This window comes from Hoplias malabaricus, chromosome 9 (assembly GCF_029633855.1).
Source record: "Hoplias malabaricus isolate fHopMal1 chromosome 9, fHopMal1.hap1, whole genome shotgun sequence".
In the NCBI taxonomy this organism is placed as follows: domain Eukaryota; kingdom Metazoa; phylum Chordata; class Actinopteri; order Characiformes; family Erythrinidae; genus Hoplias; species Hoplias malabaricus.
The window spans coordinates 5516239-5588327 of NC_089808.1; the positions used below are offsets into that span (position 1 = coordinate 5516239).

At 39.6% G+C, this 72089-nt stretch overlaps 1 protein-coding gene across 1 annotated transcript; it reads right to left on the reverse strand.

Moving 5' to 3' along the window:
- Positions 1-8238: 8238 nt before the first annotated feature.
- LOC136707257 (C-type lectin domain family 4 member D-like) lies at positions 8239-47671 on the reverse strand. The gene is made up of 7 exons (XM_066681225.1): positions 47345-47671; positions 17187-17310; positions 16688-16738; positions 10706-10765; positions 9842-9990; positions 8649-8770; positions 8239-8483 (listed from the first exon to the last, which is right to left on the reverse strand). The coding sequence occupies exons 1-7, from the start codon at positions 47669-47671 to the stop codon at positions 8288-8290; spliced, it is 1029 nt and encodes a 342-aa protein (XP_066537322.1). The 3' UTR covers positions 8239-8287.
- Positions 47672-72089: the final 24418 nt, after the last annotated feature.

Below are 72089 nucleotides of genomic sequence, written 5' to 3' on the forward strand. Positions count from 1 at the left end.
GCCTTATTTGCGTCCAGCATAATGCAGCATGAGGGATTAAAGTAACACCAGGGGCACATGCTCCACCCAATGAGCGATCTGAACATTTACAGATGGACTTGTGTGAGGGAAAGATGGTTCACTGCAAAGAAGAAAGGTTCCAAGAATCAGGAACGGAACCGGTTCAAGAACTGGAGTTCATTTGGTACAAAAAGCGCTATGGTTGATAGAAACAAATCAATGATTCAATGATTCTGACTGGTTAAACAAACCTTGCAATCTGATTGGTCCAGCTAAAGCTTTCCTATTGGTCCATCAATTGGTCGTCAAAACAAGGTCTTAAATCCGCAACTGCAAAATGAGATTCGCACACGCAGCAGAGAAGGCGAATGTGTGGATTTTTTCCACCTCATTCAAAAACTCTGTCACATTTGGAACCTTAAAAAGTTTTGCTCTTGCACATTTTAAGCCGTTTGAGAAGGTACTGATTCACACAGTCACGACATTTCATTTACAAATGCAAATCTTTTTTTTTTTTCATATTTGTGAATTTAAATTATTATTATTGTTGTTGTTGTTTTTTTTTAATTTGTGCATTCCAATACATTTGTGGATTTTAATTGTACGTGTCTGTAGTTGCTCAAACGTAGTTACATGTGAGTATTGTTTTACAAACTCAATCTTTTTGACTTCCTACACTAGTCATGTTGGCAGAGCTGACACATATGTTCCCTAAATTCAAATGACCTGATCTTGCATCTTAAAAGATAATTCATAGATACAAAAGAGATTGCATGGGTGGACCGTTTAATTTATCTGGATGCTATCAGAATTCCAAGGGGAGTCCCTGATAAATTCAAAGCGAAACCTTACAACAGCAGGGTTTGAGTCTATTTTCATATGGGTTACAGTCAACAAAAATGTGGATTTGGATAAATTTCATATGGTATAATCAAAAACATCTGGCCAATATGACTCATCACAAATTGAGAGTTCTGGAGGAACAGTTACATTATACTTCAGAAATGACTTATCAGAACCGACTCGCCTTAGATATGATCGTGGCTGAAAAGGGAAGTGTCTGTCACATGTTCGGTGACCACTGCTGCACATTCATTCCTAATCACACAGCAGCAAACGGGTCATTTACTAAAGTTATGGAAGATCTGACAGATTTCACTGCTGAGTTGCATGAATTTTCTAGTATAAATTGGATTGCATGGTTTGATTCATATTTTGGCAAATTGGGAGCAATGGTGTTGAAATTAACTATCATGGTAATCATTTCATTATTAATACTGGCAGTAATCAGATCTTGCATTATTCCCTGTGTTAGAAGTCTGATCACCAAAACTATAGAGCGTTCTGCCACCTTCACTATGGTTAGTGAAGAAGTGTACATGTAATCCTCTGGACGAGTTGCCCCTTGAAATGCCTCATCCAATTTATGCCTCGTCAAACCATGATTCTACTGAGGAGGATGAGTAAATCATTTAATACATTTCATCAATATTTCTTTAATACTCGCTCATTTAATCACTCAATCGGTTTACCATTTTTATTTTCCTTTTGCTCATATTATACTTATTTTTCAATGCATGATACCTAGCTAGTCTGAGGATGATGTTATCTTTTGCCTTTTATGACTTTACGTTGATATATGTTTAATTTGTTCCATATTACATGTTTAATCAATCATAACAAGGGAGGAATGTGATGGGAAAATGCAATATAACATTGTAATGAGATAATGATAATAATCCACCAATATACACTATAATGATTGTTATAGAAACATACATCCTGACTGTATAGGACAGTATGCTTGTGACCTTAAAGGGCTTATTACATTGTGTCCTCAGGGCATGACCCAGGAGAGAGGGGAACAGAGAGATTAGAATAGGGAAGTAAGGTCCCTAGATAGACCTTGACCTAACCATTTGCAATCATTTTGCGGACAGAAGTGAAATAGAAGATAACAGATACATGCCAGTGTTTGTGAAATGAGACATGATGTAATAATGTCTGAACGGTACACATGATGTTTGGTGTACGTGAAGAAGGGGCACATAACAGTGGGGTGTACGTGACTGGGGTCCTATATATACTTCATCAAATATTCAAATAAACTAGAGATTGGAGAGAATTCTTGACTCCGTGTCTTTATTCCTCTGGTTTCTCCTTGGGCCTAAGAGCTTCGATCTTCCTTCCTGGTTGCACTTAGACAATTGCCATAACAATTGCTTCTCCCTTCCACATCTGTAGTGCTCGCCAGATGCCATAACATGTTCTTTTAAAGCAGAGGTATTCAAACTTTTTCCTCCCGAGCCCCCCTTGGCACTTTTTTGAGACCTTGGGGTCCCCCAACCCCCTCAACTAAAACATGTCTCAATATGCAGACTACTACAGTGTATATAAATAACAAGTCACAAAACTTCTATATATAACAATAATAAATGAAATAAAAAGCAGCACATATTCTCCTCTATTTAGCACAGAAGAACACAACTATTTCACTCCCAATCCAGTCCATAAGTATTTTAAATTCCCTTTCAGTCCTTTAGGTTTTTATCTTGCTTGTTGCTCTCTCTTACAAGTTCAGTATATGGCCTTTGAAGATTTTCAGCTGTGGGGTGAAGGCCAAACTATAAAGGAAAAGCAAGAAATCACAATAAACACCATGTATACAGATACAGACCAAGCCTCCAGCAGCCAAAACATATTTAGACAGATATGCAACTCTGTCTGTCTCTCTCTCACACTCTGACACTGACTGACACACACACACACTTGTTCTCTCTCACACACAAACACATGCACATTTTATGTAACTCACTCATTTCATGGGAAGAATGCCCCTGCTTTTGTGAACAGAGGCGGTCGATTTCTGGTTTGATCTTGCAAACAGCCGGCCTGAAGTCTTTCTCCATCCCAGTTTTGATTTATATATGTACATTGGCTTCAGGGCGGCAAGTGCAGAGAATCCAGTTTCACATAAATATGACACGCCAAATGGCAGAATACTTCTCATTGCTTGTTTTGTGAAGTCTGGATAGTCTTGCTGAATTTTCAACCAGAACTCAGCCTCGGGTTGTGTGCTGAACTGCATTTCTGCAGGACATTCCCTCGTGACACAAATGGCAGCAAAAAGCCGTGATTTTGTTGGCTGAGTTTTATAAAGTGCACAGATTTACAGCAGCTCTGAAGTCTTGATCAGTTGCATGAGAGAGCTTCATGGTGGATCATGCAATGAAAAAACATGAGGTGTTCTTTCCAGTATCTTTGCTTTCAGCCCTGACCTTCCTCCAGTCATGGAAGGAGCTCTGACGGTGCAGATAGCCAAGCATGACTCCCATTTTAGATTGTTGATCGCAAAGATTTCACTGATGATGTTAAACAAATCCGCTCTAGTAGCACGACCTGTAATTTATTTGCAGAATAATAATAAAAAAAAATCCTTGTTGACGCAAGTACAATCAATGTAGTACCTAATGTACCTAAAAGGCATCATTGGCCACTTCTGTAGCCTCATCCAGCTGAATGGTGGACTCGCTTTTACACGGGCCATAAGTGGGAGAGTCTAAAACGCTTAATGTGAAAAAGGCTTAACGTGGCTTAATGTACTAAAACAATGACTTAGGGGCACCAAATTGTTCTCAGTTCCTACTGATCATAAGCGATCTCTACTGCGGAAAAATTTAATCTGTAACTCAAATGGAAAGTAAAACAAACTTTAAGCTTTTTTTCCTCCCATTTAAACCCATTATAAAGAAACCTAGGAACACCAGATGCTCAATTACTACTGATCATAAGTGCTCTCTACTGCTGAATGTTATTTATTTTCCTTCAATTTAAACCCACTATAAGGAAACAGCTTAATGTGGCTTAAAGAAGCAATGTGTAATACTGACACCAAGCTTTTAAAATCAGAACTATAATGCAGTTTCAAAACAGTGGAGAGAGCTGTCTGCCTCCTCCCCCTCTTCCCCAGATGTGAAGCTAGAGCAGGTTGCTAGCTAAGAAAAAATGTGCCATAATCAACACATTTACACAGAAGTGTTCATCATTTCACTAAAACATCTAGCTACCTACGCAAAAAAAAAAATGTACATGTGGGTGCCATTTCCCTGCATTTATAAGCCTTTACTGTCTAAATCCACATTAAATATTTAGACTAGACAAGGCTGGTGTTACTTATTGATCTTCCCTTCCAAAATAAATGTCATTTAGGAGGCAGATTTTATCCACAATTTTCGTAGTCAAACATTTCATTCCACTTTACATGTGTCCATTTACGAGTCCTTGGTTCTTGAATTCTCTGTTCCATCTTAAGAGCTGAAGCTATAGCATTTGAAACTTTTTGGAGCAAAAGTTATTCCACTTTATCTATTTAAAACACACAACCCAATTGTATCATTCAATCAATTATTCACAGTTTATGTATTCAAGCATTTAGTTCCACCTTTAAAGGGCCAGTTATAGAATCTTATTTGCATTTTTGTCCAGCTTCTTATTAAATACTCATTTCCACTGAAATAAGTAACGAAACTAAAGCTAGTGCTAGTCTTTATAAACATAACTCATTTTGAAACACTTATTTCCCATTTTATCCATTTAACACACAACCAAATGCACATCGTGTCACTGAAACATCTACCTACTCGTGAAACGCTTATTTGCTGTGTGCTACCAAACGTGATTTCTCCAATCCACCTAAAATAGATGAATATGTGAGGCTTTTCATCTCATTTTACTCTGTCTCTGGTCATGGAGATTTTTAGAAGGGCAGTGGGGTTTTTGGTTCCGGTAAAATATATCATTAACTCTGATTGGACACACTGGACATTTTACGACTAAGTACAGTAAATGTCCTAGGGTCAGATAAGTGTAAGAATGAGTCTAATAATAAGAAGTCCAAGTTAATCTAAATTTACAAGCTCACTAAATAAACCAGTTATCATGACTAGGCTAACAGTTGAAAACGATCATAGTTAAAATGTCTAAATATCTATACTCTCTAACAATCCTAACAACCCTTTAAGGGGGAAAAAAACTAAACAAAAAAGTAATAGTCCCATAAAATTTACCAAGAGGAAAGATTCCAGTGCAGAATGTTTTGCACTTGCTGGGAATTGAACCGGGGTTTTTTAGGTGCAAAAGCATTGTGTACCAGTGTACTATGTAGGAGGTCATGGTGATTGTGACAATATGTTTTAAACCAAGAGAGGAAACAAACTCCAAAAGTAATATATAAAATTATTTTTGGGAACGAAAATCAAAGGGAACAAACTGACAAACAGAGGACAAAAGATGAAGACAAAGAAAAACCCACAAGTAACAATTGTGAGAGAAGCAGCTAACAAACCCAAACGACAAAGGAGAAAGCAAGGCAGTGAGACCAAAGCCCCAACAGGAAAACTCTCTCCAGACTGCTGGAGAAATGAGAGAAAAAGAGGCCCATTAGTTGATTCAACCCAAAGGGTAACAAGCTCAAAAGGAACCTGAAAGACTCCTTTTGAAGAAAAAACACCAAATTACCAGCATGATCTGGTTTAGTACAAACTCAAGGCACACACAGAGAATAGCGCACAGGCCTTATGAAGTGTCAGCACCAGCTGTTCTCACTTGGGCTGATTACTAGGCATCCTGGAGTGTGGTCTCCCTCTGGAGGTGGGATGACCATGGTGCAGGCGGTCCCTTACACAATGCTTTTACAAATGCTTTACAAAAGAGAATGGATCTGGATGTTCATCGAGGACTGCAGCTAGACAAAAAAAAAGAAATAATAAAAAAAAATACAAATAAAAAACATTTCCCACAAACCAAAGGGCAGTTACCATGACAAGCAAACAACCACTACACATTTAAAAGGAACCGCTGCACTAAATTAAAGTAGGCCATGTGCAAGAATACCTTTATATGCTTTCATTGTTTTGAGTTTGAGGTCTAATACATCAAACATTATTACATATAAAAGTTATTCTTATTATTTAAACTGCTTATGTTTATGTGCTTTAATCACGACATGGCACGGACGAGTTCTTTGAGTGTTGCAACTCCAGTCTGTATTTCAGAAGGTAAGCTCATCTACGCTCCCTGCTGTACTAAGTAACTAACCAGTACAGACTTTAATAAATAACATGACTCAAGTTTGGTGAATTTATGGAGGTATATTTGATTCAGAACCCCTGAGCACCTGTGACAGTGAAATTTATAGTTGTAGAAAATAGTCAAGAAAACCTCTTTAGGAGTTGCAAACCTGTAGATGTTTTTCCTCTACCACAAATACAACTTAACAGTTACACCTTTACAGATTCTTCATTGCAGGTGCACACATCCATTTCCACACACACAAGTACAAATATACACTCACAGTTCTGCTACAGTTGCAGTGGTGAATATGGTGCAAAACAAAGTTGCACATTCGCAAACCAATATGTGAATCTGTGCAATGTGAGTTACACACCTGTATTTATTCATTCATTCATTCATTATCTGTAACCGTTTATTATTTATTTATTTATTTATTTTTTAAGGGGATACTTGTCTTATACAAACACAAGTCAATGACTACACCTGATAGAATCTGTGGCTACGAGTCTCAGATGCGGTCTTTTTCACTCACACATAAGAACTTCCACGCGCTCTCACTTTTGCATCAGATATCTCAGTCAGTGTAGTGCAAAACTAATTTGTGCATCTGTAGAGCTGGGGGCAGGCACTGTTCAGAGATTCTTCTGACCAATCAGATGATGTAGGTCCTCCATGAATCAGATTTGTTTTCCCAACACATCCTACAGACGCACAATTGACAATAAACTGGACTGGGCTAAGAACACAGACGCCCTCTACAGGAAGGGCCAAAGTCATCTTTATTTTCTGAGGTACCTGAGGTCCTTCAACATCTGCTGGACTATGCTCATGATCTTCTATGAGTCTGTGGTGGCGAGTGCTATCCTATATGCTGCTGCATGCTGGGGCAGCAGGCTGAGGGTAAGCAGACGCCAACAGACTAAACAAACTGATCTGGAGTGGAGCTGGACTCGCTGGTGGCAGTGTCGGAGAGGAGGATATCAGTATTTTACATAAAAAAATATATATTTTATATTTCTATATATAAAAATATAGACATGGTGGTGACAGGTTAATTTTGCACGAGTAAGAGTAGATCAGACAGTAATATTGCTGAAGTTTTTAACTTCTGGTAGTAGACCATGGAAGAGTCATAATTCCCAAGCAATGCATATTCCCATCCCTTCCTAAAATTTTTCAAAAATCTCGGTTAAATTCATCATGAAAGAGAACGTTCACAAAGTCCAAACTGAGGGCTCACAGTAACATTATAGTTGCCAAACCAAAGGTGCTTTCGTTGAAGTTGTTGACTGAAGTTAGACGATGTAATTCAAATATTCCTGGAGACTGAGGCATATATTAAATTATATATTTTGATGTAATCATATGAATAACAATCAATATTTATTTATTACAAACAGGCGTACAAATACAGCTCAAAATCAAGCATCAAAGCAGGCAACTGGTCAAACAATACAAGAAACACTCCAAGTGATTTTATATATAATATACATCTATATTTTATATTTAGCTCTATCTCAATGGCTGCACCCAGGCATTTTGACACACTTCATCATCTCCTGGGTGACACAAGGCTATAGTGAGTAACTCTCACCCACTACTTGTACACATTCATGAAGAAAATTTAAGCAAATCAAAGTAAATTTCTCCATGTAAGGACTAAGGGTGCTTTGAGGAACACTTTGATGAGGCATAAATATTTCCATAATAATAATAATAATAATAATAATAATAATAAATTATTACTAAATCACTTTAGCTCATGACAACACTAGGTTCTTAATATCAATGAAATAAATGTTAAAACTTTATATATCAGTCATCCTCTGATATTAAGATCCCAATGTTGTCATGAACTAAACTGATTTATTAATAATTTATTGGTTTGATTTTTTCACACCCCACCACCATCCCAACCCCTCCTTTTCAATCAATGACCCTGGCTTCAGCTTTCGCCCCAGCAGCAGCTGCCCACAACTCCAGCCCAAGTCTTTCTGAGCTCACCTTCCTTGCCTTTCCTACTTCAGGCTCAATTAACAAAAATAAAATGAATCAATTAAAAGAATGCCACCCTCCCCCCCAAAAAAAAAAAAAAAAAAAAAAAAAAAAAAAAAAAAAAAAACTGACAAATTCTCCCACATTCCCCCATGAAGGGAACACTAAAAATGAACATAATAGGTATAAGGAGCATATATTTTTAGACCCCTCGCATTTGTCATAATTGTAATTTGTTTTTGTTTTTTTGTGTCATTACCTCACAGACGCGATAAAAACTGTCTTTCGGTGCATCACAGAATCTGTCGAATAAACCATATAACATATTACTTAGGACCATTGCAGCACAGTTCTCTCCTTCAGGATGTTCACCTCTCTTTCCCTTCCAGTTATCAGGCTGGGTTAAAGACCAGATTCTGGAAAACAAGAAAAATAAATCATTATTTGTCACAATGTGCTATTTTTAAAAATATATTAAAAAGATATTTTTACTGAATCAGAGCTAGAGCTGTAATCTACAGTAGATATAGCTCAGAAATCACGGGTGTGGTATTTTACAGCTGAGTCTGAAATGGACTTACGGTGATTTATCACTGAGTGGTGTTCCATCTAACCATCGCCAGTCTCCCTCCTTCACAGCATCAGTCAGACCAACCCAGTAAAAACGTTCATCAGTAAAAGGAGCTGATTTCTTCAGAAAATCCTACAAACACAAACACCCTGCTAAGTGAACTGTACAGTAAACATTAGACAGCTCCAGCAGAAAGAGCTTCAGTGTCTGATTAACTACACCGTCAACAAAAAATGTAAACTATTTTTAACAGCAAATTTCAGCTGAATTCATATAACTTTCCTCTGTGTGAAGACAACACTGAGAACACCATTATACTACATTAGTGTTTCTCAATCAGTGCTAAACCTGGAGGAACTCTGTCATTGTACATTCTTGTATTTCTCTGCTCTAACACACTCAGTCAAACCTGATCAGCTCATTAACAAACACTGGGTTGAACCGAGTGTTTTACAACACAAACAATGGCTAACACTGTCGGATCAATTCCTTGATGATGTCACCCATTAACATGACTCATCTTTATAAGTATTACACTGACTTTACTGCTTAATTTGATGATTTGATTCTGTTATAAATCCCATTTCCAAAGCAATTGTGATGCTTTATAAAATGTAAATAAAAAAAAATAAATAAATAATGAGCAAATTATTTAAATATTTAATAGAAAAATAGCACAAATACAGTAATTTATATGTTGACACTAAGAAAGTTTACTGTTTTTAGAAAAAAATTTGCCCAGCAACACATTCCAAAAGCTGGGACAGAGGCATGTTTATCACTGTGTTGCTCTTCTTTTAAACACACACTGTAAATATATAAGGAAATAAGGTGACCAGTCTCTGTAGAATTAAAGGTGATTTATTGCTTTATTTGCTAATTTTATTTTGTTATAAATCCCAATTCGAAGACCATTAAAGGAAAAGCTACATTACTGTAATATATTACTGTGTACATCTTTACCCTATGACACTGATTACAAAGTATCACACAGAGTCTACTGCTGGCACTGTCTGATTTGGTTTTCTACATCCGTGATTGTATTTCTTTAATAAAATATAATAATAAAAGCTACTGTAAGCAGTGGGCCTTATTTAAAACTTGTAAACATTTGAAGCAATAGGAACTTAATGCGGCTCAATCTCCACCCAATCTATCAGTGAGTGTTATGGAATAAATCACATTTATATTTGAGTATCATACCTGCTCTTCTGTACTGTTGACAATCACCAAGTCTCCTCCGGCAGCCACACAAGCATCTCTACTGTCATTCCATGTCTTTTTATCAGTAGAAAAGTAGTAGCACTTCCCACTGAAGTATTTCCAGCCCTTAGCACAGCAAGCATCACTCTCTTTCAGAGCAGAGAACATTTGTTAACATTTGGAGAGAAACTGTTGGTGAGATTGAGGTGGGAAAATGCAAATGAACACAGTAATGATGATGATGATAACCCAATATATTTTTTAATGATTATTACTAGTAAGGCTGATTGAAGTGTAGAACATATTGTGCTTAGACTTGTGATCTTAAAGTGCTTATTACATGATGTACTCAGGACATGACCCAGGAGGAGACCGTTGGAGGAGGGAAAGTGCTGAACATTGCACTTTTGTAGTTAGATTAGAGACGTAAGGTCACTAGATGGATTAGAGCAGTCTAATGAATATGGTGAAGAACACTCTGAGTGGAAAACTTGACCTAATCCCAGTCTACAAACATTAGAGCTTTTCTGAACAAACATAATTTCAAATTCCAAATTATTGCTCAGTCATTCCTCTGCTGATGCACACCATTGTTTCTCATATTGACGTAATTGACCTTACTGTTCATGAAAAGGCATTCTAGATGCAGGAGCATCTCTCTGAATGTTTCAATCATACTAATGTATTCATCTGCTGTGTTTGGTGCACTTCCCGTAGTCGTTCCTGCTTGTGTTGCTAAGCAACTGAAAACTAGCGGCTGTAGTGAAAACACAGTCTGTTTTGAAGTGATGCAATTTCCATCTTTTTTTTTAATCAGTATATCTGACTTTTCTAAATTTCAATAGTGATAATAATGTATCTTACTTAATTGTTCACTCAGCTTTTGCTTTTCTGCCTCAAGCTCCTTAATTTCATTCTCTTTATCTGAAAAAGACAGAATATCATGATGTTTAAATTAACCACACTACAGAATGAGGACAGACTGACACAGTTAAAGGAGCAATCTGTAACATAGCCTATATACTGTACTCAATCATGACATGACCAGGGTGTATCATCTGAGATTAAGCTAACTTAAGACCAAATTTAAGGACTGTCCCTCATCTCTGTTTTTATTGGACAGGCTTGACTTTGGGCTTAAGTTATCTGGCTAAACAGAGAAATCCTGCTTTGTGTAACACACCATGGTGTCTCTGACAGCAGTGCTGGAGCCAGTATATTCTCTTTGAGAAGCGCCCATTCTGGAGTGGGGCTCTATCTTGAGTTTATGTTTAAGATCCCACCCTCTGTCCAATCAGATTACAGTCCAAACACACTGGGTTGCCAGTACACTCTCAACACTTCTCTCTGCAACTGGATCCTGGACTTCCTGACTGGGAGACCTCAGTCAGTCCGGATCGGTAGGAACACCTCCAGCACCATCACACTGAACACTGGAGCCCCCCAGGGCTGCGTGCTCAGTCCACTGCTGTTCACATTGCTGACCCATGACTGTGCAGCGATGCACAGCTCAAATCATATCATCAAGTTCGCTGATGACACGACTGTGGTGGGTCTCATCAGTAAGAACGACGAGTCAGCATACAGAGAGGAGGTGCAGCGGCTAACTGACTGGTGTGAAGTCAACACCCTGTCTCTGAACGTGGACAAAACCAAAGAGATGGTTGTAGACTTCAGAAAAACAAGGGGTGAGCACTCGCCGCTGAACATCGACAACTCTGCTGTGGAGATTGTCAAGAATACCAAATTTCTTGGTGTTCACCTAGCGGATGATCTCACCTGGTCCACTAACACTAGTAACATCAAAAAGAAAGCCCAGCAATGCCTCTACTTCCTGCGAAGGCTGAAGAAGGCTCATCTCCCCCCTCCAATTCTCACCACTTTCTAAGGAGGAGTCATCGAGAGCATCATGACCAGCTGCATCACTGTCTGGTTTGGAAACTGCACTGGGGCAGATCGCAAGTCCCTCCAGCGGATCAGGAGGACAGCTGAGAAGATTATCGGTGTTTCTCTTCCCTCCATCACAGACATCTACACCACTCGCTGCACCCGCAAAGCACTCAGCATTGTGGGAGATCACACACACCCCTCACACACACTCTTCAACCTACTGCCGTCTGGAAAAAGGTATCGAAGCATTCGAGCCCTCACATCCAGACTCCGTAACAGCTTCTCCCCACATGCTATCAGACTCCTAAACACCTAGAGACTGAGACTGGACTGAAAGAAGCACACACACACACACACACACTTCACACAAACACTGGTCTGTTGGACTGTAAATGAGTGTACTGTTTTCACATATCCGGTTTACATCATGTTTACATCCAGTTACCGTTTACAGCACAAATACACTTTAAATTGCAGTGTCTCTCTCCCTCACCCCCTCCGTACTTATGGTTTTTGCCTTGTCTTGTATTAGATTGTATTGTATTGTACTGTAGGGACATTGTTTTTTATTTTTCTTAGCAATATCTTTTGCACTTTAATGTGTAGGCACTGTTTTATGTTGCACTAGATTTGTACTAGTTGCACTTTAATGTTGTGTATTGTTTTGTGTTCTATGTCCTTTGCACTTTAATGCGTGTGCACTGTTTCATGTTGCACTAGCTTTACACTAGTCGCACTCTAATGTTGTGTATTGTCTTATGTAGCACCTTGGTCCTGGAGGAAAGCTATTTCATTTCACTGTGTACTGTAAACACTGTATACTGCTGAAATGACAATAACATTCTTTAACTTGAACTTGAACACACAATAGTGGACACAAACAGTGTCCTTCAGCCATGACATGACATAAAGTGAACAGAGATAATGTTAGATTTTAACCCAAAATTCTAACAAAACCCAGCTTCCTTCAACTAATCTACATGACCAGAGACAAATGAGAAGAATCACTGGCCATGTGTTTGAAAAATGGAGGCAGCTTAGGAGCTAATCACTTTACAAAGCCCCAGTGTCTGTAAATATATATATATATATATATATATATATATATATATATATATCAGTGGCGGGTGCTGGTCTTTCAAGGAGGGGAAGCTCAGAACAGATTGAAAATTTAATGCTCCCACGGATCTTTACACCAAAGGCTCGCTGATTCGCTCATTTTGCTGTCAATCAAAAAGGGATTCAGCCTCAGACAGATCATCCAAGACCAGAACAGACAAGTCAAGGCCAGCCCACTGCCCCATAGACTCCCAGAGACGCTGAGCGTCCAATGGGCGGGACAAAGCCCAGCATTTATCCAATGACTCGTCTCGTTTCGCTGCATTTCGCTGCTTCGCTATTGAACTCTGTGGACACTCACACTGTTAAAGCACTGTGAAGCTGCGGGAATGATTGAGAGCAAAGCTGCGTCCAGTACCATTGATTCTGAACAAAAGTTGTAGTGCATATTTATTCAATGACATGTACACTCAACATATATATATATATAAAAATATATATAAATATTTGATCACTTATTTTTTGACATTTTAGGGGAAGCTGTGCTTCCCCTGCAGTCTTAGAGCAATTGCTTCTGATTATATATATATATATATATATATATATATATATATATATATATATATATATATATATATATATAAAGCGTGAAAAATAAAGGATTATGGGAAATGAAGTTTTCTCTACAACTTCCATAGAAAATAAAATACAAACAAACCAATATTTTTAAAGGGTCGTACATATATATATATATATATATATATATATATATATATATATATATTGGTTTGTTTGTATTTTATAAACTTCATTTCCCATAATCCTTTATTTTTCACGCTCTTTTTCCAACTGTTTCCTGTGAATTCCTGGGAGAATTGGCCAATCAAGTGCAGTCACATGTGATTGATAGGTCATTCACATATCAGGTGTTGGTAGAGGAGAGGAGAGGAGAGGGGATGAGAGAATCCAGAGAGAGAGAGAGCTGCTGCAGAGGCTGGAGAAGGTGTTTTATCTCTCTGAAAAATAACCGGTTATCTCTGTGTCTTGGTGAAGTTTATCAGTTCAACACGGGACACTTTGGCTTTGCTAGCTAACTTACTGCTAGTAGAAGCTAGTTGTTCATAGCCTCGTGTATCCTCTGCAGTGGTTTTGTGACTCACCTGGTGTTGTAGAAAACAATTTTATTACTTTGTGTTAGTGGACAAATATCTTTAAATGATGATTAGAAAGTATAACCACATACTCATTATGAGAACTTGTATTTTATATGCACTCATATGAATAACTAACCAGCATTTACACATATAGTAAACATTTTAGATTCTGCACACTAACTGGCATGATGACTCACCTTTTTAAATTCCTAAACGTTTAACCTTGAATATAGTGCACTTAGGCTTATACCAAGCTCACATTAATCACAAGCGCTGGTCAGCACGGCTGAAGTGTAGGGGCACGGGGTGACCCTGAAGTCCATTAGTGTCTCTCTCTCTCTCAATTTTGGTGACATGGGAGGCATGGGAAGAGAAGGTGTATTGTCAAGACTGGGCAGAATGAATGTCTTTGGGGTCACGGTGCATGTGAAACTTGCACGCGAGAAAGTTGAGTACTAACATGTGAAATTATGCATATTAATATATGTTAATCAGCCAGAAACGCCCCACTAGAAGGGTACACGTCATATGAGGTATAACTGTGGGGTCAGACCGGGTGGAGCTCAGAACTTTACTGGGGAAGGCCATTAGACGGGTTTCATGTATTGTTCTCTTGGATCCAATATTGTTAAATAAATACTTTGATTTGCTTTGAACTTCTCTCGACTGGTTTTTGCAAAGCTTCCGAACGAGCATGTTTCCCCGAAGGGGGAGGGTGTATTTTGGACCTTTTAGATATTTTTAAATTTTAATTACTTTGAGAACGGTCCAAAATAACATTTTAATCTTCAATTGGTGACCCCAACGTGCGGGAAGCTGGAGAATTAGGATGACTTCGGATTTCCTTTCCACTCGCGGCCGCAATGAAATAAGGTGGGTGCGCAGACCCTGTTTATTCAAATTCTGCATATTGGACTTTTTAAATTGGAAGTGGTGTGGAGGTCCGACGGCGGTCCGGAGTGGGGTATTGAGCAAATCAATTTATTTTAAATATGTTTTTATAATTTTTTATCAGTTTATACATTTGGGGTTGCTTGTTTAAAGAAAATTAAATTGAATTTAAAATATAATAGATGGATGCTGGTTCCCATCTTTGAGACTGAGAGGTGGCGTGCTCCATTCGGAACCTGACGAGGTACCGAATTAATTGCCTGGTCGGAAAGGCCGTCCGTGGGCGTGATCTCCCCTGAAGTATAATCACGCGGACGCTATTCCCGCGATTTAATATTAAGCGGAAGCTGTTCCCGCACATTTTATCGGACGCTGTTCCCGAGTTTTGATATTGAGCGGAAGCTTAGAGTTTGTTGTGTATTTTAATGAAATTTGATTGTGTATTCATGTTTTATGTCTGTTCTGAGAGCCTGTGTTATTCTTAGAGGCTGTTGCATGCCTGTCGTGTATGTTTTTGGATTGCATAAACTGGCTGATTTTTTTTTGAACAAGAGCGCCTGCTCAGATTTAAAAATTCTGTTTCTTTCTTTTTGGGGTTTATTTGCATATATTGGTCATTTAGACTTCTTGTGGAAATATAAATTGTATTTCGTTTACTGCTTATTGTACTAAGACTCTTATTTTTCCGGTTCAGTTTGCATTTTTTTTACTGTGGTAGTTTGTGTTAAAAATTTATTTTCTGCCTCGGTTTGAATTTTTCGTTCATCATAACATATTTTGTAACCTGCTTGCTATTTCAGTAGTTCTCAAAAATGTTGCTTTCACTTGTTATAATATAACTCGCAATTTGATTGCCTTTTTAATGGTGTGTTGATGAGGTTCCTTTTGTATGGCTGAAACTGTTTCTCATAATATTAGGCACGTTTGTGGCTTGTTGTCTGTTAAGTGTGTCCGGTAACTTGTTTTCGTTCCTAAAATATAGTCGTTGGTTTAATTCTGTGTTGTGAGATACTTGTCCTGCTTTTCTTGCTTTTTCCATTTACTACAAATTGTATTTCGTATATTGGCGTGTTATTTGCTTCTGCCTAATAAGCTTTTTCGGTCCGTGGGCCAGTTTCATAATTAATGTAAATTAGGCTTGGCTTGCTTTTGATTGAATATTGTTTGAAGACACACTTATGTTTTCTATCCACCTGTGAAATTATTCACAGGGCTGAGGTGGTCCTGCTTTTATTGGCTGTGTTTAAACCTGACTTTAAAACTTGGATTTTTTTTTTTTCTCTTTTCTATATACCGTCCGAGGTTGCGTGGGCGCTGTGTGGGGGAGACCCTGGGAAACTGTTTTAATTCACTCTGAATTGTGATGAAACCTTGCGGTGATAATTGATTTGCAATTAAAGGGTGAACTAGAACGAAGACCCATTCAGGTAAGGTCCAATTTTTTTAATCAGCTCCTTACAGACAATATGGCTACTACTAGGGACTTACATAATGAATTAAATGCCATTTACGGCGTGGGGAAATGGGAATGGAAACCGTTACTTCAGCAAATTCAAATGATCGCTGAGGGAGTGAAAAATGGAGTAATAAATTTGAAAACGCGGGATATTGTGCACAAAAGTGTGCTTAAGAGATTTGATGACTGGGGTAAAACACACACAGGGGACACTGCATCTTTGATAACCTGCATTAATCAGTTGAAGAGAGAAAAGGAGCAAGTATTACGTCAGGCTAAAGCGGAGGTTAGTAGGGCTAGCCTTTTCAACAGAGCTAAGGCACAGAAAAGTTTGAAAATAGCTAAAACGGACATTGCGGAGTTAACAGCTGTTAAAATGGCATTCCTCAGTCTCACTCCGCAGCTCGATAACACCAGGTCCGTCACACTCGAACGCTGTATCACTTACTGCCGAGAACACGGAAGTGGAAAGTGAGTATACGAACCACAAGGGGGAGGAGCCTACAGCTCCGCCTCCCCCATACAAACTAGGTCACGTCACACCAGTTGATAATATCCTCCCTGTCTTCAGTGTAGACTCTGGCACGGTGAGTTTACGGATGGACACCGAAGGGAGGGGCTCTGCTTGTGAGCAGGCAGCCCACAGAGTCACACACACAAAGGAACACACACAAGATCCATTTCAATTGCGAAGGCCACATGAGTCAATTTCAATTGCACACACAAATATTAACACTGACTGTTCTGACATTATAGATACCACAGGAAATTATATAGAACAGGATAAACTGCGCATTGACAATAAACAAACACTGACAACACCATTTAAGAACCCGATGCCACGTAAAAATAGACAAAACATCAGGATTAAAACAGATTTAGAGGGACATGTCACAACGGATGACTCTGACCAAGATGAGGGACTTATAGCAGATGATGAGGACAATGCGAATGGACGACGTGGTGGTAGGCGGATTACTGATTTGAACAATACATTGCGTGCCATGGAAAACCTCATACTAGAAGAACAGAGACAATTGGACTTAAAACAACAGACTTTAGAATGCGACATGCACACCTCAGACAACACGGACATTTTGAGACGAAGCACTAGACCCCGACACCCGCCTGACAGATATAGGACTGACACTAACGTCGGCACTATGTTTCCATTAGTGGCCACTAGTACAGGAACATATAAATATGTACCATTATCACTAACTGATGCACAGACTTTGGTCGATCAGCTTCCGCCTTTATGTAGTGGAGCGGCTGCCTGGATAAGAAAGCTGGACAGTCTGACAGGTGGCATGACTCTAGCACTTGGGGAGTTTAGAAACATTATTAAAAGATCGACTACTTCACTGAAAGCAGCTGAAATAGAGAGACAGGCTCAGACATCTACTCAACCTAATTATGATCTTTTCCACACTCACTCGCAGCGCCTTACTGACGTTATGAGAGAGATGTGGCCAACCAGAGCAGCGTCCACAATCCCATCCCATATGCATGGGATGAAAAACTTAGCCCAGGGGAATATATGGGTAAAGCAGTTGAGGACTGGAGTTGTAGGGGGAGATTTAACTTACTATGAATCTTTTCAAACAGAATTAGAGGGCACACAGTGGTCGGTTGACACCACAGGGATTTATGTGGGTCCTGAAGGGGTGGCATCTCCTGTTTCACTAACACCACAACAACACAATTGGTACAAACTGTCTGACAAGGCGGCACCACACATTTCATTAGCTCTCCATCCAAAACACGAGGCCAAGCAGTTGGGCCCTATGGTAAAAAGAGCAAATGAGGCCACGGATTGGGTTAGGACCCAGCTGCCTGGCGTCATGTTTTCGCAGTCCACACAGACATATCACATCACTGATAACTCACCCATCCTAGTCACATTGCACCATCAATTGCTGCCTAGACACCATGGTTGTGAGGACTGTGATTATCTACAGACGGAGGCATTATTAGCATCACTACCTGACACATTGTGGTCCACAGGACCAGATGATGTAGGATACACTAATCAAACACCTGTCTCTTTTTGTATGAATATTATACACCCAATTTGGATTCCCCAATATAAACACAAGCCAGACGCTGTTGAATCTTTGGATAAAACGGTCCAGGCTTTGGTGGAGGCCGGAGTCCTGGAACCGTGTCAATTAGCATGGAACACACCGATTCTGCCGGTTCCGAAAAAGGAGCCTGGCCAATATCGGATGGCCCATGATTTAAGAGCCGTGAATGCAGCCTTGGCTACTGCCACTGTTCCGGTTCCTAACCCGTACACCGCTCTGTCGGAACTAGGTCCAGACATGAAATGGTTCACTTGCATTGATTTGGCTAACGCATTTTTCTGTATTCCACTGGCAGGACATTGCAGAGATATATGTGCATTCACACATAAAGGTATACAATACAGATACACTAGATTACCTCAAGGTTTTGCTCTCTCTCCAGGATTGTTTAATCAGGCCCTGAGGCGGAGTCTGGACTCATGCCAACTGCCAGAAGGCTCCTTATTGATACAATATGTTGATGATATTGCTTTGGCGGCTAAAACACCGGAAATCTGCCTTGAAGCAACCAAGGTGGTTCTTCAATGCTTAGCAGACGCGGGGTACAAGGTATCTAAACAGAAATTACAGTGCTGCAGATCTAGGGTTACTTTCTTAGGGAGAGTAGTAACACAGGGTTCCACGGGCTTGTCCGCCACACACCGGTCCGCTATACTGTCACACACAAAACATGAAACTGTGAAAGAAATGTTAGCATTTTTAGGACTGACTGGCTACAGCAGACAATACATTCCTGACTTTGTCGGATGTACACAACCTCTTAGAGACATGATGAAATCTCTGGGGATGAGAAATTTGTCTGGTAAGCTCACCTGGACGGTGGAGACGGAACAGGCGTTTATAGATGTTAAACAAGCCTTATCCGTTGCAGTTGACTTAGCCAGACCTGACTATACATTACCTTTTTACATGGATGTTTCTGAAACAGACACTGTGATTAATGGTGTACTGTTTCAGAAAAAGGGGGAAGGTAGAGCAGTACTAATGTATTTAAGTGTCCCATTGGACCTTATAGAGAGGAGACAACCACAGTGCACAAGACATGTAGCAGGACTGACCAAATTAGTACAGAAAACAGCACATCTAGTAGCCTAACCACACACGGAGTAGTAGCGTACATAAATTCACAGATGTTCACACTCACTCCATTGAGACAGAGACACATTCATGACTGCACCCAACATCACCTACACACACGAAGGAGTTAACATGGCAGATGGGATGCTGGAAGGTCCACCACACGAGTGTGAGGAACAGGTAGAAAGGCAAGGAAAAGTAAGACCAGACTTACAAGCCACACCCATTCCAGGGTCATGGAATTTATGGACGGATGTGTGTGGGTACAGGGCAGATACAGGTGAAGTCAGAGCAGGATACGCAGTAGTTCAGGAAGCGAAGGGGGAAACGCATGAGTTTCAGACAGTTATTGCAGAGGAAGTGAAACAAAACCCATCGGCGCAGAAGGCAGAACTGCTAGCAGTAATTTCAGCATTAGAAGTGGCAGAAGGAAGGGACGTCACTATTTATTGTGACTCAGCGTACGTAGTCACAGCTGCGCACGTAGACATTCCACATTGGAAGCAGGTTGGATATGTCACAAGCACAGGGAAACCAGTTAAACACAAGACAGAACTGATGCGATTAGAAGCAGCTATACACAAGCCAAATAAGGTAGTGATTGTGAAGTGTAAAGGACATCAAAAGGGAGACACAATAATAAACAGAGGGAATGAGGCTGCCGATGAGGCAGCAAAAAGAGCAGCAGGATACACGGAACCCAACAACATGCTTGTGTTGGACTCCAGTGTACCCTGGGAACCGATTCCCACAGGGCAAGAACTTAGACACATACAGGATCAGGCAAGTCCAGAAGAAAAGTCAGTATGGCTAGCAAAGGGAGCTAGCCCAAACAGTCAGGTGTGGACGTCACAAGAAGGACAAGTAGTTTTACCAATGTGATTAGCAGAAGCAGTTTTAGAGGAAGCACACACCGTGGCACAGGTAGGAAGACAACAGACACTGGAAAATCTAAAATAATGGTGGCACCCATACATGTCAGCATTAGTGGTTGATCACATCACTAAATGTCAGATTTGTAACACACAGAACGTAGCAAAAGCATTTAAACTAGCTCCAGGAAGGTTTCCATTGCCAGATTCTCATGGACATGAGATTCAAATGGATTACACAGATATGATTGACCCCATTAGGAGATATAGATATCTCCTGGTTGTTGTAGATCGATTCTCGGGGTGGGTAGAGACACTCTCCACTCTGAGGGAAGATGCAAAATCAGTCTGTAAGTTTCTGATTAATTGTTGGATTCCGAACCATGAGTTTCCTAGGAAAATTTTTTCAGATAACGGGAGTCATTTCACGAGCAAAACACTACAGTGGGTGGAGCAGTCATTGGGGCTGCGCCATAGCTATGGTTGTGTGTATCATCCTGCCTCACAAGGTCAGGTCGAGAGGATGAATCAAAATTTGAAATCAAAATTAGCTAAGATTACACTGACCACGGGCATGAATTGGCTTGATGCCCTACCAATTGCCCTGATCAGTATTCTGAGTTCAATTAATAGAAGCACAGGCTTCTCCCCATTTGAACTGGTCAGAGGCGTAGCATTTCCAGGCCCGAAAACAAGACTGAGTCCTGATGCGGGCTCGCCTGGGATAAACACAGATGAGTATCGTCAACTGTTTTTGAAACTAAAATCAGTGTGTGAGGAACTATCTGTGCAGGTACGGAGAAACAGAGGAGGAGACGAGGAGCATGAGATACCTCCCGAGGTGGCCGTCGCTCCATGGGTGTATCTGAGAGCCATCAAGCGAAAGTGGTCAGAACCTCGCTGGACAGGCCCATTCCGGGTGACAGAGAGAACCAGCCACGCGGTACGACTCAAGGGTAAAGGCAGCTCATGGTACCACCTGTCTCAGTGCAAGCCAGCACTGCAACCAGAGGAGCACCAGACGGAGAAGCAAGCATTTAATTAGTAACAAGTGCCAGCTGGACACTCTGCGAACAACAGGTGTCAACGGAGAGCTGTCTGAAGCTGTTGAAGATCCAGAAAACATTATTATTTTCTTTTACAGGTTGCTTGGACTGTTAATTTTTTTTCCTTTTCTTGCAGGTTGAACTTTCTAAACACATTGTAAAAAAAAAAACAAAACAAAAACAAAAACGCCCCACTAGAAGGGTACACGTCATATGAGGTATAACTGTGGGGTCAGACCGGGTGGACCTCAGAACTTTACTGGGGAAGGCCATTAGACGGGTTTCATGTATTGTTCTCTTGGATCCAATATTGTTAAATAAATACTTTGATTTGCTTTGAACTTCACTCGACTGGTTTTTGCAAAGCTTCCGAACGAGCACGTTTCCCCGAAGAGGGAGGGTGTATTTTGGACCTTTTGGATATTTTTAAATTTTTTAAATTTAAATTTAAATTTTAATTACTTTGAGAACGGTCCAAAATAACATTTTAATCTTCACTGGGAAGGCGGCACGGAGAAGGGACTGTTCCGACTCGGATTCTTTCAATAGCGGCCGTGCTGTGTGTGGACTGCCGGACTATGTTCGGTGACTACCTGGAGGACTACAACTAACAAAGCTAACCCTGGGTATATGTGAGTATGGTGGTTTTGCTGAAACTCCATTTTTTTTTTTTTTTTCCGAGGAGTGGATTATTTTCATGTACACCAATGATATGGGCCCCAAAGATAAACTTTAAACCAATCACTTTCAGAAAATACTGTATTTGCTTAAGACTGCAGTACTCTGGATAGATACTTACCCCGAGAGTTCCACTCTTTGTGTTTGCAATTTTTCATTCTTTCAACATTTCATGCTATATGTCAAGTAAATTCTTTTATTTAGTTTAAACTGTATGTTGTTCTGGTAGTATTTTTTTTTCTAAAGAGCTTTAACAAAAACAATATTCAATGGGACAAAACAGGAGTTGTATTTTACATTAATGGAGGCACCGCTATATTATAATTTTCAAGTTTGTGTGTGATGTACCCAGCCTAAAAGAGGTTTACATCTTTCCCGGCACTTTAGGAAAGGGTTACACAAACACACACACACACACATATATATATATAAGTTTTGGTTCAGTATGCTAGGTTTCTCTCTCTGCTCACATCATCTGGAGGTTTTTAGACAAGTATTGTAGACCTCCAAATGTTGAAAAGCATGAACCAAGATGAGGATATTGCTGTATTTCTTCTCCATAGGTGGGTAATATTGACGGATTTTTGCTGTAGATGGAACTGAGAACTGATCGCTAACTGCATTAAAGTAACTGAAAGTGCTGCAAATCTAAACAGTTACAAATGAGTTTCTGTGGTAATTCAAAGTTCATAAAACACTTAAAAAATTAAGCCACATACAAACAGTTGTATATTTTAGCCTCAAACATACCACTGCATCTTAAAACATACAGAGCTTCTGAATATAAACAAATGTGAGAACAGAGTTTCCACAGAATCATAGATGTTGCATTTAAGACACAGATATATTGCAAACAATATTAAGTGTCCTAAAAGGGCAACAGTTCAGAAAGGAAACAACTTGCAGCATTTGGACTTGGTGTGCAGGTCCAGGGGCTAGACACCCTTCTGGCTGATGGTGAGCCCCCAAAAACTACACATTTCCCTACACACCAATCCCAAACACAAACAACACACACAAACAACATTATCATCAACAGATTAACACCCAAATAACCCCTACAAAGTCCTAGGGGGAGCTGCAAGGCATGCTGGGAGCCCTTCCCAGTCCCCAAAGCTCTGTGTCTGTTTCCTAGGCTCAGTGAACTGATCACTAGTCACAGTCTCCCGTCATGTGTTGTTTGGGGCTACTGTGCCACTATGACACCACTGAGCGCCATTGTCACTTTATTGTAGTGTGAGATGAATATGCTTTAATTTCTCTCATAAGAAATTTGACTTTATGGGACTTAGCCTGGTCACAGAGATGTAAACATTTTGGCAATTCATTGCTAAAGTTTTTATCTTCTCGTAGATTATATGTGATGTCACCATTTCAGGGAGGTTCTAGTCTAAAACACTCTGAAAACCTCCAATCAGAATGAGAACAAGGGAAAGGATTTCCCTCCCCTAGTCCCTCAGGACCAATCAGGCCTCCAAGGCATTGGTCATCACACCCGGTTTAAACCAGCCTGTGAAGAACTGGCGCCCCCTCCAGGATGTATTCCCGCCTTGCACCCAAAAATTCCAGGTAGGCTCTGGACTCACCGCGACCCTGAACTGGAAAAGTGGTTACAGATAATGAATGAATGAATGAATGAATGAATGAATAATCCAGCTATATTAAATGTAATGTCATTCACAATGATGGCCTCCCTGTCCAAGCTGAAACTGGACAGGTAAAAGGCACTACATTATTCATGCCATGGCTGCTTTCCTTTTGCTTCCATTGTATGCCACATTTGTCAATGCTGCCACTGCTTCTGCCATCCGGCTGTTTGGGCTTTACATTATGCATTATTATATATATTTTTATAAAAAGATTTTATGTCACACTGAAGAAAGTGGCACACAGAGATCTATGGTGTGGTGCCCAATCACACATCCCTGTCGTAGGTATCTGTGTAGCACGTGTAAGAGGCAGGACATGAATTCACTGTGATTGTCTGGAATATTGCCGGCTCTTTTCACACTCTGTTCACTCTGACATTGACTTTAGGGGGCTGGCAGGATGTTGATACAAATGTTATAGGTGTAGGTCTTCACACAAACAGCTCCTACAGGTAAATTGCAGGATATTTCTGGGTTACCATGCATGTCTGAAAGCGTTGGCTTTGATCTACATGTAACTACATCAACTATTGGTTAAACTGCCTCCCACCAGAGCTGACTGACTACAGCTATAAATGACTTAAATGCAAATGTAAATAAATACAAATCAGTTTGACTTTACCTGACTTGATTTTATGGTTGCATTCATTCATATTTTTTATATTAGCATGAAAAAGGAAAAACATATAAAATGGAGTAAAAGTAATGTTTTTCAATTTTACTTTAAAAATTAAAAAAAAAAAAAAAAAGAAGATGATATGGTAGAGGCTTGAAGACTATTTATTAATCTTAGTAAATAAATAAATGTGTAAAAGTTAATTTATATAGTTTCATGATATATTACCCCACCTGATCCTCACACACACATACACATATACGTACACACCACCACAGCCTTAAAGGTTAATCCTTCTTAAAGCTCCCCAACCAGAACCTCAAACACACAAAAAAGAAGCCCATGTGTCTCCAGTGTCCTGTTTTTAAAACCAAAATATGGTCACAGTGACTCACACCCTATGATCGTAATCAGCCTGAATAAAATGACACAACAGAGGTACTTCACAACCTCGTACAGATGCTAATGTTGATCAGACCATACACTGTCCTTGGTGCAGTCTAAAACCGTTTTCAGCCCTATTCTACATGACACAGACAGGTTTTTTTATCTTTGACATTGAGAGCCCAGCAAATCACCTGCGAGACGGAACACAATTTCTGAAATTCATATATACCTGAGTTTTCTTGTGATTAAATGTAATTAAATTAATGTAAGTTAGTAAATGTAAGTTAGTAAAACTTAGTAAGTAAGTTAATGTAAAAAAATAATAAAAAAATAAGGCTATCCCTCTTTATACATTCAATTTGTCTGTTGTTTATTATTAAAATCTTACAGAAAAGGTGAAGATCTGACATTGAAGAGTTCTCAACAGTTTTCCTGTTGTTTCTGGAGCTGTGTAATAGTCGCGTGATTCTCTGGAAAGTCAAGATTTCACATCAACATGTTTGTGAAGTACAGAGTGATGCATATATCGTTGCTGTCCAATATTTCTCCATTTTAGTCCATTTTTAGTTTCTAACACAGCATCTCTCCTTCACATTGTCTAAAAATGTCATAATGAACAAACAAATATAAATTCTTTTAAATCAAATATTTTTACACTTATTTTCATTGAGAGTTGAGAAAGTATTGTCCTTTTCCTGTGAAGTTGCTACTTGGAGATACATGTTTTTCATTGGACAGCAACACTCTGGAACTAACAGGAATAAACAAATGGGTTTCACACCCAGATTATGTTTGTCCTGTTATACAAGTCCAAATCTACACATCACTGACTACAATTCCCATTTGTATTTAATGTTTAACTCTTGTAAAAAATTTTACATTTCACCTTTGATATTACTAGTCAATGTTTTTGTTGTTAACAATAGGATTGTTCCTAGGATTAGAAAAAAAATGACATTATATATATATATATATTTTTTTTTTTTTTTTTTTCTTTCAATATCTGTAACTGCTTATCCAGTTTAGGATCGCAGTGGACCTGGAATCACTGGGCGTAAGGCAGGAACACAAGCTGGAGGGGGCGCCACACACACGCACACACACAGAGTATTGCGCATCCACATACCAAAGTGTGTTTTTGGACTGTGAGAGGAAACCGAAGCACCCAGAGGAATCCCACGAGGAGAACACACCACACTCCTCACAGACAGTCACCAGGAGCGGGGCTTGAACCCAACACTATCTGCTGCACCACCATGCCACCCTTGATCTTATATGAATTTAATTTTACATTTAAATATTCACTCTTAAGAAGGGACAATGTAAATAATTGCGATTAATTTTTCTTTATCTGTGTGTGGTTTGTGGTTGAAAAACAAAAATGAATGAGTAAAAAACATAAATTCCTCATTAAACTCTCAATATTCCTGTTTATCATTGAAATTTTACTGAAAGGTAAAGATGAAGATCTGACCTTTAAGGGTTCTGTTAAGTTCTTCCTCTCTTTTCTGGAGCTGTGTAATAGTCGCCTGATTCCCTGAAAAGTCAGGATTTCACATCAATAAGTTCAAGATATAGAATATGAATATGGGTTTCTCACTCAGATTATGTTTACCATTTTATGCAAATCCAAGACTAAAATTCCCATTTTTATTAATTATTTAACTGTAGCAGACGTTCTCACCTGTGACACTACTCTGCAGTGTTTTCTTTTCTGTCTGAAGCTGCACAATGTGATTTTCTTTTTCTGAAAAGTCAGGATCAACATGTTAATGATGTTAATGAAATTGAGGATCAAATTAAAGAAAATGATCATTTTAATATATACACACACACTAATAAAAAACTGGGAAATAACTATAATCGTAAAGACATAATAGAGAACGATATAAAACTGAGAACCACCAATGCATTAAACAGTATACTCAGTTTATACTAAACAACAAAACACTGTAGTAACAAGACAAGAATAGACACTATAAAATGATGATCAGAGGAGAATAGGACTAGATAACTTACGGAACAATCCACAACCATAAACGACTAAAGCAAAGACTATAACCAATGGAACCATTAATATAGATAACTGAGCACAACCTGCTCAGGACGAAGAAACCAAGACCAATGACACCAATGAAGACAAAAGGTGTGGGCTGGGTCATAGGTAACCTAGTGGTGCTCAGTCCTGGTCCCGATGGGCCACTGCCCTGCATGTTGTAGTTTTCTCCTCACCCCATCACACACAGTTCAACTTCAGAAAGGGTTGGTAATGAGCTCATTAGATGCATGGTGTGATGGGAGCAGAGGATTCTCTGGAAACACTATTGTTAGTTCAGTATTGAAATAAAGTGTAGGTTAAAGCCTTTTAACACCTTGATGACTGCTTTGGAGAACAGCAGAAAGAGTTCAGTCTGGTGTAGTACAGAAATATCATCATTTGTTTAGCAGGCATTGGTGTCGCAGTAAAATGTTGCTGTGTTCCACTAAAATCATAAAAGTACATTTTCTCTTGGATGAATGAGTAGAACTACAGGACATTCATTCATTATTTGTAACTGCTTATCCAGTTCAGGGTCACAGTGGGTCCGGAGCCTACCCCAGAATCATTGGGCATAAGGCGGGAACCCAATCCACGTACCAAAGTGTGTTTTTGGACTGTGAGAGGAAACCGGAGCACCCAGAGGAACCCCACGAGGGGAACACATCAAACTCCTCACAGACAGTCACCAGGAGCTGTGCTTGAACCTGACACTACCTGCTGCGCCACCATGCCACCCTTGATCTTATATGAATTATTTAATTTTACATTTAAATATTCACTCTTAAGAAGGGACAATGTAAAAAACTGTGATTAATTTAAGAAAAATTGGTGATTAATTGAACTTGTTCAAAACCATTTTCTGCACTCTCTTCTATATGGCACATCAGTAAAGCAGATTGTGAAACTGCTCACACTGTAAGTGAACACAATTTTGTTTTTAATCTGTGTCTGGTTTGTGGTTGAAAATCAAAAATGAATGAGTAAACAACATAAATCCCTCATTAAACTCTCAATATTCCCATTTATTATTAAAATCTTACTGAAAGGTAAAGATGAAGATCTGACCTTGAAGGGTTCTGTTAAGTTCTTCCTGTTTACTCTGGAGCTGTGTAATAGTCGCCTGATTCCCTGAAAAGTCAGGATTTTACATCAATAAGTTCAAGAAGTACAAACAGATGCAGCAGTGTGATTTTCTTTGTCTGGAAAGTAAGGATCAAAATGTTAATGAAGTTAATGAAAGTGAGGATCATATATATATATATATATATATATATATATATATATATATATATATATATATATATATATCAGTGGCGATTGCTCTAAGATTGCAAGGGAAGCCCAGCTTCCCCTAAAATGTCAAAAAATAAGTGATCAAATATATACTGTTGTGTGACATGTCATTGAATAAATATGCACTACAACGCGATTAACATTTGTTCAAAATCAGCTTCTTATCACTGGAAAAGACGCCTTGTTGGTACGACAGGGTCACAGATCATTTTCTTAAAAAGGAACGGAGGGTAGAATTTACGTATAAATAAACCGACACATTTTATGATGTAGGCCAAAATTGAGCTTCCCCTCCTTGAAAGACCAGCATCCGCCATATATAAAATCTTTCATTCTTGTTAAAGTTTACATTGAAAGGATGTTCTCAAAGTAATTGCTTCATGTTTCTTGAACATGTCTGTGCTGGGAACATAAACAAAACACAATACTAAAATGAGACCATTTGAAAAAATACTAAATCAATTAAACATTTGATGGATAGATTAAGAAACACCATAATGGGTAGCTTCCAGTGGAATTCAAACCCACAACCAAGTGAGCTACCAGCCGTTATAAGATCAGACCCAAACACTAATCAGTCAGAAGTGGAACAAAGAGAGTGAAACAATAGAAAACTATTTATTAATGAATTCATTAAAGAGAGAGAAAGAAATATTATTGAAGAGTGAAGTTATCTCTTCCCAGGTGAGATTTGAACCAAGGTCATCACACTAAGAGCCCAACACACCACCACTGTACCAACACCAACCAGTTAAAAACCTGAGAACAGGTGGAGTGGTGACAAAAGTGGTGACAAAGGGAAAATAAACGGGAGAAGAAAATATTCCCAAACCTACGTGTATTAAGGGAGAATTTTGGGTGGAAAAAATAAACAAAGGATACCAAGGGAGATTGGCTCCCTCCAGAACACACAGGCTTGGTGAGTAACTCCCAACTGAAAACAACACAGAAACAGTCGGGGAAGGAAAGCAAGACCTCTCAGCCTTCTGAGACCAAACAAAAAGAGAAGAGGAGGGCGAGACCTCTCAGACTTTTGAACAAGAGACAGAGAAATGCTGAATAGATAGGTACCAATACAGACAGATGTCTAACAAAAGAATCAGCAAATTGTGCTGTGTTCCTGGAGCCTTTATAGGTGGCTTCACAGGTGCAAGGTGTCAGGGCTGATTGCTGGTTTGTCACTGAACCAGCACCCTGACCAACCCTTACAAACCCAGGTCAAAAGTAAAGCTACACATCTGTAAAATAAATGTTGGTAAAACATTAAATTATAGCCAGCTAATTTAGGAATAAATATTGAGTAAGTACCTGTTAAGTAAAGTGTAAGAAAAATAAGTACAAGTACTACATGATAACAGATAGATTACTACTGGGTATTTTACAAACATTTTACAAATAATGTACATAACATACAGAGTAAGTACCTGATAAGTAGGGCGTATGATAAAATAATTAAAGAGTAAGTAGTTGATACAGTAGATGTTTGTGATTCTTACAGACTTACTGAGTAAATACCTGTTAAATTAGGTGTAAAATAAAATACGTACAGAGTAAAAGTGTATGTTCATAGATATATGTGGTTCTTATCTGGTATCTTACAGACATTTTACAAACAAGGCCCATCATTAGGATTCCGAATCCATATATTCCTAAGCATGATTATAGACTACAAATACACCGTACAGAACTGTGTAATGTTTTATAGGTAAGCCCTAGACCACATCATTTACAATGAGCTAAGTAAAAACACAATGTTTATACTGGAACATAATCTGTATCTTTTTTTTTTAACATACGTTTGACAGTCCACAATATCTCAGTCCATTTTGCCAAATTGGGAGCTGAACTCAGATATTTTTTGGGAAGGAGTTCAGGGTGGCTTAGGAATGTGTGTGAAGCCAAACCCCCTGCTGGATAGGTGAATACAGGAGAAGAATACAGGAGAAGTTTGAACATGGTCCTACAGGAGACCTTCAGGTCTCTACAATTAATATAAATAAAGTTATACTACTGATGCTGTCATTCAGTGCAACATTTAAATTGATTGTTACCATTGTAAGGGAGTGTACTGTTAGGAATGTTGCTCAAAGGTTTTTATGGGTTTATAGTTTGGTGTTATTAAACAAATATTAACAAATCACACAGCAGACTCCATCAGGTCTTTTAGAAACATCTTCCCACATCATCCCAGAAACACCACTGCACATATCGACTCTCAGACTCTCTAAAATGGAGGTGTAGTTCAGTGACTGTCTCCGGGGCACGCTCAGAGTAAAGACACTCTGATGATTTCTGTGACACATAAGATTTTATGTTTATATGTATAATTGTTTTGTGTGATGGAAGTGTGTTTTAGAAAATGTTTTATTGGGATATGTTTGCCTGATATGTTTTCTTTTAAGCAGAGCATGAGCTTGTATTCCCTAATTCTTGAGACAGGAGGTAAAGCAATAGTTGTTGGTTTTTCTCACCAGAAGGGAGCCTGCAAGTAAGACAGAAACTGTCCATGTTTTCACCTGTTTTATACAGGTTAGTAAGTCATATGCTAGTAAAATAATTCTGAAAACGTTGAGCATACATGATGAACATCAGTTTTGTTGTGATAAAAACTGTTTAAGCTTTTGCATAAAAGTGCAGGCTGTGAAGTACATATAAATATCTAGGTATACATGTACCAATTTTATTTCAATTCATAAAAAGGGTGAAGAAACCTCAGGTGAACTAAAGCAGATGTCCTTGCACAAATATTTGCTGAATGTTTGAGTCACATGATATAGAAACTTAAAGTTTCATCTCTTCAAATTGTATTTAATAGAAGAAGATGTTCTAAGAGATGTATTTAAGAATACTGCTTATTGATTTATTGAAGAATGTTTTTTTTTGATGAGAAATTAATTGATGAAAATAAAGAAGGGAAACAGCCAGCCTGCAAGTAAGACAGAAACTGACTCCTGTCCATGTTTTCACTTGTTTTATACAGGTTTATGTACACAGGGACCTCTCCAGGGAGGGACCTGTAACATTTCCAAGGCACTGGAAAGCACAATGGGATTTAGGACTGCACTCCCCATGACCAGTCTACCTTCCAGCGTTTTTTGCATTGTTAGACATGCAGGAAAGCTATGTAGAAATGGGGGGAACACACAGTGTTCCTCACAGACAGTGAAGGCAGGACCCTGAGACTTTGGAGTAGAGGTCTGCATTCCCATGGGATGTAGAAAATGTAGAAAATAGGTTTTAGGGTAGCACCAGGCTAATGGAGCTATATTTTAGTGGATCTTGAATACAGTCAGGAGTCTGTGATTTTGCTCCAAGACAACTGAGTTTGACAGACACTTTCAAACCACTGTATATCCTCACACTACTTCCCTTTAAAAAATATTTGAAGCAAAGGCACAAACCCAAATGAAACAACATTGAATATTTGACATATATCAATTTGTGTGTCATTAGTTCACTTACAAGTCAAAACAAATATATTGAATTTAATTGGTTTAACAGCATTGGCGTGTGATCTCATAAATCACCAACGAGCTAACCGCAAAAAACCCACCCTCTAAGTGCTAGTCAATTGGTAAGTTCTAACAACAGCTGGAAGCAACTATGTGAAAATGTCAAAAAGGAAAACGACTGTAGTGGAGTATGGATCGAATAAAGAAATGAAAAGTTCTGAATGAAAGACTCTCCACTCTGAATAAGGATTTCTTGAGACAGAACCCCACATTCCACAAAATTGTGTGTGTGGGGGGAGGGGTGCAGAGTCTGTACGCACACACACAAACTCACGCACATCAAAGACTGACCAGGACGCCTGTCCATGACCCCCTCCTCTTCTCCATGAATGGAAAGATAACAAGCCAGTTTATGACGCTTTTAGGCAAAAAGAAGATCAAACAAAGTGGTGAAGACTAGGATTAACAACCCAGTTTTATTACGAGTGGTGTCAAGATGGCACTGATTATCGTCTGCAAATCACACAGATGGCCCACAGAACTGACCTCGCACTGAACTCCTGAAAACCTGATCCGAACAGGACAAATAGCATGGACCAACAGCGACCCCAAGTGGACATTTGCGAAATCATGTTTTGCCCTGCGGCCGTCTAAATACATAATGGACTTAATCGAGTATTTATAAATATGTTTATGCAATATGTATGAATGTTACTCTCTGTTGTCCTCAGGTGAATGTCTACCAACTAATGAAGTGATGTGTATTACTGTTTCAATCATGAAAGAAAGTTTCTGTCTCTGATTAAGAAAACGAATTAGTTTGTAACTTCTAGCATAATATTATAGTGGGATGTAATCGTAAAATACCCAATATATATATATACGTAGATATTTGATATTAATAATCCAGGACACTCATTGTGCTATACCACAAGTATGTATAAGTAATTTTTACGTTATTCAGTTTCATGTGTATACGTGATTCTTTTCTCTCTCTCTGAAACGTGAAACAAGTCACGTGAGCCTCAGACCCAGGAGCCAATCAAAGGAAGGAGACCTCCCAAATGGGCGTGACCGTGCCACATCTGAAAAGAGAGTGCCCGATTCTCTTCGCTCTCTTCACTTCCGCTCTTCTTCTGTGCTTTTCCGCTACGCTCTTCTGCGGCCCTCTTCTCTTTTCCGCTACGCTCCTCACATCGCTCTCTTCACTTCAAGTGCGATGCTCTTCCTTCTTCCTTACGCCGACGAAACGACTCTTCAAAAGACACTAAGAAGGACCTCACTCAACTTCCAAGGGACGCCTTGTGCTAGTTAACAGTGTGATACGGAAACTACAGCGTAATGCCTAGTAACTCTCAGTAATCTTCTCTTTACTTATTTGTGTTCATGTTTTATCGCCCAATCCAAGTTTAATCTCATGACTGATCAAAGCAGGTGAATCTTATTTGTGGCCAGAATAAGATACCACACCTGAGATTAGTTGATAGCAGATATGTTAGCGTTAAACTCTGACTTCTGAGGGCATCGCTTCTGGGGACTCGAGTAACGAGCGAACGACTCTGAGACGCCTCCCTCACTCAGGGGACAATCCAGCCAGGCCAGCAGTTCTCCGTGAAGGGAATCCCCCAACTGACATCACACCGTCTAAGGCCAAGAGTGTCTGACTCACCCTGGAAGGAATTCCCTTCCTAACGAGCCTACCTTCAGTGACACGGGAAGGAGAAGAAGTAAAGACCCAGAGAACGGAGATTGAATTGTTGGACCCAACGGCTTGGTGATAAAGGCAAAAAGAGTAAGCAAGCAAAATTTACTCACTTTTCAGAAGCTGATGCCTAATTAAGTCTCCTGATAAATTTATACATTAATTAAATCTCATTTAGCAACACATTAGTCCAGTCATATCGCCTAGCCTAGCCTATCTTTAAATTCGAACTAGTTTGACCTGCGTTGATCCAGTGAGAATTTCTAAGGTCGTGCTGTGTCTAATAAATATGTCTAGAAGTGTGGACTGTTGAATTAAAGTCAATTTATGATGACTCTCCTGTTTCTAAAGATGTGACATATGGGAAAACCAAAGCAAAATCTCTTAGCAAAAACGTGCTAGCTCCATACTCTGTCCAGACACACGTGGACTACATTAAAGAAAACAGCCTGCCATTTTCAGTGGCAACAGATGCTTCTAACAAAGGTGCAGAAAAGTGTTTTCTCGTTGTCCTGAGATACTTTCATTTTGAGAAGGGTGTGCAACATCTGCTGCTTGATTTTTACAGCGATAGTGTGTTTCAAAAACTAAAGCAGTCTAAAAATGACATTGCTGCAGCAAACTGTTGGGTATACATAGTCCACAATACATCCAAATACACTGCAGGAAAAATAGATTTTGATGTTGAAAATATCATGCTCAAGGTCTACAGCCACTTCAGCATTTCAGCTAGTCGGACAGCACCGTTGAAAGAATTCTGTGAATTGTTCGAAGTAATGAATGTAATATTTTGCGCCATGTTGTGTCGAGGGGGTTGTCATTGCTTCCATAAATTGACAGGATACTTCAGAATTGGAAGCCCCTGACTTGTCAAATCCAGAATTTAACTAATGACAAATCTGTATGAGCCTTGAGAGAAGGCTCAGGGATTATTTTTTTGACTATGCTGTGAACACCAGGCTAAAACAGCTTACTCCAGATCTAGAAAGAAAGTGTGAGGCATATCCCAGTTCTCCAGAAGTAGAGAACTGCAACAGTGAGCAGAAGTACCTGAAGTTACGCACCATGTCTGAAGGGCCCCTCAAGAATCTCAAGATTGTGAGTGCCTATGTATTCTCCATTCCCTGCAGTGATGCTCATCCAGAGCGTGTTTTTTTCAGTGATGAGCATCGCATGGAAAAATGAGATGGAGATCTGTGTGAACCTCACAGAAAGGTGTACAGAGATGTATCACAAATTCTTAGCCAACAACAGACTCTTCGAGACAGCAAGGAAAGGACTTAATTATTGCAAATATGTAGGTTTGGTTAAAAAATTGTAGTTCAAGTTGGTTAGCTCTTTTATATAGGTTTTGATGTTACTTGATGTTGAAAATATTATGTACACTCATGAAAACATTTCAGCTAGACACCATAACATACTTAGTTTCTTGAAATTGATAAATGCAATCTTTAGATTAAGGTTTTTTGTCCTCTTTGGAAGTGTGATATCCTCTTTTTTAGGTTTATAAAAGTCACCACCCTAGGTCTCATGCATGCACATTTCAACAAAGTTCCATGTTTGATCATTCAATCAGCAAAAATGCCTCTCCCAGGCTGGCCCCAAACATTAAGACTGTTTAGATGGCACTGTACTACTGAGAAAAAACATTGTTTTGCTGCATATTTAACCCCACAAAATTAAATATTTTTGCAGAATAAGATTTTTCAACTATTTTTGTACATTTGATAAATTATGTATTGATATCAACACTGGCATCAGCAGAGACATAAAAATGATTAAACACTACCATCATTTAACAATATTATCAGTGTATCATAACATAAATTTGCAGATACTTTTCAGTGTCAGTATACCAAAGTGCTTTTCTAAAAAAAACAAAAACTGTTCAAATTTGTGAAGACTACACATTTGTCAGATTAGTTAGGTGTTTTTTTTATATGTCTGTGGATATCTGAAGCTTGTGATCTGTAATTTCTACCAAGGTTTTGTGAAACGAAAGTAAATAAATACATACATATGCACCGAGTATTTTAGATGAAGGAATTACCTGTGTTATAATCCATGCTAATGTTGAGCCGTAACAAAATGAGGTAAGGGTGAATAGAGATGAATGTAAATTGCTACAAATAATAATAATATGTGGAAGTAAATAATTTTCACTAATGTTTCTGTTTGAGTATTGTTATCACACACAGAGGTGCTCATGACACATACCTCTTAGCTGGCGGACACTTTCTTCATGCGAAGTGTTCATGGCAAGGGCATCTGAGGAACAGAAACAGAAGATATAGTCAAAAGATTTTAAATAAGAAAAAGTACTGACAAAAGATTTACAGTCTGACAGAAATTCACAAAGAAAGGTGAAATTTGCTGTGAGAATCCATTCATTAAGATTGTTTGTAAAATATTGACATATATTTCAGTTTGGACTCACAGAGCACTCCCAAGGTGAGGGCCAAAACAAAGAAGAGACAACACAGAGAAATCAGCAGCAGTCTCTCTGTAGTGTGCCCAGACGTTACAACCTTTGATGCTGGCTGAGTCAAGGGGTCACCATGATGATGCTGAGCCTCGCCTCGCTGAGGTAGATCTTGAAGAATTGCCATATAAAAAAACAATTATTATACATACAAATCAAGAGTGCACTTGTAGAGTTATAAAAGCAGACGCTTGTGTATGGAAGCAAATCTCTCATCAGACTTTGAAATATTATATTAAATATTCAAGATATCAATAGTCTGTTATATTGTGTCTATAGTGAGCCTTTCAGATTTTTGAGACACTTTCAAAATAAAGCGATAATATCCATGGAAGGAAGCTAAACAGTTTTTCCACTGTATGGAAGTTGTGTTCGTATTTTGCCATCTAATGGCGACAGAATGCAAGTATTGCACCATTTAAAGTGGAACAGAAAATCCTAATGAATCGATTGCTTATCTTTTCCAGATGTGTACTCTGAATTTTGTCACTTGTATTTTGGCATCTGAATTTCGTCTGTCGAATTTGAGGAACTTCAAAATATATTGTTTTAATTTTTTTAAACTTAATTTTTTTATCTGAATTTATTAAACTTGAATAATAATAGTGAAAATGTGTTCTTGAAAATTCAAGAGTTAAATTCAAGAGCAATTATATTCAGATGCATAATTGCAAAGCAAAATATTCAGAGGTGGAAATCTGAAGACTTAAATTCAAAAGCAACAAAATTCAGATGCATAATTTCAGTGCAAAAAAATTCAGTGCTACAAATTCAAAGGTGGTAATATTTCAAAGTCTGATGAGACAGATTTGCTTCCATACTTTTATGGAATATATATTTATTCCATAATATATTTTTGGAAAAATTACTTTTGTGATTGCACATTTATCTTTATTGTTTTTCCTTGCATCCCTTGGAAGGCGCTATTATGACATAAACTCTCCAGTCATTTGAGAGCACTACTGGAGAAAAGTAGGTGAGATTTCAGCTCCGAGTTACAAAATTTTAAGAAATGTACAATTTAAGGATAAAAATGGTTTAAAAAATGAAGCGGGATGTCATCAGAGTTATTTATCTGGATGTTTGGTAGACATATTTTGTGTATTATTGGACATACTACCGTGTACAAATAGGGAAATGTGGCATGCTACTGCTGCCTGTAATGTGAAGCAAATATGTTTTATATACAAAATACTGGTATCAACAAGAAACTAACTTAAATATGATATTAGTGGTCAAGTTAAAAGGTAAATCAGTAATATGTATTTGTTTATTTCTATAATATATGGGGTAAATATAATTTTTTGTAACTATTATTTCATATTTCATACTTGAATTTCCCCTGGGGATCAATAAAGTATCTATCTATCTATCTATCTATCTATCTATTGTTGTAGAAGACAATTTTATTACTTTGTGTTTGTTGACAAATATCCTTAAATGATGATTAGTTAAATTAGCATACTCATTGTGTGAAATCCTGTACCCTATATGCATTTATATGAATGACTAACCAGCATTTACATTATGAATTACTTACACATGTAGTTAAACATTTTTGCTTGATTCTGCACTACTAACTCATATGATAATTACTCCTAAAGACATATTATAAGCTAACTTCACTATATGGCATGATAACTTGATATTTACACACAGTTTTAATTCTTAACGTCTAACCTTGAACAGATGTGCACTCCAGAATTGTAACACACTGACATCATAATGTTGGGCATGGAGGCGCTGATTTGTAGCTTCTGTTTGTGGCCTTGAAGTGTATTTCTAACTCCCTAAATTTTAGTCTCTAGGGAAAAAGTGCTGAGAAGAGAGGCCCATTGTCAGCCTGGCCAGATAATGAATGTCTTCAGGGTCACAACAGGCACCTGAATATTGCACGTGAAGAGCTGAGTACTAACACGTGAAATTATGCATATTAATATACGCTAATCAGCCAGAAACGCCTCACCACCAGGCTATACGTCATCATGGGTATAACTTTTTGAGTCAGACGATGGGAGGTCAGAGTTTCACTTGGGAGGGGTATCACACTGTTCTCAATGTGTAAATTCTCCTGGATCCAGTATTTTGGTAAATAAATACTTTGATTTGCTTTGAACTTCACTCGACTGGTGTCTGCGACTCTCTCGTGACGGACACGCCTCCCCCGAAGAGGGAGGGTGTATTTTGGACCTTTATGTTATTTTCTCATGAGTTGGTAAATTTTAAATACTTTGAGAACGGTCCAAAGAAACATTTTTATCTTCAAATTGGTGACCCCGACGTGCGGGAGGTCCAGACCGGACACCTTAGGACTCCTTTCCACTCGCGGCCGCAACATACTAAGGTGGGTGTGCAGACCCTGTTTTATTCAAATTCTGCATATAGGATTTTTTAAATTGGAGTGGTGTGGAGCCCCGAAGGTGGTCCGGAGTGGGGTATTGAGCAAATCAATTTATTTTAAATATGTTTTTATAATTTGTTATTGGTTTATTCTTTTGGGGTTGCTTGGTTATGGAATTTAAAATGGAATAGATGGACGTTGTACCCATCATGGAATTTAAAATGGAATAGATGGACGTTGTACCCATCATGGAATTTAAAATGGAATAGATGGACGTTGTACCCATCATGGAATTTAAAATGGAATAGATGGATGTTGTACCCATCTGAGACAGAGTGGTGGCGTCCTCAGCTCGGAACCTGACGAGGTTTCATGTTAATTGCCTGGTCTAAGGGTAGGCCGTGAGAGTTCGTCTCCTCAGAAGTATATTCATAAGCGGAAGTTGTCCCCGCAAATTTATTAAAAATAGTAGCGGAAGTTGTCCCCGCAAATTTATTAAAAATAGCAGTGGAAGTTGTCCCCGCGAAAAATAAAAAGAGCGGATGTTGTTCCCGCCACAATTTGGTGTATATTTTAATGAAATTTGATTGTGTACTCATGTTTTATGTCTGTTTGCAATTGCCTGTTATTCTTACAGGCTGTTATGTGACTGTCGTGTATGTTTTTGCTCGCTAGAGGTCGATAGAGGAGTGTCTTGCTGTGTATGTGTATGTGTGTGTGTCAGCTGAAACAATTTTTTTTTGGGAGAAAATGGAGAAAGTGGGGGACTGATCAACCCCCTTTTCTTCTGCGGTTGCTTTTGAGTGTGTGTGTGTGGAGAACTCTCCATGTGCTGTAAAGAGCCATAAATTTTATGTGAGTGTGTTTAGAGAAAAGGGGGGAAAAGACATCTCTGCCTAGAGAGTGTCAGAGAGAGAGTGTGTTTAAAGAGAACGGAAAGTGTCAGAAAGAGAGATTTAGAAATTAATAGGGAAAGAAATTTGTAAATGGTAACAATTATGAGCTTCGTTCAAGGACAGTTATTTAAAGTATATGAACCTCAATAAAATGAGGGGTTTGTTTATCTATGACAATGAGCCTGAACGGAATACGTTTTAAAACAAAATATATAAAGTAAATTAAATGAGCTTTCTTGGAGACTATACATTAAGAAAATATAGACAATGAGCTCCAGAAAGACGTTTTTAGAGGTTGAGAATAGGAGAAAGGAGAGCAAGGTGTAAAGCTGAGGAATTAATAGGATACATTGGGGTAACTGTAAGGTTTAAACATGGGAATTATAGGGAAAATTGTTAATTGAACACTTGCTCTAATTTTGAATCTGGTTTCTTTGATATTGTTAATTTAGGCTGGTGGTGGATAAAATATATTTTGTATTTTGTTTACTGCTTATTGTCCTAAGAATATTATTTTTCCGGTTTAGTTTGCATTTTTTAACTATGGTAGTTCGTCTAAAAAATTATTTTCTGCCTCGGTTTCAATTTTTTCGTTCATCATAACATATTTTGTAACTTGCTTGCTAAATTCAGTAGTTCATAAAATTTTGTTTTTGCTTGCTAGAATATATCTTGTGATTTCACTGTGGCCTGTGGACTGTTGAGTGTCTCTGGAACATTGTTTTCGTACCTTACATATCGTCTTTGGTTTAATTCTGTGTTGTGACCTCACTGTCCTGTCTTCCTAGCTTTTTTGTTGATTAAAAATTTTATTTCATATATTGGCGTGTTATTTGCTTCTGACTAATAAGTTTTTTCGGTCCGTGGGTCGGTTTCATACTTCATGTAAATTAGGCTTGACTTGCTTCTAAATTCAATACTGTGTTTGAAGACAAACTTATGTTTTCTATCCACCTGTGAAATTATTCACAGGGTTGAGGTGGTTCTGTTTTCTTGGCTGAGTTTGTAAACTTGACTGTAAAACTTTGGACTTTTTCTTTTATGTAAACTAAGGAGGACTGTGCTGAGAGCAGCGGCGGCTGCGTGGGCGCTCTGCGGGGGAGACCCTGGGAAAACTGTTTTGGTTCACTCAGAATTGCGATGAAACCTAGCGGTGATAATTGATTTGCAATTAAAGGGTGAACTAGAACGAAGACCAATTCAGGTAAGGTCAAATTTTTTAATCAGCTTCTTACAGACACTATGGCTACTGCTAGAGACTTACATAATGAATTAAATGCCATTTACGGCGTGGGGAATTGGGAATGGAAACCGTTTGTACAACAACTTGAAATAATAACTGAGGGATTAAAACGGGGTGAAATATATTTGAAAAAGCGGGATATTGTGCACAAAAGTGTGCTGCAGAGATTTGAAATGTGGGCTAAATTACACACGGGAGAAAACTTAATCACCGGTATTAATCAGTTGAAAAGAGAGCTGGAGGAAATATTACGTCAGGCTGAAGCAGAGGTTAGTAAGGCTAGCCTTTTCCAAAGACCTAAGGCAAAGACAAGTTTAAAAATAGCTAAAATAGACATTGTGGAGCTTCAAAATTTTAAAATGGCATTCCTCAGTCTCATTCCGCAGCTCTTACTTTGAAAACACCAGGTCCGTCACACTAGAACGCCGTTTCACTCACTGCGGAGAACACGGAAGTGGACAGTGAGTATATGAAACACAAGGGGGAGGAGCCTACAGCTCCGCCTCCGCCATACAACCTAGGCCTCGTCACAATAGTTGATAATATCCTACCAGTCTTCAGTGTAGAATCGGGTAGAGTGAGTGTTTGGATGGACACCAAGGGAGGGGCTCTCTTTCTGAGCAGCCAGCTCAAAGAGTCAGAAACACAAACGTACACACACAAGATGTATTCCAATTGCGAAAGACACGAGTCAATTTTAAATCCACGCACAGATATTAACACCGACTGTTCTGACATTATGGATGACAAGGGAAAGCATGTAGAACAGGATAATCCGCGCCTTGTCGATAAACAAACACTGACAACACCATTTAAGAACCCGATGCCACGTAAAAATAAACAAAAAATCAGGATTAAAGCTGATTTAGAGGGACATATCATAACGGATGACTTTGACCAAGATGAGGGACTTATAGCAGATGATGAGGACAAAACATTGGGTGCCATGGAAAAACTCATATTAGAAGAACAGAGACAATTGGACTTAAAACAACAGACTTTAGAATGCGAAATGCACACTTCAGACAAAACGGACATTTTGAGACGAAGCACCAGACCCCGACACCCGCCTGACAGATATATGTCTGACACTAACGTTGACACTATGCTTCCATTAGTGGCCACTAGTACAGGAACATATAAATATGTACCATTATCATTGACAGATGCACAGACTTTGGTCGATCAGCTTCTGCCTTTATGTAGTGGAGCGGCTGCCTGGATAAGAAAGCTGGACAGTCTGACTGGTGGCATGACTTTAGCACTGGGGGATTTTAGAAACATTATTAAAAGATCGACTACTTCCATGGAAGCAGCTGAAATAGAGAAACAGGCTCAGACATTTACTGAACCTGACTATGATCTTTTCTATATGAACAATTATAAGGAAAATTTAGACAATAAAGACAAGGAGATACTTAAGTTACAAAGAGACCTACTAACTGTTCAACTAGCAGAGGCCAGGAAATCTATTAATGATAATAAAAAGCAAACAAGGTCTGACACCATGATGCCTATGACTGCAGTACCACAACCAAACATTCAATCACCCCAAACATACATGAACAGAAAAACATATATGCCAACCCAAACAGGGCCACCACAAAACCCACCGTATAATTATGGACTAATTTCATATTTCCCATATCAGCCCTACTCATGGGGCAGGTGGCGGGGTAATGGTAGGTGGAGGGGCAGGGTCCACCACCAGACCGGGGCGTGCCTAAGATGTGGGGCTTTGGATCACTGGGCAGCACAATGGAAGGCACCACTCTTTACTGACACCAGCTGTCCACACCAGGTTCTACACCCACAGGCGGCACCAAAACCGGAGCTATCACATCTTCCTGCTGGCCAATACAGCATGAAGCCGTGGGGTGGACATTGACGGGGCCCAGAGGAGCACCAGGACAGCAGGGCCAGGGCAGAAACCATGCTGTCATTGACTGTGGGGGCCTCCAAAATCACTTTTCTGGCAGACACGGGAGCCACATGGTCAGCCATCAAGACAGTATTACCCGCACACCTGATGAGACCTTAGCAGGATGAGTCAGTAGACATTTACTGGTGTTTAGTGACTGGACAGACGGACTCGTCACCACCACTAATTGACTTGTTCCAACAGTGGTCGCCTTGGATTACAGCCATGGCACCCTGCGTTCCTCTGCCCGACCCATTCCGTGTCACCCTGTTCTATGATGTAGGGGGAGATTTAACTTACTGTGAATCTTTTCAAACAGAATTAGAGGGCACACAGTGGTCGGTTGATACCACAGGGATTTATGTGGGTCCTGAAGGGGTGGCATCTACTGTTTCACTAACACCACAACAACACAATTGGTACAAACTGTCTGACACGGCGGCACCACACATTTCATTAGCTCTCCATCCAGGACACGAGGCCAAGCAGTTGGGCCCTATGGTAAAAAGAGCAAATGAGGCCACGGATTGGGTCCGGACCAAGCTGCCTGGTGTCATGTTTTCACAGTCAACACAGACATATCACATCACTGATAACTCATCCATCCAAGTCACATTGCACCATTAATTGCTGCCTAGACACCATGGTTGTGAGGACTGTGATTATCTACAGATGGAGGTATTATTAGTATCACTACCTGACACATTGTGGTCCACAGGACCAGATGATGTAGGATACACTAATCAGACACCCATATCTTTTTGTATGAATATTACACAACCAATTTGGATTCCCCAATATAAACAAAAAACCTGAGACTGTGTAAGACATGTTAGCATTTTTAGGACTGACTGGCTACAGCAGACAATAGATTCTTGACTTTGTCGAACGTACATAACCTCTTAGGGACATGGTGAAATCTCTAGGGATGAGAAATTTGTCTGGTAAGCTCACTTGGACGGTGGAGTCAGAACAGGCGTTTATAGATGTTAAACAAACCTTATCAGTTGCAGTTGACTTAGCCAGACATGACTATTCACTACGTTTTTACATGGATGTTTCTGAAACAGACACTGTGATTAATGGTGTACTGTTTCAGAAAAAGGGGGAACGCAGAACTGCTAGCAGTAATTTCAGCATTAGAAGTGGCACATATAGGAAAACAACAAAACACTGGAAAATCTAAAACAATGGTGGCACCAATACATGTCAGCATTAGTGGTTGATTACATCACTAAATGTCAGATTTGTAACACTCAGAATGTAGCAAAAGCATTTAAACTAGCTCCAGGAAGGTTTCCATTGCCAGATTATCATGGACATGAGATTCAAATGGATTACACAGATATGATTGACCCCATTAGGAGATATAGATATCTCCTGGTTGTTGTAGATAGATTCTCGGGGTGGGTAGAGGCACTCCCCACTCTGAGGGAAGATGTAAAATCAGTCTGTAAGTTTCTGATTAATTGTTGGATTCCGAACCATAGGTTTCCTAGAAAAAATATTTTTTCAGATAACGGGAGTCATTTCACGAGTAAAACACTGCAGTGGGTGGAGCAGTCGTTGGGGCTGCGCCATAGCTATGGTTGTGTGTATCATCCTGCCTCACAAGGTCAGGTGGAGAGGATGAATCAAACTTTGAAAACCAAATTAGCAAAAATTAAACTGGCCACGGGCATGAATTGGCTTGAGGCCCTTCAAATTGCTTTAATTAGTGTCTGTAGTTCAGTAAATAGAACTATAGGATTTACTCCTTTTGAATTAGTGAGAGGCATGCCATTTCCGGGCCCCAACAATGCGCTTGCGTCCCCACAGAAACCACGTCAAGCAGAGTACCGACAGCTATATGAAGAACTAAAAGCTGTTTGTAAAGATTTCTCTATACAGGTGCAGGAAAGGAGAGAAGGAGAAGAAACGGAGGAGAAGGATCCAGAAGTGACAGTCTCACCCTGGGTCCTCCTGAAGGTCATCAAGCGGAAGTGGTACGAACCTCGTTGGACAGGACCCTACCAGGTGACAGAGAGAAAAAGTTGTGCAGTCCGGCTGAAGGGTAAAGGCTTATAGTGGTACCACCTCACACAGTGCAGAGCCACACCGACACCTAACATCAAACATTCACTGAAGGAAAAACAACACCTCAGAAGAGGCTGATCAAGCAGCCTCAACCAACATAGGGGCAGAATAATCCCCTGAGGCAGGGGCACGACAAGGAAAGTCTATCCTTGCCCCCAGCGCAGATCCCTACCAACGGATGAAGAATACACTTTAACACATACACATATAGGGCTCATTGTAATCTCTTAGTCCAGAGAGTGAGTGGTAGGACAGAGGTGTCCACTCCCAACAGGAGTGGTGTAATTGCCCGCTACCACCACAATCTGCCATCACGCTCTACCTAAGTCACTCGCCAAACCGGGGGTGACCTAGGCAGACCAATCTAACATTAATTGTTTACCATTTATCTAAATGTATTGACCTGTCAGTTGGACAGGTCAAAAAGGGGAATTGTTGTAGAAAACAATTTTATTACTTTGTGTTTGTTGACAAATATCCTTAAATGATGATTAGTTAAATTAGCATACTCATTGTGTGAAATCCTGTACCCTATATGCATTTATATGAATGACTAACCAGCATTTACATTATGAATTACTTACACATGTAGTTAAACATTTTTGCTTGATTCTGCACTACTAACTCATATGATAATTACTCCTAAAGACATATTATAAGCTAACTTCACTATATGGCATGATAACTTGATATTTACACACAGTTTTAATTCTTAACGTCTAACCTTGAACAGATGTGCACTCAGTACAGAATTGTAACACACTGACATCATAGTGTTGGGCATGGAGGCGCTGATTTGTAGCTTCTGTTTGTGGCCTTGAAGTGTATTTCTAACTCCCTAAATTTTAGTCTCTAGGGAAAAAGTGCTGAGAAGAGAGGCCCATTGTCAGCCTGGCCAGATAATGAATGTCTTCAGGGTCACAACAGGCACCTGAATATTGCACGTGAAGAGCTGAGTACTAACACGTGAAATTATGCATATTAATATACGCTAATCAGCCAGAAACGCCTCACCACCAGGCTATACGTCATCATGGGTATAACTTTTTGAGTCAGATGATGGGAGGTCAGAGTTTCACTTGGGAGGGGTATCACACTGTTCTCAATGTGTAAATTCTCCTGGATCCAGTATTTTGGTAAATAAATACTTTGATTTGCTTTGAACTTCACTTGACTGGTGTCTGCGACTCTCTCGTAACGGACACGCCTCCCCCGAAGAGGGAGGGTGTATTTTGGACCTTTATGTTATTTTCTCATGAGTTGGTAAATTTTAAATACTTTGAGAACGGTCCAAAGAAACATTTTTATCTTCACTATCTAGAAAAAGTTTGACATGCTTTTCTGTTTTATAAATCCAGAAATGTATTCAAAGTAATTTCTCCCATGGTTGGTACCAACATCAGAGGGTCTTTAGTAATTCTTCCACAACAAAGAACACAATGCAGAGAAAGGGTGGCCAGGTCCTCTTTGCAGAGCAGTGCATGCAAAAATAGGACCTACTACACTTGTGCTGCTTGGTACTTGTGAGTAAATTGCCTGCGCTTAAAAATGGGAAATTCAAAGCCTGAGTAGAAAGTTGTAGCATGGAAAGTGTAAATACTTACCAATAATTGAATGGTTTATTTATATCACTGGTAATGTACACTGGGTTTAAACAGCTCCACACTGCTGTGACTGATACACTCATAACAGCACAACACACACTGGGATATCAATGGCCCTGTACTGCTGCAAATGCGACAAACTTAGTAATACTGCTGCTGGGTTCACACTGTGTTTCTGTTCATGAACTGATTTCAATGAGATTGGCAGTGAAAGCGGAATTCCATATACACAACTTTGCCTATGAATATTTGCTTGAATTCAACTTTGGTGACCTCTGACACACAAATCTGCATCTCCAAACAACAGTGCTGCTGCTCAGGATGTGTGACACCTCTGCTGTGTCTTAAGGAAACTGGAGGAAACAGGAACTTTTGTGGTTTCAACACAGGAGACGTTGTACCACTCTTTTTTTTTGGGGGGGGGGGGTGGATTAAATATAACACAAGTGAGAGTAAAAGCAGAGTTTACAAAACCATATGATACCACTGCTCTTCAGATGTGACACTGTGGAACCAAAAATATTCTGGAGATTTTTATAAAACAAATAGATACCCAAACATTTGAAAACATGAACCAAGAAGAGGATATCATTTCTATTTTTGCCAGATCTGGTTGGCCTAGAAGAGGCATTTTCACTTACTGACTGACTGATACATAATGTTAGTTCAGCCATATTTCAAAGAGAGAACCTAAGGTGGCACTACTACACCGCCTGTTGTTAGTTAGCTAGTTATAGTAACCATGTTTCACATTCCAGTTCATGAACTTAAATTGGAACTGTTTGGCGGTGACCAAATATCCTCTTTTCCGTCTTCGCATTTTCCACAAGGTTTTAGAATGCAGTGGCGGCATCACTGTTAATTATTCTGCAACTTGACCCTCCCTCACAGCTCAGAACAGGCAGTAGTATTAATGAATGTTAATCTTAAAGATATGCCCAAGAATAAAGTTGTACCCATGTAATATTCAATATGTGTATTGATATAGTAATAGTTGAAATGCTCTACAAATCCATAACTTTTAGATTATCATTTATTATACAATGCATTTTCAAATATTTCAGAACATTCACTTTTTCACATAAACTAAAAAACAGCTAAAACAAGTTTTTTCACTATCATCCGTGTTATGTTGCTCCCTTATAGTGTAACTAAGTAAACATTATTACTCGACACACAGAGCAAGGAGGACAACTTCTGCTTGTTCACTCACTTTTTTAATTGAACTACTGCCACACTGATTACATTCAGAATCCCTAGATGCCCTAGTGGCGGTCTGCCCTCTGGTGGGTTCATTGTAAATAGGACATCTCTAGGTTCATACATCACATATCTCCTCCCCACTAAGATTTGTTGTCAATAACAAAACATTTCTTAGGAAACAAACTTAAGACATCATATCCTTTTTTTTTTGTTACTTCTCAATAACATTACCAGAAAATAGGAGTTACGTCACGTCTTATAATCACTTCAAAGTTTCACAACTCAGAACCATTTAACAACATTCTATAAAAGCAAACATTCTTCAACTTTTTTTTTTTTTTAAATTCACTAATCCCTGTAACGTACTGGTGGACGTGTGATACTCACCGGATATCGTCGTACAGTCTCTGTTGTCTGTGAACGTTCGGTGTGGATCCTTTCCGTGGACTGTGGTGTCGTGGGTGTTTTTGATGGTGCATGTAGTGTGTGTGTAAGTGTATTAGTATCCTCCTTCTGTTGAGGTGTATTTGGGTCAGGTGTGGTTGTCTGAGGAAGTGACATCGGACAACTCGCAGGAAGACTCACTGCAGTCTCTGATGGGTCTGACTCGGACCGAGTCAGCATCTGGTCCACATGACGCTTCCAGACCCCTTGTGTTCCCACATTTACCTTGTAGGACACTGGTCCTGTCTTCTCGATCACCACAGCTTGCATCCACTTATCCTCCCCCCTCCTATAATCACGCACAAGCACTGGCTCACCAACTTCAAACTGTCTCTGTTTAGAGTGTAGCTGGCGAATTGGCTTTCAGAAACGTGATGAATTCTTCAGAGCAGAACTGAGGACCATTGTCACTTACAAGGCTGTGTGGAATGCCATAGCGTCTAAAGAGTCCCTTAAGCACTTGGATGGTTTTGCTAGACGTGGTGCTATCCATGATGTGCACCTCGGGCCATTTGGAGTGTGCGTCCACTATGACCAGGTACATGTGCCCTTCAAATGGACCGGCAAAGTCCACATGTATCCGTTCCCAAGGACTGGATGGACACATCCATGGGTGTAAGGGTGCTAGGCCCGGGTCTTTCTGCACTCGCTGACATGAGTGGCATGACTTTGCTTGGTGCTCGATCTGGGAGTCGATGCCGGGCCACCAAACGTAGCTGCGGGCTAAACTCTTCATCCTTACTACACCTGGGTGTGGTGAGTGTAACTCTGCCAAACACCCGAGGGCGTAGTTTGGGTGGCACAATCACTCTCAAACCCCACATGAGGCATCCGTGCTGCACAGTGAGATCATGGCGGCGCTGGAGATAGGGGGACAGCTCGCCCCCTACATCCTTTGCAGCTGGAAAACGGCCAGTTGTGACCATTTCCATGATACAGGACAGAGTGGAGTCAGACATGGTGTGACGCTTGATCTCGGTGTGGCTGACTGGCAATGTGTCCAACTGTGACGTGTAGAACACCTCCACTGCATCTTGTTTCTCCCTGGGGGCATGAGGGAGCGGTAACCTCGACAGTCCATCAGCATTGGCATGTAGGGCCCCTTTTCTGTACTCAATGGTGTAATTGTGAGCGGAGAGCAGGAGCGCCCAGTGTTGCATGCGAGTGGCAGCCATGGATGGTGTGCTTTTCTCTGGACTGAAGATGGTTGTAAGCAGGCGATGGTCAGTGAGTAGAGTGAATGTATTGCCATACAGATACTGGTGAAACTTGCGTACTCCAAAGACTATCGCTAACGCCTCCCTCTCAATCTGAGCGTAGTTTTGTTCTGCTTTGCTGAGAGTTCTGGATGCATAGGCGATGGGTTTTTCATCGCCATCCGGCATGACATGAGAGAGAACAGCTCCGACCCCATTGGGTGAAGCGTCGCAAGCGAGGCGGAGAGGCAACTCGGGGTTGTAGTGTGTAAGCACCTCCTGAGATATCAGGAGTGCTTTGGCTTTCTGGAACGCTGATGCACAGGCTGACGTCCACTGCCATTTCTTTTCTTTGTTCAGCAGTTCATTCAACGGCTTTAGCACAGTGGCCCAATCAGGAATGAAGCGTCCATAATAGTTAAGCATTCCTAGGAAAGATCAAAGTTGACTTACATCGCCTGGTGCAGGTGCTTCCACGATGGCATGTACCTTCTCCGGTGACTTGTGGAGCCCAGCAGCGTCGATGATGTGGCCCAGGTATTCCACGGACTCCTGGAAGAAGAGACATTTCTCTTTCTTGATGTGCAGGCCATATTCCTCTAGCCTGCTGAGCACTGCATCCAGGGTTTTCAGGTGTGTCTGCCCATCAGGACCACTGACAAGTATGTCATCCAGGTAGCAATGAGTTTGTGCCAGTCCGAGGAGCACCTGGTCCATTGCCTTCTGGAATAAGGCGGGCGATGACGCTACACCAAACGGCAAGCGGTTGAAGAAGAAGAGTCCTTTTTGTGTTGAGATGGTCAGCAACTTCTTGGAGCTCTCTTCTACTTCCATCTGTAGATATGCATTGGATAGATCCAGCTTACTGAAGCACTGACCTCCAGCGAGAGAAGCGAACAAGTCCTCAATACGAGGAATTGGGTATTTGTCGATGCAGAGTGCTGGGTTGAGTGTGACTTTGAAGTCCCCGCAAAGTCTCACGGTGCCGTCCTTCTTGTTTACTGGCACCACTGGCGTAGCCCTGTCACTATGTGCCACCGGTGAAATGACGCCAAGCTCCGTGAGGCTTGTCAGTTCAGCTTCCACTCGCGGTCGAAGAGCATATGGCACATTGTGTGGTGGGCAGAATTTGGGTACACTGTTTGGTCTTAGAGTGAGCCTGGCTTTCACTCCAGTCATGGTGCCTAACTTATCGGAGAAAACAGCGGAGTGTCTTTTTAACACTATCTCTAAGCTGTCTGTCTGTCTATGCTCAATTGCATGTACTGTCTTTAAGTCTCTCCAGTTCAGCTGAATGACTCTCAGCCACTCCCTGCCAAACAATGGTGGAGCATCCGCTTTCACCACATACAGTGGCAAGACAGCGTGTTGCTTGTTCAATGTCACTTGCACTTTAATGACTCCTTCTGGTGCCAAAGGCTCTCCTGTGTATGTCTTTAGCATGATATCAGTGGGTTGCAGAGGAATTTTGTGCAGCTTTTGTTTGTACATTTCCCATGGAATCAATGACACTGCAGCCCCTGTATCCAATTCCATCTCCATTTTCTTTCCGTTGACTGTTGGCACTACTGATATACGTGAATACTTCCCTTTTTGAGACACTGCATAGAGTCCCAAGTCACTGTCACTATCCGCTTTCGTTCCTTCACTTTCACTTTCATTCGCCTCGACGTGATGGATCTTTTCCTTTCTATCTTTCACGCTGCGTTTTTGAGCATGGCTTTTCTGTTCAGGCTTTCTATCTTTGTGTTTATGTTCTCTTTCGTGACTGCCTTTTGATCTACCCCTACACATTCGTTTAGTATGGCCTTTCCTCCAGCACTGGTGACATTCGCGGCGTTTGTACCAGCAGTCATCATCGCTGTGATTTCCCTTCCCACAGCGGCGGCATTTTTCACTTTGCGAAAACCCTGCATGTACTTCAGGGAATTACTTAACTGCTGTACGTCGCGTGCTGCTGTCTCTGCTGACACTGCGTGTTCCACTGCTTTTTTGAACGTGAGGTTTTCCTCCGTCAGAAGACGTTTCTGTACAGCTTCACATTTCAATCCGCAAACAAATCTGTCCCTCAGAGCGTCCTCTAAGTAAGGTTTCTCCTTCCCCCTGATTTCGCTTGTGGAACCGGAACCTTTCGGCTATAACAAGCGGTTTCGGTGTGAAGCGATCTTTAAGCACAGTCACAACCTGTTCATAAGTCTTTGTGCCAGGTGCCATGGGAGCTACTAAGCTACGAAGCAGTCCATATGTTTTAGGACCCATCACACTGAACAGTACTGAAACTTTCTTAGCCTCTTGAATGTCATTAGCCACCACATAATGCTCAAAACGTTCAATATACGTTGCCCACTGCTCACCAGACTCATCGAAAACGTCCATTTGTCAATATATTCCAGCCATCATACGTCTTTCTGGGATTACTTGTACCGTAGATGAACTCACAGCACGCAATGCCCTTGTATCCTTTGATGGTTGGCTTTTAGTTGATTAGCACATTAGCTAGCCACGCGGGTGTTCATTTCGGTCCAAAACTTGCACAAAACTGGTTTAACTTTCACAGCCAATCGATGCAAAGTATTCCGAAACACACGACTCGTCGCCAATTTATTTTATGTTGCTCCCTTATAGTGTAACTAAGTAAACATTATTACTCGACACACAGAGCAAGGAGGACAACTTCTTCTTGTTCACTCACTTCTTTAACCCCCTGGAGTCTGAGGGGTTTTCAGACACCCTGGTGTAGTCTGACATGCCTTGATTGTTTTACAAATTGTACGCATCTGAGAAAAAATCATTTCAAAGTGTTACACATGCATTTTTCAGAACTATCTCTGCAACAACAGTGTTGAATCAGTAAGAGTGTCATACATCTACATTTTGATTAAATTTACTCTAAACTTAGACTTTCCAAAAACCTATTTTCAGAAGTGCTGATATACTGTGAAAAAACACATTCTAAACATTCCTCACCGGGACCTTTGAGGTCAAAACTTTGTGAACACGGGTCTTGGCAACACACTGCTGATTCTACTTTTCATAAATTGTATGTAATTTTATACTTAGGACATAACAAATGTGAGGTGACACTCTGTTTTTCTCAGTCACTGGCTCCTACATTGCATATGTATGAAGATAGGTGCGAAAACCGAGGTGCGAGGTCCCCACCCCACTGCCTAATGAATGGCCCATTAGCTGTCACTGCCACAGCTGTCAAAAGAGAAGAGACCAGAGGCAGAGTTTATCACAGTTTATTTCAAAAAAAGAGAACTAAACAAGCAATAAAAACAAAAAAATAAATAACTGGCATGAATTAAAATAAATGGAAAATGTGTTCACATGTAAACATAGTGATAATATACTAAAGATAGTCATACTGTATATCCTTGTGTGTGTATATATGTATGAGTCAGTTCAACAAAAGATGCCAGTCTCTAAAACAGTTTCTGTCTGGCTGCATGCAAAGGTAGACATCACACTGTTCACACTTCCATGGGGTTTTTGCATACCACACAGCTGTTCAACAAGCTCTTCCATGAATGCCTTGTGGGTCAGGCTGTCCTGTTGCATAAGTTGTTGTGGAGAATGTAGGCATTGGTAGCAGCAATGTCCAAGAAGTGAAGAAACAGTTTTCTGTACCACTTCAAAGTTTTGTGCTGAGTTGTGTACTGCAAAATGCTAAACTTGCAGAGCAGATGTGGAAGGACCATGTGTTTACACGTTGGTGGTTGCAGACTTGGTTGACGCCGTCGTCTTTGCTTGGAGGTGGAGTATTTTCCACATTTCTGAAAGAAAAATAATAAGAAATGTGAGCAACTGTCTTCTGAGCAGTTACAAAGATTAGCTATACATGCCAACAGTCACTACAACTAATAATTTCTTGTATTTCAAATACAGTACTTGTATATGACCTATGTATAGCAGTACATAGCATAACAAGCTACATAGGATGACACTATTACATTCACACAGGCCATTTACACATGACATTACCACACTAGGCTAAACATTTACAGCCATAAGCCACACTTATGGTACTGGAGCCTCGCATGGTAGTGTTAGCACTCTCAGCATGCACTCAGATTAGCAACAGGCTACACTTGAATGTCCCGTTTACACAACAGCAGGTTTTTTTTTTACATTCATTTATGCTTTCATATACAAAGTAATACTTATTTAATTTATTCTTTATTTTAATTTATCCGGAATTCGCGGAGTGTACACAGTGAGCGCGAAGCGTGGGTTTGTTTCATTTGAAAGGAAATATTTCACTTACCCTTCACAAAAACCCTCCTTCGGATCAATCCGCATCTCAAAATAAATCTTTCTTCGTCACTGTCCTCCCCGCTTTCGTCAGATGAGCTGAAATTCTCTTCATTTTCCAGAACAAAGCTCTCCTCCGCAGTGGCTCCAGCTCCCGTGAGTGCGACATGACGAAGCTCCACGTAAACAATTCCGCGACATGTGGCTCTGTGTTTGGGCGTTTTCATGCAAATTATCAGCCAATGATCCTCCACTAGCAGCTGCCGAATTACCATAGTGTCAACATATGAATGGCAGAACGCGTCTATGGGCGGAACAAAAAAGCTTGTGCCTCAAAAATGTGCCGGTTGTTGTTTACGCTTCTCTCACAAGAATATAAATATATATATCGTTTCATCCTATATATAGTTGGAAAGTAGACCCTTCAAGGTTTCCGAGGTATGTTGTATTTTTTTTTAGGATAAAATCTCGCAGAGTTATATACGTGTTTATGTGGAATTTCAATTTTATCCCGCCGGCGGCATAGCCGACCTCAAAGGGTTAATTGAACTACTGCCACACTGTTTACATTCAGAATCCCTAGATGCCCTAGTGGCGGTCTGCCCTCTGGTGGGTTCATTGTAAATAGGACATCTCTAGGTTCATACATCACAATCCGTCACTCAATAATGGAGAGGAATTAGTGTCAAACTGAAAAGCAATCACTGCAAAAGGATAATGTGAAATGCAATCCACACACGTCATTGCTTTTCCAAACTGACATTAAGAATACGTGCCAAAGCAAAACTGCTATTTACTGAAAAAAATACACAAGGATTTACATTTTAAAAATTACACGCTGAATAAGTGTCTTTAAGGACAAAAGTGACATATTTATTTTGTAATCTGCATGAGTGAATGCAGTTATACTGACTTGATATTTAGCTTTTTTGGTCACATTCTTTGACTGTAACTACTGAGTGGGTGATAACTAGATTGGCTTTGTTAGTTTACTGTGTCCCAGGTTACATTTATTCAGATAAGTTCATGCTTTGTGTGATTTTAAACATTTGGATATCTGGTTAAATTCTGATATGTTGTCCCTAAACAATCATAAACATATTCATTTAGTAAATACAAAATATGTTTATTTGAAGAGTTCATTTTTAGCAGTCTAATTATCTACAGCTAAGTTAAACAGAGACAACGAATCACCATGAACCATGAGAAAAACACACATTTAATTTTGAATCACTCTATACTCCATATGTAGTGTGCAGTTGTATTATGATATGATGAATGTGTATTAATTCCTAATAAGAAATTGTGACTTTCTGAAAGTTTTATTTTTATAAATACCCAAACTTTAGCTCGTTTCAGAGACGCAAACACAAATCAAGCGCTGTGGGAATTATACAAAGCCATAAGCGATTTCCAAAACACACACCTGGATGGACTGTTTATTGTTGCTGGAGATTTTAATCATGCAAATCTCAAGAATCTGTTCCCTAAATTCCACCAGTATGTGAACTTTGCTACGAGAGGAGCGAACAAGCTGGATCTTGTTTACACAAGCGTTCCAGACGCATACAGGGCAGAGCCCCGCCCCCACCTCGGATACTCAGATCACATGTCTGTTATGCTAATTCCTGCATACAGACCCATCATTAGGCAATCGAAACCTGTTTGAAAGAGGTGAAAATCTGGCCATCAGAAGCAATCTCTGCTCTTCAGGACTGTTTCAAGTGCACTGACTGGGACATGTTCAGAGAGGCTGCAACTTACAGCAACACAATCAACCTGGAGGAGTACACATCATCAGTGACCAGCTACATCGAAAAGTGCATTGATGATTTGACCATCTCCAAGACCATCACCATCTGCTCCAACCAGAAGCCGTGGATGAATGCCGTGGTGCATGCGCTGCTGAAGGCTAGAGATGTCGCTTTCAAATCAGGTGATAAAGTGGCCCTGAGAACAGCGAGGGCAGCACGCGGCAAAGCGTGCACACGGTCAGATCATCCACAGCCACTTCCATAACAGTAGAGACACTCGGCGTATGTGGCAGGGTATCCAGAGTATCACCAGCTACAAGACTACACCACCTGCTTGTGACGGAGATGCTTCCCTACCAGACGTGCTGAATGATTTCTACACACGGTTTGAGGCACAGAACAACGTAACGGCGAGAAAGTCCACCCTTTCGCCCAGCAACCAGGTGCTGTCTTTTACTGCAGCCGATGTGGGGAAAACTCAGAGTCGACCCGCGGAAAGCTGCTGGACCAGACAATATTCCTGGCAGAGTGCTCAGGGAATGTGCAGACCAGCTTGCTGATGTCTTCAGTGATATCTTCAACATCTTTCTGAGCAATGCCGTTGTTCCAACATGCTTCAAGAACACCACCATCATACCTGTGCCTAAGAATTCTTCTGTGTCCTGCATCAATGACTATCATCCCGTGGCACTCACTCCTTTCATCACAAAATGCTTCGAGAGGCTCGTCATGAGGCACATCAAGACCCTACTTCCAACCACATTGGACCCTCTACCGTTTGCGTATCGTCCTAACCGTTCAACGGATGATGCCATATCCACCACGCTCCACCTGGCACTCACCCACCTGGACAAAAAAGACACATATGCCCGAATGCTGTTCATAGACTTCAGTTCAGCATTCAACTCCATCATTCCTCAGCACCTGATCGGGAAGCTGAATATACTGAGATGGATGTAGACTTCAGAAAAACAAGGGGTGAGCACTCACCGCTGAACATCGGCAACTCTGCTGTGGAGATTGTCAAGAACACCACATTCCTTGGTGTTCACCTAGCGGATAATCTCACCTGGTCCACTAACACAAGTAACATCAGAAAGAAAGCCCAGCAGCACCTCTACTTTCTGCGAAGGCTGAAGAAGGTTCATCTCCCACCTCCAATCCTCACCACTTTTTACAGAGGAGTCATCGAGAGCATCATGACCAGCTGCATCACTGTCTGGTTTGGGAACTTTACTGTGGCAGACCGCAAGTCCCTCCAATGGATCATGAGGATAGCTGAGAAGATTAACGGTGTGTCTCTTCCCTCCATCTCAGACATTTGCACCACTCGCTGCACTCGCAAAGCACTCAGCATTGTGGGAGATCACACACACCCTTCACACACACTTTTCAACCTACTGCCGTCTGGAAAAAGGTATCGAAGCATTCGAGCCCTCACATCCAGACTCTGTAGCATCTTCTTCCCACATGCTATCAGACTCCTGAACATCTAGAGACTGAGACTGGACTGAAGAAGCACACACACACACACACACAACTTCACAAAACACTGGTTTGATGGACTGAAAATGATATACTGAAAATGAGTACTGTTTACACATGTCCTATTTACATAATGGTTACATCCACTTTAATGTTGTGTATTGTTTTATGTTTTATGTATTTTGCATTTTAATGTGTGTGCACTGTTTTATGTTTGCACTAGCTTTGCACTAGTTGCACTTTAATGTTATGTATTGTTTTATGTATCACCTTGGTCCTGGAGGAACGCTATTTCATTTCACTGTGTACTGTAAACTCCGTATACTGCTGAAATAACAATAAACTTCTTGAATTTGATCAAATTAATCACAAACGTTTATTTACATTTGTTTAAAACAATTTGAAGTTACATATGTGCACAACTGTTTGAAATTAATTCCATTTGGACAATCAAAATGGGTGGGATTAATCATTTTTGTTTATATGAATTTATGTAGAACCAAGGTAAACACATTCTGTGTGTTATTTGGTTAATAATTATGTAAAACATGGCTGTCTTAATGACATTACTTTGTGTTAACATATAATCTTTTATATTGCAAAATATAATATAAAAAATATAATAAAAAAAATATGATTCTAAATCTTGGAGATTCATTCAAAGGAGATGGTCTTCAAGCCTTTGTCTTGTCAAGGGTCATAAATTTTATGTGATGTCACTACCAAGGTACAGGAAGCAGCCAATCAGGAGCAAGAGAGGCTCCAATCTTATCCAATCAGTATTAAAGACGGCTCTTCTAACCTCTGGTTAAAAGCCAGTGGTGCCAAATACTCTGCCCTTCTTCCCCCTTTCTTCTCTGCTTGACTCTTCACTTTAAGGCTCCAGACACGTGGGGCTCTTTCTCTTTTAGCCTTTTTCAAGGCTAAAGACTAAAATGACTAGGTTTTTGAAATTACTTTGCAGGCTTCTCTGCAGGCGTCAGACTCATGGCTTTTTAAACAGTCTTGGGCCCCTTAAACGTGGCCCAAATAGACAGAAGTTCTATATTAATTTTGTCCCTAATAGAGAACTCTAGTAAACAGGGCTGTAGTTATTCCACCAAGAATTCGACGCCACACCCAGAGCATGAAGGATACCTTAGACCTCTGACCCTCAAAAGAACGACAACGCCCCCGGACCAGCAAGGATGAAGACAGCTGCACGCACCCTCAGAATGACCTTCTGAGATGAGGAGAGACAGGCTTGGACGTGTCTCACAAGGCGGCAGATCAGCGATGACGGAGAATCCCCACAGATAACTTCAGACTGCCACCAGCCTGAAGTGTCGCTGTGTCTGGAAGTCTCGAGAGAAAAGGAAGGCCCACGTCTGCAATTCTCCAGGAAGTCGTGCCGACTTATAGTCTTTTTTTAAATTTAGGGTAATTATCATAGAGAAATTCCCTCTTATTAATCTCCCTGTTCCATCATGTATCGCTGTAATCCATTTCATTATATGAATGTGTAATCAATATTTATTATTCTATTTTACAATTAATAAACCAGTTGTGTGATAAAACCAATCCTTGGTTATTTGTTTGTGTGTGCACCTTTCTTGTATGGAATTATAACGTCTAGTTCAGATTCAATTTCAGAGTCAAGAACCCACGGTGGGTCAATGAGCATAATTCATTAATAATAGTTCATTCTAGCTAATTCTGCTGTATAATATGTGAAGATGGTCTTCTTGTCTAAGCTAAAATTAGATAGGTCAAGACACTACCTATTATTTAATGACTCCCAAACATGGAGCTTAGCCAAATGAATTAAATAATTAATTATCATTGACTCCGCTATGTAGTGCTTATGCCACCGCAATGTGTGCATAACTATTTCCACTTCATAGTGGAGATGAACAGATTATTAATTTTTAATAAAAGAAATTATACTTTTTGGGGACTTAATATGCAGAAAGTTATCTTAATATGCAGAAAGACCTTTCTCCACTCCCAGTCTCTCTTCTCATCACACAAGCAGGTGGGAATGTGAGATAATACCCAGAGCAAGGTTGTAAACCACTCTCCAGTGACCTTTTTTATGACCCAAGGTTCTAGGGTCAAGAGAGGAATCTTTTGGGATACACTCCCAAGGATCTGTTTATGCTTTGTGTAAAACTGCTTAATTAAGGAATTCTCAAACTATAGGATTAAATCTTAATTCTTATTGGTTTAAAAACAGTTTGAAGTTACATAGGTGTACCACAGTGTGAAATGAATTCCATTTAGACAATCAAAATTGGTGGAATTAATTTACATATGTTTTAAATCACATTTTTATATGAACTTATGTAGAACCAAGGTAGACACATACTCTGTGTATTATTTGGTTAAGAATTATGTGATATTAAAGTAATGATATTACTTTGTGTTAACATATAATCTTTTATATTGCAAAAGTATGATTCAAAATTATGGGGTTTTTATTCAACAGGGATTGTCTTCAAGTCTTTGTCCTGTCAAGGCTCATAAATTTTATGTGATGTCACTACCTAGGTACCGGAAAGAGCCAATCAGGAGCAAGAGATGCTCCAATCACCAACCCCTGAGGACCAATCAGATATTCAAGGCGGGTTTTCTAAACTCTGGTTAAAAACCCAGTGGCGTGAAATGACACACAGACACTTTTGAGAATTTTTCGGCAGACAAAAAAAGGTTTCCTGAAGAACCTCTCTCTCCTACTTCCAGTCGGCAATGCTTCTCAGCTAGGGAAGTGAGTTAAGGGAGATCTCAGGCTCTCTCTAGAGCTCTCCAGCTCTCTGCAGGCATCTCTCAGGTGTCAGCCTCTTTTATGGCTCTCTTAAACAGTCTTGGGCCCCTCAAACGTGGTCCAGATAGAACAGAAGATCTATTTTAATTTCACCTCTAGTAGAAACTACTTCCAGCAAAAATTCAATGCCACACCCAGAGCATTGAAGGAGACCTCAGACCTCTGACCCCCAAAGTGATGACAAAAGCTTCAGGATCAGCGACGGAGAAGGTCACACGCACCCTCAGAATGACCTTCTGAGCAAAGGCCCAGGAGAGACCTGCATACACGTGTCTCACCAGGAGGCAGATCAGCGATGACAGAGAATTCCCACAGACCTTCAGAACTCTGACGGAGGGGTCGCCGTGTCTCTGGCCCAGAGGGAGAAGAGGAACACCAGTGGCTGCAGTGCTACAAGGCCCGCAGCTGCAGTGCTCCAGGAAGTCAAGCTGGAAAGCACCACGCATCAGCGACATACTCCCAGCTAACTCCAGTCTCCAGGGATACGTAAGGTCACATGGATTCATTAATTCATAGCTCAGGAGCGGTGCTGAATGCTTTGCTGGGATAAATTATAGCCTTTTTAGAATTTAGGGTAATTATCATAGAGAAATTCCCTCATATATTATCTCCCTGTTCACTCATGTATTGCTGTTATGTTATTTCATTATATGACATATAAGTATAAACAATATTCATTATTTGATATTATAATTAATAAACCAGTTGTGTGATAAAGCCAATCCTTGGTTATTTGTTTGTGTGTGCACTTTTCTTGTACAGAATTATTACTTCTAGTTCAGATTAAATTTCGGAGCCAAGAACCTACAGTGGGTCCATGAGCATAAATCATTAATAATAATTAATTCTAGCTAATTCTGCTATATAATATGTAAAGTCATCTAACATGATGTCCTACTTGTCCAAGCTAAAATTGGACAGGTAAAGACACTACATATTATTTAATGGCTCCCAAACTTGGAGCTCAACAAAATGAATTAATCAAATAATAATGAATAATTTCCACTACATATAATTTAATGGTGTCCAACGTGGGGCATAATTATTCCACTACATATATTTAATAGCACCCAACTAAGGGGCTCTGAACACAATCTTGAATAGAAGTTATGATTCCTGTGCAAGAAAATCGCTCAGGAATAAGTTAATCACAAGCCTTGTGCTTCAGTGATAAGGGTGGCCTGTGTAAGCAACACTGGCCTCACAACTGGGTTTATACATTCCTCCCCTCTAATTCCTAACTAGGACCTGTTCCTAAGTTAAAATACGTTTATAAATGCAGGAATTGTTTGTGAGTAGAGAGACTGCAAATCCCGGCTCATAATTGCACGCAGAATGTAGTGCATTAAACGTGCTCTAAACTCGCTCTAAAGCGACCCAAAACACAAGGTCCCTGTTCTTTAAGACTGGCAGTGGTGTGTTGCTCAGTCAATTTATGGTGCCCCCTTTCGCATGACTTGCACTACTGCATTTAAAGTTTCTCTGGGTCACCCTTGGGTATGACTTGTGTAAGTGCAAGTTGACTAAAGGCAGTAGTTTTTCATATGGCATACGGAATTTGCATGTAAATTGTAAGTTATTGTTGATGTATTGCTTCTGTCCTTTACTCAGTCTTCCACGAGTGGAAGTAACAAATTACTGATTATAAAATCTATATTGGTTGAGGAGAAATAAAATAAAAATGCATATCTAATTAAACATTAATTATATTCAATCTGGCACACAACCTAGTCACCAAGCATCAGTGTTAAGACCTGCTGACTGAGGTGTATTTGGAATTAGTAAGCTCAATAGGAGCCACAGTGTCAGAATATACAGCCATGATCCACAGCGCTGAGCCCTCTCACATGGCAAATTTGATGTCACAGCTAATGACCCTCCATTTAATGGAGGAACCTAAAGGCGAGGCCTTAAGAAAGGTAGCCAGCCAAATGGCTGCACTAGCAATAGAAAAACTTAAACACACTGTCCGGGATATAGAATTAGAAGCAGTGAACACACAAATGATGAGCCCAAAAATGGAGAATATCAGAAATGCTTGCAAATAACCTGATCAGTCAATGGCACTGCAAGCAAAAACAACAGCAGATGTAGTCAAAGATGAACTCAAATTGTCTCAGCACCTGCAGTCAGAGACAGAAAGCATGCTAAACATTGTTAAAGCAGAACTAGACAAGGCACGCTCACAGCTATTTAGCAACCAACAGAGAACTACTCGCATTCAGGGAACTGCAGAATCCAAAGTCCAAAAGTATCCCTGAGTCACCTTTCCCAGCACCAACAGCCCCTACACCAGCTCCACCACTGGAGTTTAACAGAGTCCTCCCAAACACAGCTGAACATAGGTTTTCTCAGTTTAGCTCTGTTCCCTCAGCACAGTACCAGACTCCCTCCTACAGGGACCTGGACAGAATTGTGCATCATATAACACGCTTCAAGCCAAAGCCAGATGGCTCAAATGAAATTTGTTCGTACCTAAAATATATACAGGGTGGGCCATTGATATGGATACACCTTAATAAAAAGGAATGGTTGGTGATATTAACTTCCTGTTTGTAGCACATTAGTATATGGGAGGGGGGAAACTTTTCAAGATGGGTGGTGACCATGGTGGCCATTTTGAAGTTGGCCATTTTGGATCCAACTTTTGTTTTTTTCAATGTGAAGAGGGTCATGTGACACATCAAACCTATTGGGAATTTCACAAGAAAAACAACGGTTTGCTTGGTTTTAACATAACGTTATTGTTTCATGAGTTATTTACTAGTTTCTGACCACTTATAAAATGTGTTCAAAGCACTGCCCATTGTGTTGGATTGTCAATGCCACCCTCTTCTCCCACTCTTCACACACGGATAGCAACACCACAGAAGAAATGCTAGCACAGCCTTCCAGCACACCAGCAACCCCACTGAATCATGGTATCCAAATTCCACTTCATCTCACTTGCTTAGAGAATATCAGGGGAATAATAAACCTTTGCAATCCAATAGGAGTTCTCCTATTCCACAATGGTCAGGTGAAACCCAACATCATTCAAACCCCTAGGTTAATCCGTACCCCAAAACTGGCACACAGTCGCTGCAAATAAGTCTGAAGTATCTGGAATTAGCACAGAAACCACTGAATGGCTGTTTTCGCACCTGTGTAAGGAGGAGTGCTTGATAGCTGACCTCTTCTCAGACACCTCAGGTGAAAATGAGCATGTCCCAAGGACCCCTGCAATTCAGACTTGCACGTCTGACCAATTTAATCAGGGGGGTGAAAATCAGACTCCTCTTAATGTCATGGTTGTTCAAGGTAATCCACATGCACCACAGTACATGAGCCATTTAAAAGAAAAGGGAATTGCTTGTAGATTACACCTCAGCACAGTCCTGGAAAGAAGCTTACATGAGAAGTTCTCTTGGACACTGCATCATACATCACTCTGATGTCATCCATGTTCTTTGCTGAAGTGTGGGCTGCAGAACACCATGCGCCACTGAGATTGCAGTTACAAAACTGCTCTCCAAATTGGGCTTGAGACACTGATTGACTTCAAGTGTTTGAAGATCTGGGCCCAGGTTCACAAACCCCTGCCCATTTCACACTCAAATAACCTTGAAGCTCAGTCCTGTCATCTAAACACCAGGTCCACAGAGACTATCAACACCTTTCACACTCCAACAATGACAAAGGATGCCATGAGCCAGAGAACAAATGACTGTCCAAACAATAACAGTTTCTTTTCCTAACACCCATTTAGATCCCAAATGGCCTCCAGAAAGAGATAAACAAAAAGGTCTGACAAACCAGTGTAACCACAAAAACATCCAATGTGATTTTGATCCCATTCAATTCCCAAGTGCAGGACAAAAAGGGATTAAAGCATAGTATAACAAAATACAAACACACAACAGGCAAAACTCCTCAGAGCTGCATTTTCAGTCAGCCAACAGAGGCTGGAAAAGAGCAACGTTGCATCTGCCTGATAAAGTAATCTGTGGTATATCAATCTGAAAGTAAAATTCTAATTTCTTCTTTAAACATTATATTCCATTCTAACTTGTGTATCGGCATCAGTCGCTATGCACAGCTAATTCATTAAGCCATGACAAACTATTCAAAATGGGGGTGATGCAGTCAGCACACAGAGTACTGTTTTAAACATTTTTTTCATAACTGGAAAATTTATTTTTCTTTATTTATTCAGTAATCTAAGGTGACAATGCTCACATTCAATGCCGAACAGGCTTATGCCCACTAGTTATGTTAAACCAGTGTTCTTAGTAGTTAGAACAACTATAGAGGAACATACAGCTTATCCAGTAATTATCACTGAGGCAAAGATTTTTGAAAGTATTTGCATGGGTAACTACCCCTGAAAATTTCCTTTGATAACAATAATATTTAATAGCTAACAGACACATTTAAAGTAAGGTGAACACTCATAGCAGCTTACATATGGGATCAAGTCCAATAAAGGATTATTCCCATATTAAATGATCCCAGAAAGGTATCAACCCTGAGTGTATGAATTAATGTCTCCACTGACCTTACCATCTACATTCATCTCCATAATGTTGATCTGCTGTTTTCAGAGGGAAAACATCAAACCAAAAGGGGGGACTGTAGTGGAGATGAACAGATTATTAAGTTTAAATAAATAAAATTATTTTTCTAGTATATGTCCACCAGTGGCGGCACGGTGGTGCAGCAGGTAGTGTCGCAGTCACACAGCTCCAGGGACCTGGAGGTTGTGGGTTCGATTCCCGCTCCGGGTGACTGTCTGTGAGGAGTTGGTGTGTTCTCCCCGTGTCTGCGTGGGTTTCCTCCGGGTGCTCCGTTTCCTCCCACAGTCCAAAAAAAAACACACGTTGCAGGTGGATTGGCGACTCGAAAGTGTCCGTAGGTGTGAGTGTGTGAGTGAATGTGTGTGTTGCCCTGTGAAGGACTGGCGTCCCCTCCAGGGTGTATTCCCGCCTTGCGCCCGATGATTCCAAGTAGGCTCTGGACCCCCCGCGACCCTAAATTGGATAAGCGGTTACAGATAATGGATGGATGGATGGGTGTTCACCAGTTATTTTATGAATTGGCACAAGTAGTACATTTTAGTAAGTTTTCACATTTTAAATAATTTTAAATTAAATAAAAAAGAATTATGAAATCATGGTTCTTTATAGAATCATAAAGTGTATTATATAGAACCCCTTAAAGCACCAAAAAGAGTTCCACTATTATAACAAGCCAAAGAACCCTTTTTTCTAAGTGTATATATCAGTGAATCCTCACCTGACCCTTCAATTTTATGAAACTTAAAGATAGTTTTGATTTGAAATGACACAAATATGTGACACATATTAAATTTAAGGATATATATATATATATATATATATATATATATATATATATAGATATATATATATATATATATATATATATATATATATAGTCAGATACATATAGAGCAAAAAAATATATGGACTTATGTAGCTGCATGTTTCAAGATATGATTGATGGGAATCTACAAACAGAACTGTTTTTCCTGCACTGTAATCATCTTGACACCAGTATTAAAAAAAAACCAAACAAACAAAAAAAAACTTACTTTTGAAGGGCTCACCGTCTCCTGTCACTCTTTCCTGATAATTTTGATAAATTGCAATGGCTGCCATTGAAGCCGTACCCATGGGAAGTGCCTTTGTCGTGCAGTCTTATGATAAAGTTGTAATAAACAACTAAATTCCTTCTTACTCTTAAACGTTCTTAAATTCACAGTCTTTCACGAACTTAGATGCCACACTTCACTGCTGACAGAATAACAGGCTTATTACAAATACAAACAGATGTAAAACAAAGTGTGAAAATGTGGTACATTTATGTGCTGCTGCCTGCACCTTATTTTCCACATCACTTTTAGTTCCTCTTCATAGTCACCTTCCTTTTTTGCTGAAGTCAAACATATGACGGTTTTATGTCAAATCTTACCACAACCTCAAATCGAACCCACAACCTCCAGTGTGACTGCGACACTACCTGCTGCACCACCGTGCCGCTCGTTGTTAGTATTATTATTATTATTTTTATTATTATTATTATTATTATTATTTACAGCATTTTACAGATGCTATGATGTGATATTAAAACAGTTGTTTGTCAAATTACACAAACAATATATCCTCACTGTTTCAAATAGGATTAATGTCAATACTGATATCTAATTAATTAGAGTTACAAAATTAACATAATGTAAATGCAATACATTATGCAATAAATGCATTACATAAATAAGTGCGGACACCTGGGAATGAGAAACACAGTAGCCCAGTTTAAATTCAGTAAGTACAGGAATAGTGACTGAATGGGACTTTGGCCTCCTTGAGTGGAGTTTGGTTGTTTTGGGAGGGGTTTTCGTTGTCAGAAACACTTTATATTAATGTTCGCTAATTAATCATTAATAATAGAATGAATAATGATTAATTTCCCATTATTTACTCTGTAGTTAACACTTCTTTAGCTGTTACTATACATTAACTATTAGTTAGTAATTGATTAATTTACTAGGCATTAGTAATTAAGTGAACTGGTAGTTAATATATTAAGTATCTTAATTACTCATTATTTGTGTACTAACCGCTACTTACTCCATTGTTAATCGTCTAAAGAAGTGACATAACTTACTAGTACCTGTGCATTAATGCCACTAATTATTCATATTAATCGTTAATTATTAGTAAATATCTACTAATTAGTTAATTATTAAGTATATTATTTATACTGTATCTTATACAATGATCCTGCTAATTATCTGTTAGTTAACTTTCCTTACCTCCAGCTGTGTCAGTTTTTTCACATTGGTCCTTATTCATCAAAGCTGTCACATCTGCTCATGAAATTAGCAAACACAAATTCATTGATAGGTTTGTTATCCATCAATTTAACTTTTGGTGTATCTGTGAACTTGTGTTTGGTGCTGAGTGTTTCAGTGTAAAGCATTGCTTTAAATAACCAAAATTATTATTATTATTATTATTATTATTATTATTATTATTATTATTATTATTATTATTATTATCTTTAAAATTAACAAGAACAAATGAGGGCGGCACAGTGGTGCAGCAGGTAGTGTCGCAGTCACACAGCTCCAGGGGCCTGGAGGTTGTGTGTTCGATTCCCGCTCCGGGTGACTGTCTGTGAGGACTGTAGTGTGTTCTCCCTGTGTCTGCGTGGGTTTGCTCCGGTTTCCTCTCCCAGTCCAAAAACAGACGTTGGTAGGTGGATTGGTGACTCAAAAGCAGAGGCGATTGCTCTAAGACTGCAAGGGAAGCTCAGCTTCCCCTAAAATATAAAAAAATAAGTGATCAAATATATACTGTTGTGTGTACATGTCATTGAATAAATATGCACTACAACGCAATTAACTTTTGTTCAGATTCAGCTTCTTATCACTGGTAAAGACGCGGCTTTCCTCTCAATCATTCCCTTCACTGGGATTTAAACAGTGAGGACGCTGAGCATCCACAGAGTTCAATTGCGAAGCAGCGAAACGAGACGAGCCATAGGATAAATGCTGGGCTTTGTCCCGCCCATCAGACACTCAGCGTCTCTCGGGGTCTATGGGGCAGTGTGCTGGCCTCGGCTGGCCCGGACGCTCAGCTTCTGCATGATGATTGGATGATCTGTCTGAGGCTGAATCCCTTTTTGATTGACAGCAAAATGAGCGAATCAGCGATCCTTTGGTGTAGAGATCCGTGGGAGCGTTACATTTTCATTCTGTTTTGAATTGAACCTGAGACTTTCTTAAACCTCTTAGCGGCATTTTCTTTGATAAAAATGACTAGCGACAAATCGAGCTTCTATTTCTGGTGGGTTTTTTTAGCTGCTTGTGTCTGGAGACTGACTTCTATCACTCTTTCTGACTTCTATCGCAGTTTCTAGCGGGTGCTGCTGAGCACTCACAGGCGGACACACTTCACATGGGCCAAGGCCGTTTAAGCAGCCTAGCTCTGCTGGCCATTGAGAGGACACTAGTCAAGTCCCTGGAAAAGACGCCTTGTTGGTACGACAGGGTCACGGACCATTTTCTTGAAAAGGAACGGAGGGTAGAATTTGCGTATAAATAAATCGACACATTTTATGATGTATGCCGAAATTAAGCTTCCCCTCCTTGAAAGCCCAGCATCCACCACTGCTCAAAAGTGTCCGTAGGTGTGAGTGTGTGTGTCTGTGTGGCCCTGTGAAGGACTGGCGCCCCCTCCAGGGTGTATTCCTGCCTTGTGCCCAATGATTCCAGGTAGGCTCTGGACCCACCGCGACCCTGAACTGGATAAAGGGTTACAGAGAATGAACGAATGAATGGAAAATATACAAATGATCAATAACATTAATAACTGGTGAGCATGGCAATCCAGTACATATTCACACTGGTAAAAAGAAATGCTGCAAATACTCCATGTTCCATTTCAAGACACATTACACTGTGCTTTAATACTACTGACTCCACCCACAAAAACAATACAGATGACACACACAGTAATAACTCAAAAAGTTACTTCTGTTCATCATTTTAATGACAGGTAATTTGGTCAGTAGGAGGATCACTGCACTCACTGCTGCACTTGCTTAGAGCATGTACATGATTTATAAAAGTGCTCTTTCAAGTTTTATGCTCAAATCTCCACTTGTACAAAAGCTTTTTTAGAGGCAGAGTAGTTCCTAACTTCATATCAAGAGTGGTAAAATCCACCTTTTTTACTTTGATAAATAATTACCATTACTTTATTTACATTTTTCACCATGAATTACTTCAAAATAATACATTTCTCTTACTTAGTACTAAATTGCTTCTTTAATTACTGGTACATGACCATTAATTACTTATTAAATTACTTTTACTTAACCATTAATTACTGCAATATGTATCCCTCCAAGTAAAGTGACAAAATATTTTATTAATTATATATGAACTAACATTTAGGTAATGACTATTTACTAATATCTTGATTGTTAATTATGTGTTTATCAGGATCAATAGATTCGTCATTAAGTAAAAATAGGAAAATATCTTTTTTATTTTCAGGGAAATTACATGTAAATTATTAATTATGAACATAATTTAAATAAAATATTTAATCAAGTATAAACACTACATGGTTAAATAATCTTAAATATATCATATAAAATAATTTAAGCTTTTATTTCTAATTAAATTATTAAAAATAACATTAATTTATTTATTAATATAATATTGTCACAAAAAACTTCCACACAATGCATGATTAAATAAATATTACAAATATTATGTTTTTAGGCTGTTGTTTAGAAATTACTCTTAAATTAAACATTTAATCATTTACAGAGGCAAGAAAAAATATGAACTATTTCACATTTTATTCACATTATATTTGGTGTGTGATTGTGCTTTGGTCGCTGAAACTAATTTTTCTCACAGTTGACATTTGACTTATTTTTGTTCAGTGTTGTCTTAATTATTGTCAAAACCATAAAAACCACACGTCCAAACCATAGACTGTGTGTTTTTCTTTAGTACGAGCTGCTTGAGTCGCCTCTACGTTTAGGTTGCTGTCATGTAGCAGATGAGGGCAGAATCATGTGACTACAGCTTGGTAGCATGGTTTTAAAGAGACAGAACATGAACACATTACAGAATAAAAACAATCGATATAATTGTTATAGACAAGATTATGTCGATTAGTAATTCTGGATGTTGATTTCTATTAATTTTTGATTAATTGCCCAGCCCTAATGTAAACCTTTTGGGATTTCATGCTTTTCTGCAAAAATCTGTCATAAAATCTGATCTAGTCCCCATCCAAGTCAACTGGTATTGACAAATATAATGTGCCTAAAATAATAAAAAAACAAAATTTGATAATTCAGGTCTTCATTGAGATAAAAAAAAAACCTCATGGTGCTAATGGATAAAGTATGTGGGTTAATGGCCTCAAAAAAGCTTACTGAAGTCAGATATTAGCATATCTGGAGTCTTAGCTTATCTCCTAAGAAAAGTAGTTTGGAGGTGTGGACTATAGCTACTTTGTCTGACTAAAAAAAAAAAAAAAACAATTAACTTTTGAGCTTGCACTGCACAAGCAGGACACGTGTATATGAGCTATGCCTTGCCAAAAGTGGTTTCAGAGGATCTAGGATCAGAAATTGTTGATTTACATAAAGCTGGATAGTGTTACAAAGTGATTTCACAGGCTTTAGAAATTTACCCGTCTACAGTTCGGCAAACAAACCACAAATGGAGACAATTTGGGACTGTGGCTACTCTGCCAATAAATGGGCACCCAGTCAAAATGATCTCAGGAGCACAAAGGAGACTCTTCAGTGAGGTAAAGGAACAAACCAGTGTGACAGTCAAAGATTTAATGGCATCATTTGGTACAGGGTACATTACATCTGTGTCCAAGAGTCTATAGTCAGTAAAACCTTAAAAAAAAAAAGCAGTTGTGTCTATGGTAAGACACCAGGAAGGAAGCTGCTGCTTACTAAAAAAGAACATTGCTGCACGCCTGAAGTTTACGACAGACCACACAGACACTCCACACTGAAACTGGCAAAATGTTTTGTGGACAGATGAAACTAAGATTGAACTATTTGAAAAGGACACGCAGCGCTACATCTGGAATGGGTTCACTTACTTTTCCTCTACTCTCTTCTCTCTTTTCCATCTAAATGAACTCTTCTAAAACATTAGTGTTATCCAGTAGTAATACACTGGTGGAAACTCGCCGAAAGTTTCGAAGCTAGGTTCGTGAACTGGAATGGAGTCTGTTCCACGCTGGTGGAAAAGGTGCCAGTGTGGTTCTCTGGGTTCATTCAGAGATTAAATAAAACAGTCATAAGACTGGTTGTAACTAGTTAAATTATTTAAATAACTAATGTATGTGTGTTACGATGTGAAATAATTGTCAGCATCATAGGTCAAAATATAAGAGATAGCTCAAAAATCAGAGATATACCTGCCCACTGACTTTAACCTAGAATTCTGACTTATTTAATCTTTTGATTCTGATTCCTGTTTGGTTTATTGAGTAAAATTATTTTAAGTAAATATATTTTTATTATCCTCTTCATTTGAGGGGACACAAAACACGTAAATAACAATTAAGATATTAGTAATTAGTTATTGTCTAAACGTTAGTTTATATATAATTAATGAAAAATAACAAACACATACATTCACTCACACACTCAGACCTAGGGACACTTTTGAGTCGCCAATCCACCTAACAATGTGTGTTTTTGGACCATGGGAGGAAACCGGAGCATCAGGAGGAAACCCGCTCAGACACTGGGAGAACACACCACACTCCTCACAGACAGTCACCCAGAGGAAACCCATGCAGACACAGGGAGAAAACATCAACTCCTCACAGACAGTCACCCGGAGCGGGACTCAAATGCAAATATGTATATATAAATCATACCATTATTAACCATCTTTGCATTTTCTGGGCATCTGCACAACTAATGGGGTTTGATACTTCTCCGTTTGGGCGTGTACAGCTTAGGTTTCCCAGTTCTCCACATGTCCAACAGTAAGTATGGAATCTGTGATATGGTTAGGTTCCTTGGCATACCTCCCCTTATTATTTAAACTGCTTGTGTTTATGTGCTTTAATCATGACATGGCACGGACGAGTTCTTTGAGTATTGCAACTCCAGTCTGTATTTCAGAATGTAAGCTCATCTACGTCCCCTGCTATACTAAGTAACTAATAAATACCATGACTCAAGTTTGGTGAATTTATGGAGGTATATTTGATGCAGAACCCCTGAGCACCTGTGACAGTGAAATTTATAGTTGTAGAAAATAGTCAAGAAAATCTCTTTAGGAGTTGCAAACCTGTAGATTTTTTCTCCTCTACCACAAATACAACTTAACAGTTACACCTTTACAGATTCTTCATTGCATTTGCACAAATCCAATTCCACACACACAAGTACAAATATACACTCACAGTTCTGCTACAGTTGCAGTGGTGAATATGGTGCAAAACACATTCACACACTCGTATAAAACATGCAGAAAGTTGCACATTCGCAAACCAATATGTGAATCTGTGCAATGTGAGTTACACACATGTATTTTTTATTTATTTATTTATTTATTTTTAAGGGGATATTAGTCTTATACAAACACAAGTCAATGACTACACCTGATAGAATCTGTGGCTACGAGTCTCAAATGTTGTCTTTTTCACTCACACATGAGAACTTCCACGCGCTCTCACTTTTGCATCAGATATCTCAGTCAGTGTAGTGCAAAACTAATTAGTGCATCTGTAGAGCCGGGGGCAGGCACTGTTCAGAGATCCTTCTGACCAATCAGATGATGTAGGTCCTCCATGAATCAGACTTGTTTTCCCAACACATCCTACAGACGCACAATTGACAATAAACTGGACTGGGCTAAGAACAAATACGCCCTCTACAGGAAGAGCCAAAGTCGTGAGTGCTATCCTATATGCTGCTGCATGCTGGGGCAGCAGGCTGAGGGTAAGCAGATGCCAACAGACTAAACAAACTGATCTGGGGTGGAGCTGGACTCGCTGGAGGCAGTGTCGGAGAGGAGGATATCAGTATTTTACATAAAAATATTAAATATATTTATATTATATATAAAAATATAGACATGGTGGTGACATGTTAAGTTTGCACAAGTAAGAGTAGATCAGACAGTAATATTGCTGAAGTTTTTAAAAACCTCACCCAGACACATTTGGTCCTAATTTGCAGTGCATCAGTGCATCTTTATGGTAAATGGAGCGTAAAATGCACAGTCAATTATTTTTTATTAACTGAGTTTTACCTGCTGACATGTGACCTTCGGTTCAGGATCTCTAAGAGAGTGACAGTGCTTGTGGATCTGCTGTGTAACACCCTGGTAGTAGACCATGGAAGAGTCATAATTCCCAAGCAATGTATATTCCCATCCCTTCCTGGCATTTTCAAAAATCTCGGTTAAATTCATCATGCAAGAGAACGTTCACAAAGTCCAAACTGAGCGCTCATGGGTAATATTACAGTTGCCAAACCAAAGGTTCTTTCGTTGATGTTATTGACTGAAGTTATATGATGTAATTCAAATATTCCTGGAGATTGAGGCATATATTAGGTTATATATTTTGATGTAATCATATGAATTACAATCAATATTTATTTATTACAAACAGGCGTAC

Coding starts and splice junctions, on each gene's coding strand:
- LOC136707257 (XM_066681225.1), bottom strand. CDS start 47,671: ATGCAAGCTGTGGTGATCGAGAAGACAGGACCAGTGTCCTACAAGGTA. Junction 16,739..17,186: donor CTTGGTCAGAGTCATCCGTT/GTGACATGTCCC, acceptor TGTTCTCGGCAG/TAAGTGATACAGCGTTCGAG. Junction 9,991..10,705: donor AAAGCTGAGTGAACAATTAA/GTAAGATACATT, acceptor CTGCTCTGAAAG/AGAGTGATGCTTGCTGTGCT.